The following is a 72089-nucleotide window of genomic DNA, read 5'->3' as shown; positions in this document are numbered from 1 at the left end:
AGTCTATCAACTGGAAATCAAACATTCAGATGTATGAGCTTATGGGGATCATTCTTTTTTTTTTTTTTAAGAAATTTTTGTTCATTTTACATACCAACCACAAATGTCCCTCTTCTCCCTCCTCCTGCCCCCCCCCCAGTCTTCTCTCCCAACCCATTCCCCATTCCCATCTCTTCCAAGACAAGGACTCCCATGGGGAGTCAGCAGAGCCTGGTAAATTCAGTTGAGGCAGGTCCAAGCCCCTCCTCCTGAATCAAGGCTGTGTAAGGTGTCCCACCATAGGCACTCCAAAAAGCCCGATCATGCAGCAGGACGGATCCTGATCCCACTTCCAGAGGCCCCTTAAGCAGGTCAAGCTAAACAACTGTCTTGCCTATGCAAAGGGTCTAGTCCAGTCCCATGGAGGCTCCACAGCTGTTGGTCTAAAGTTCATGAGTTCCCACTAGCTTGGTTTGGTTGTCTCTGTAGGTTTCCCCATCATGACCTTGATGCCCCTGGCTCAGAATTCCTCTTCTCTCTCTTTGGCTGGACTCCTGGAGCTCAACTTGGTGCTTGGCTGTGGATCTCTGCATCTGCTTCCATCAGTTACTAGATGGAGGCTCTATGATGACAGTTAGGGTATTCACCAATCTGATTACTAAAGTAGGCTAGTTCAGGCACCTTCTCCACTATTGCTAGTAGTCTAATGTAGGGTCATCCTTGTGGATTCTTGGGAACTTCCCTAGCACCCTGTTTCTTCTGCTTCCCTCAATGTCTCCCTCTATCATGGTATCTCTTTCCTTGCTCTCTCACTCTGTCCCTTCTTCAGCTCCCCCATTCCCTACCTCCTCTCATCCCCAGTTTGCTCATGGAGATTCCATCTGTTTCCCCTTCCCAGGGCGGTCCATGCATCCCTCTTAGGGTCCTCCTTGTTTCCTAGCTTCTCTGGAGCTGTGACTTATAGTCTGGTTATCCTTTGTTTTACATTGAGTATCCACTTATGAGTGAGTACATACCATGTTTGTCTTTCTGAGTCTGGATTACCTCACTCAGAATCACATTTTCTAGTCCTATCCATTTGCCTGCAAATTTCATGATGTCACTGTTTTTCACCGCTGAGTACTACTCCATTGTGCATTTCTACAACATTTTCTTTATCCATTCTTTGGTTGAGGGGCATCTAGGTTGTTTCCAGGTTCTGGCTATTACAGATAATGCTGATATGAACATAGCTGAGCATGTGTACTTGTGGTATGATTGAGCATTCCTTGGGTATATGCCCAAGAGTAGTATAGCTGGGTCTTGAGGTAGATTGATTCCCAATTTTCTGAGAAATCGCCACATTGATTTTCAAAGTGGCTACACAGGTTTGCACTCCCACCAACAGTGGAGGGGTGTTCCCCTTACTCTGAATCCTCTCCAACATAAGCTGTCTTCATTGTTTTGGATCTTAGCCATTCTGACAGGTGTAAGATGATATCTCAGAGTCATTTTGATTTGCATTTCCCTGATGACTAAGGATGTTGAGCAATTCCTTAAATGTCTTTCAGCCATTTGAAATTCTTCTGTTGAGAATTCTCTGTTTAGCTCTATAGCCCATTTTTTTAGTTGTATTGTTTGGTATTTTGATGTCTAGTTTCTTGGATTCTTTATATATTTTGGAGATCAATCTTCTGTCAGATGTGGGGCTGGTGAAGATCTTTTCCCATTCTGTAGGCTGTCGTTTTGTCTTATTGACTGTGATCTTTGCATGGGGACCATTCTTAATCAAACTACCACATCTGGAATATATGAGCTAAAAAATTTAACATCAAGAAAATTCAAACTGTTGTTCAATATATTAGTCATTTCTCAAAAGAAGAAATACAAATGCTGTATGTTGGTTGATAAATAAAATGCTGATTGGCCAGTAGCCAGACAGGAAGTGTAGGCAGGGTGAGCAGACAAGGAGAATGCTGAGAAGAGGAAGGGCAGAGTCAGGAGTCGCCAAACAGACAGAGGAGGCAAGATGACAAGGCAGAACTGAGAAAAGGTACCAAGCCACATGGCTAAACATAGATAAGAATTATGTGTTAATTTAAGTGTAAGAACTAGTCAGTAATAAGCCTGAACTAATGGCCTAGCAATTATAATTAATATAAGCTTCTGAGTGATTATTCTATAGACAGGCCACGGGACTGTGAGGGCTTGGCAGGACCCAAGAAACTCTACGACTATAGTCAGTATTTTTGCTTGAAACATCAATCACAAGGCCTACACTTGTCTGCACCAGGTCCTCTGTGTACATATTATAGCATTCAACTTAGTATTTTTTATTGTGTTTGAGTGAGTCTCTGATTTTTGTGCCTTCTCTTGGATCTTTGTTTTATGTTATTGTATTTTATTTTGTTGTGTTTTAAAAAGTAAATAGAGGCAGAAGTAGCCCTGCTTGACCAGAGGCCATGCAGGGACCCAGAACCCTAGGCAAGAACCCACCCTCAGACCATCAACACTTCTTCAGAGGTCACCCAGCTTTCCATAACAGCCCCCCTCCCCTTGTCACCCACAACTGTCCCACCACTCCTGCAGTGGTCTCCTGCTCTACCAGAGGTCACACAGTACTTAGAACCCCAAGTAAGGCCCTGTTCTGCAGACTATCAATACTCCTTAGAGCTCACCAAGCTTTCCCCCAACAGCCACCCCACCCTTATCACCATATCCTGGCCCACAACCCTGGCAGAAGCCCCCTGTTCTACCAGAGGTCACACAAGTTCTGAGAACCTCAGAACCCCAGAGGCAACACTGGTACCCAGAACCCCAGAGGTCAAGCAGGCTTCCCAAATCCTGGATGAGGCACCCTACTGGAGCAGAGTTGCTGGTCACCAGAACCACAGGCCACTCAGGCCAGAAGACCAGAAAGGAAACAGAGACCAAAAGAAAAAACACCCATTCATCAAAGACAAACTCTGAAATCAGCACCTAAACCTATAATTACCCCAAACCCAGTTGCATAGAGGCCAGCATACGAACACAATCAACAGCAGCCACAGCAATGTGTCACCACCAGAGTCAGCTATCCTACTATTGGGAGCCCTGAATATGCTAATGCAGCTGAAGCACAAGAAAATGACCTTAAAACCAGCTTTATAAAGGAAAATGTATTTAACAGTCTTAGCCCCCTATGAATCTTGTGACCTGCAGTGATGACTTGTGTGGCAGGAGATGCCCACCAGTGCAATAGTGGTATTTATTTCCTTAAAGAAGAAATAAATCCCTTAAAGACATCCAGGAAAACACAAACAATTGGAGGAAATGAATACATCCCTTAAAGAAAGCCAAGAAAAAAAAACAGCTGAAGGAAATGAACAAAACTGTTTAAGACCTGAAAATAGAAATAGAAGCAATAAAGAAAACACAAACTGAAGGAATCTTGGAGATGGAAAATCTAGATAAATGAACAGGCACTATAGACACAAGTATTGGCAACAGAGTACAAGAGATGGAAGAGAGAATCTCAGGTATAGAAGATACTACAGAAGAAATTTATACATCAATCAAAGAAAATGATAATTCTAAAAAGTTCCTGACATAAAACATCCAGGAAATCTGTGACACTATGAAAAGAACAAACCTAGAACTAATAGGAATAGAAGTAGGAGAAGAATCCCAACTCAAAGGCCCAAAAAAAAATTGTTCCTGTTCATAACACTTTTATTGATTATTTGAGAATTTGACATCATGAAACCCAATCACACTCACTTCCTAGTCCTCCCAGGTCTAACCCCTACCCTTGTGACCTTCCTCCCAGGAGGGAGAGGGAGAAGAAGGAGGAGGAGGAGGAGGAGGAGGAGGAGGAGGAGGAGGAGGAGGAGGAGGAGGAGGAGGAGGAGGAACAAGCACAATTTGTGTTGCCCATATACTCACTAGAGCATGGTCAAACTCCAGGTTGCCAGCCCCTAAAAACAAAACAAACAAACAAACAAACAAATCAAATCAAAACCTGAATCCTTCCCTACCCACAACTTCAAGAGAAGCTAGCAATCGTGGGGAGCTAAACTTTAGCATCTTTATACAATATCCATAAAATATTTTTATTTATCTAAAATTTTTAAAAATTCATTTTACATACCAACCACAGATCCTCCTCTCATCTCCTCTCATCCCTCCTCCTGCTCCCCCAAGCCTCCCCCCGACCTACCCCTATTACCTCCTCCAAAATTGTAAAGCTTCCCATGGGGAATAAGCAAAGTCTGGTACATTCATTTGAGGCAGGACCAAGCCTCTGCCCCCTGCATCAAGAGTGAGCACGGCATCCCACCATACGTAATGGGCTCTAGAAAGCCAGCTCATGCACCAGGGATAGATCCTGATCACACTGCCAGGGGCCCCTCAAACAGACCAAGCTACACAACTATCTCCTGTATGCAGAGGGCCTAGTCTGATCCCATGCAGGTACCACAACTTGTCAGTCTGAAGTTCATGAGTTCCTACAAGCTGGGTTCAGTAGTATCTGTAGATTTCCCCATCATGATCCTGACACCTCCCTCCCCCCCCCCCCCCCCCCGCTGCCCCCCCCCCCCCCCCCCCCCCCCGCTTGCTCATATAATCCCTCTTTCTTCTCTGACTGGACTTCCAGAGCTTGACCTGGTGCTAAGCTATGGATCTCTGCAACTGCTTCCATCAGTTACTGGATGAAGGCTCTGTGATGATACGGAATTTACCAATCTGATTACTAGGGTAGGCCAGTTCAGGTACCCTCTCCACTATTGCTTGTAGTCTAATAGGGGGTCATCCTTGTGGATTCCTGGGAATTTTCTTAGCGTTAGATTTCTCCCTTACCCCATAACGTCTCCCTCTATCAAGATATCTCTTTCATTGCTTTCCCACTCTGTCCCTCCCCCAGCTTGACCATCCCATTCCCTCATGTTCCTTTCTTCTGTTCCCTTCCTTCTATTTCTGCTCCCATCCCAAGTTTACTCATGGAGAGCTCATCTGTTTCCCCTTCCCAAGGCAATCCATGTGTCCCTCTTAGGGTCCTCCTTGTTTCCTAGCTTCTCTGAAGCTATGGGTTGTAGTCTGATTAGCCTTTACTTTATGTCTAGTATCCACTTATGAGTGAGTGAGTACATACCATGTTTGTCCTTCTGAGTCTGGATTACCTCACTCAGGATCATTTTTTCTAGTTCCATTCATTTGCCTGCAAATTTCATGATGTCATTGTTTTTTACTGCTAAGTAGTACTCCATTGTGTATATGTGCCACATTTTCTTTATCCATTCTTCAGTTGAGAGGTATATAGGTTGTTTCCAGGTTATGGCTATTATGAATAATGCTGCTATGAACATAGTTGAGCATGTGTACTTATGGTATGATTAAGCATCCTTTGGATATATGCCCAAGAGTGGTGTCACTGGGTCTTGAGGTAGATTGATTCCCAGTTTTCTGAGAAGCCACCATACTGATTTCCAAAGTGGCTGTACAAGTTTGCACTCCCACCAACAGTGGAGGAGTGTTCCCTTTGTTCCACATCCTCTCCAACATAAGCTGTCTTCAGTGTTTTTGATCTTAGTCATTCTGACAGGTGTCAGATGGCATCTCAGAGTCGTTTTGATTTGCATTACCTGATGACTAAGGATATTGAGCAATTCCTTAAATGTCTTTTGGACATTTGAAATTCTTTTGTTGAGAATTCTTTGTTTAGATCTGTAGCCCATTTTTTGTAGCCCATTTTTAATTAAATTGGTATTTTGATGTCTATTTTCTTTAGTTTTATATATATATATATATATATATATATATATATATATATATATTGGAGATCAGTCCTCTGTCAAATGTGGGGTTGGTGAAGATATTTTCCCATTCTGTAGGCTGTCGTTTTGTCTTATTTACTGTGTCCTTTGCTTTACAGAAGCTTCTCAGTTTTCGGAGGTCCCATTTATTAATTGTTGCTCTCAGTATCTGTGCTATAGGTATTATATTTAGGAAGTGGTCTCCTGTGCCAATGCTTTCTATGCTACTTCCTACTTTATCTTCTATCAGGTTTGGTGTAGCTGGATTTATGTTGAAGTCTTTGATCCACTTGGACTTGAGTTTTGTGCATGGCAATAGATATGGATCTACTTGCGGTCTTCCACATGTTAACATCCAGTTTTGCCAGCATCATTTGTTGAAGATGCCTTTTTTTTCCATTGTACAATTTTGGCTTTTTTTCTCAAAAATCAGGTGTTCATAGGTGTGTGCATTAATGTCAGGGTCTTCAATTTGATTCCATTGGTCCACATGTCAGTTTTTATGCCAATTCCAAGCTGTTGTTATTACTATTGCTCTATAGTAGAGCTTGAAGTCACGGGTGGTGATGCCTCCAGAAGTTGCTTTATTGTAAATTATTGTTTGAGCTATCCTAGGTTTTTTGTTTTTCCATATGAAGTTGAGTATTGTTCTTTTGAGGTCTGTGAAGAATTGTGTTGGGATTTTGATGGGGATTACACTGAATCTGTAGATTCCTTTTGGTAAGATTGCCATTTTTATTATGTTGGTTCTACCTATCAGTGAGCATGGGAGATCTTTCCATTTTCTGATATCTTCTTCAATTTCTTTCTTCAAAGACAAAATTATTGCCATACATGTCTTTCACTTGTTTGGTTAGAATTACCCCAAGTATTTTATATTATTTGTGGCTATTGTAAAGGGTGATGTTTCTCTGATTTCTTTTTTGGCCCATTTATCATTTGTATATAAGAGGGTTATTTTTTTTGAGTTAATCTTTTATCCTGCCACAACACTGAAGATGTTTATCAGAGGTAGCAGTTCCCAGGTAGAATTTTTGGGATCACTTATGTATACTATCATATCATCTGCAAATAGCAAAAGTTTGATTTCTTCCTTTCATATTTGTATGCCCTTGATCTTCTTTTGTTGTCTTATTGCTCTAGCTAGAACATCAAGTTCTATATTAAATAGATATGGGGAGAATGGACAGCCTTGTCTTGTTCCTGATTTTAGTGGAATCATTTTGAGTTTCTCTTTATTTAATTTGATGTTGGCTGTCAGCTTGCTGTAAATTGCCTTTATTATGTTTAGGTATGTTCCTTGTATTTTTGATCTCTCCAAGACCTTTATCATGAAGGGTTTTTGGATTTTGTCAAAGGCTTTTTTGGCATCTAATGAGATGATCATGTGGTTTTCTTTCTTTCAATTTGTTTATATGATGAATTATATTGACAGATTTTCGTATGTTGAACCATCCCTGCATCTCTGTGATGAAGCCTACTTGATCATGGTGGATGATTTTTTTTATGTGTTCTTGGATTCAGTTTACCAGTATTTTATTGAGTATTTTTGCATCAATGTTCATGAGGGAGATTGGTCTATAATTCTCTTTCTTTGTTGCATCTTTGTGTGGCTTGGGTGTCAGGGTAACTGTAGCCTCATAGAAAGAGTTCAGCAATGTTCCTTCTGTTTCTACTGTGTGGAACAATTTGAGGAATATTGATATTAGCTCTTCTTTGAAATTTTGGTAGACTTCTGCACTGAAACCATCTGGCTCTGGACTTTTTTGTTGCTGGAAGACTTTTAATGACTGCTTCTATTTCCATATGGGTTATAGGTCTATTTAAATTGTTTATCTGGTCTTGATTCAATTTGGGTATGTGGTACCTATCCAGAAAATTGTCCTTTTCTTTTAGATTTTCCAAATTTTTGGTGTACAGGTTTTTGAAGTATGACCTGATGATTCTCTGTATTTCTTCATTGTCTGTTGGTCTGTCTTTCTTTTTGTTTCTGATTTTGTTAATTTGGTTATTCTCTCTATCTTGTTGATTTTCTCAAAGAACCAACTCTTTGTCTCATTGATTCTTTGTACTGTTCTCTTTGTTTCTATTTTATCGATTTCAGCTCTCAATTTGATTATTTCCTGCCATCTACTCTTCCTGGGTGAGCTTGCTTCTTTTTGTTCTAGAGCTTTCAGGTATGCTGTTAAGTCACTAGTGTGAGATTTCTCCAACTTCTTTCTGTGGGCATTTAGTGCTATGAATTTTCCTCTTAGCACTGCTTTCACAGTGTTCCATAAGTTTGGGTATATTGTACATTCATTTTCTTTTTTTATGAACATTTTTATTTTATAATTAATTTAATTTTACATATCAGTCACGGATTCCCCTATCCTCCCTCCTCCCACCCCCCAGCCAACCCTCCCCCAATCCATCCCCCATTCCCACCTCCTCCAAGGCAAGGTCTCCTCTGGGCAGTCAGCCCAGCCTGGTAGATTCAGTTGAGGCAGGTCCAGCCAGTCCCCTCCTCCCTGCACCGAGGCTGAGCAAAGTATCTCAGCATAGGCCCTAGGTTCCAGAAAGCCAGCTCATGCACCAAGTTCAGGTCCTGGTCCCACTGCCTGGGGGCCTCCTAAAACAGTTCAAGTTGAATTCTAGAAAGTCTTTAATATTTTTCTTTATTTCTTCCTTAACCCATCGGTGATTCTGTTGAGCATTATTCAGTTTCATTGAGTTTGTGGGCTTTCTGTAATTTGTGTTGTTGTTGAATTCTAACTTTAAGCCATGGTGGGCTGATAAAATACAGGTTTTTTTTAATCTGTTGAGATTTGCTTTGTGATTGAGTATGTGGTCAATTTTAGAGAAGATTCCCTGGGGTGCTGAGAAGAAGGTATATTCTTTGTGTTTGGGTGGAATGTTCTATAGATGTCTGTTAAGTCCATTTGAGTCATAGTATCTATGTTCTCTTAGTTCTCTGTTAAGTTTCTGTCTGGCAGACCTGTCCGTTGGTCAGAATGGGGTATTGAAGTCTCCCACTATTAATGTGTGGGGTTTGATGTGCGATTTAAGTTTAGTAACGTTTCCTTTACATGTGTGTGTAACCTTGTATTTAGTGCATAAATGTTCAGAATTGAGACTTCATGTTGATGAATTTTTCCTGTGATGATTGAGTCCATTGATATTAAAGGATATTAATGACCAGTGATTGTTAATTCTTGTTATTTTTTGGTAGTTGTGTGTGTGTGTGTGTGTGTGTGTGTGTGTGTGTGTGTGTGTGTGTGTGTGTGTTTCCCTTCTTTGGGATTTGTTGGTGTGGGATTATCTATTGCCTGAGTTTTTGTGGGTGCATCTAACTTCCTTAGGTTGGAGTTTTTCTTCTAGTGCTTTCTGTAGGGCTGGATTTGTGAATAGGTATTGTTTAAATCTGTTTTTGTCATGGAATATCTTTTTCTACTCTATCTATGGTGATTGAGAGTTTTGCTGGGTATAATAGTCTGGGCTAGCATCCATAGTCTCTTAGTGTCTGCATAATGTCTGTCCAGGACCTTCTGGCTTTCAGAGTCTCCATTGAGAAGTCCAGTGTTATTCTGATGGGTCTGACTTTGTACATTACTTGGCCTTTTTCCTTTGTAGCTCTTGATATTCTTTCTTTATTCTGTATGTTTAGTGGTTTGATTATTATTTGGCAAGGGGACTTCTTTTTTTTGGGGGGGGGAGGTCCAGTCTATTTGGTGTTCTGTAAGCTTCTTGTATCTTCATAGGCATTTCCTTCTTTGGGTTGGGAAATTTTCTTCTGTGATTTTGTTGAATATATTTTTCTGTGTCTTTGAGCTAGTATTCTCCTTCTTCTATCCCTATTATTCTTAAGTTTGGTTTTTTCATGGTGTTCCAGATTTCCTGGACATTTTGTGTTATGACTTTGTTGGCTTTAATGTTTTCTTTGACTGATGAATCTATGTCCTCTATCATATCTTCAATGCCAGAGATTCCTTCTTCCATCTCTTGCATTCTGTTGGTTATGCTTACATCTGTAGTTCCTGTTCGTTTACTTAGATTTTCCATTTCCAGCATTCCTTCGGTTTGTGTCTTCTTTATTGCCTCTATTTCAATTTTCAAGTCTTAAACTGTTTCCTTCACCTGTTTGATTGCTTTTTCTTTGTTTTCTTGACTTTCTTTAAGGGATTTATTCATTACTTTCATTTTTGATTTGTCTTTTCCTCGATTTTTTTAAAGAGAATTTATCATTTCCTCTTTAATGGCCTCTATCATATTTATAAAGACATTTTAAGGTTGTTTTCTTCTGCTTCTTCTATGTTGGGATGTTCAGGTCTTGCTGCAGTAGAGTCATTAGGTTCTAGTGGTACCATATCGGTCTTTATGTTGTTGAATGAATTGTTGCACTGGCATCCACCCATCTCTTTCTCCAATCAATGCAAACGGTGTCTGTGTCTGAGGAAGCCGCTCTTGGTCTAATTGGCACTGATGGTGTTTGTGTCTTGAGGAGTTGCTGGGGCCTTGGGGGGATGGGTGGGTTGGGGGTCAGAGTGGGACTTGTAGATTGTAGGGTCCAATGGGGGGTGGTAAGGCTTGCCCACAGGAGTCTTGCCTGCTGGGCCTGCAAATGGGACTGCAATGGATGGAGTTATGGGGGCACATATTCTGCCCCTGGCCCTAGGGTCTAGAGGCTCAGGTGACAGGCTAGGAGAACAGTCACTCACCTCTTGGTCCAATCAGAGCTGACAGAGTCTGCTTCTCAGGGAACAGCTGTGGTCTCAGGGGATGGGTGAGTTTGGGGATGGAGTAGTGCTTGTAGATTACAGGGTCATATGGGAGGTGGTAAGGCCTGCCCACAGGAGTCTTGCCTGCTCGTCTACATTGGGGCTACAATTGGTGGGGGTATGAGGGCATAGGTTGTGCCCTTGGGTCTAAGGTCTAGAGGTTGGGGTGACAGGCTGGGGAATAGTTACTCACATCTTGGTCCAATTGGAGCTGATAGAGTCTGTCTCAGGGAGCAGCTGTGCTCTTAGGGAATGGGTAAGTTTGGGGGATGGAGTGGGGCTTGTAGATTACAGGGTCAGATGGGAGTTGTGGTACTCAGGCCTGCCTGCAGGATTCTTGCCTGCTGGCCTGCAACTAGGTCTGGAATGGGTGGGGTATTCCAGAATTTTTTTTTTCTTTTTGGTTTTTGAGACAGGGTTTCTCTATGTAGCTTTGGTGCCTTTCCTGGAACTCAGTCTATAGCCCAGGCTGGCCTTGAGCTCACAGAGATTCACCTGCCTCTGCCTCCCGACTGCTGGGATTAAAGGTGTGAGCCACCACCACCCAGCCAAAAAATATTTTTAACAAAATCATAGAATAAAATTTTCTTTACTGTGGTAGTTTTAATGTAATTGCCACCATAGGCTCATTGGGAGGGGCACTATTAGGAGGTGTGATTTTGTTGGAGTAAGTATGGCCTTGATGGAGGAAGTGTGTTGTGGGGGCCCACAGAGGCTCCCTAGTAAGGCCTTACTCAAGGTCAGAGAATCTGAGCTTGCTTTACTCAGCAGGGCTGCATAATAGGATGATTTGGCCAGGGTCGTGATTACCAGGTGTTTTGAAGGGTCTACACTTGGCTATACATTGTGCTTTGCTCTTGAAAGGGGGAGGTCTTTTGCCTGTCCCCTTGGTAACATATAAAAAGCCCATTAGAATAAAACTCAAGGCTGCTGACCCAGGATCCTCCCGAAGCTATCCTGTGTCTTTCTCATGTCTCCGTCTATATTTGTATCTAATACTTCCTCATTCCTCACTCCTCCCCCTAAGAACCTTTTGACAGGTGAGAGCTGGCCTCCAACAGTGTGTCACTGTGGAGGCAAGTTTTGAGGTCATTTATATGCTCAAGCAACACCCAGTGTCTCAGACCACTTTATGTTGCTGGTGGATCAAGATGTAAGACTCTCAGCTCCTTTTCCAGCACTATGTCTGCCTGATGCCACCACATCACACTATAGATGGAGAAAACAAGATATTCCATAGCAAAGTTAAATTTAAACAATATGTATCCACAAATCCAGCCTTGCAGAAGGTACTAGAGAGAAAACTCCAACCCAAGGATGCTAACTACACCCATGAAAAAACAAGAAATAAATAATATCACACCAACAAAACAAAAAGAAGGAACACAGACACACACACACACATAAACACACACTACTACTACTACTACCACCAACAACAACAAAATAACAGGAATTAACAGTCACTGGTCATTAATATCTCCCAATATCAATAAACTCAATTCCCCAATAAAAAGATACAGGCTAACAGAATGGGTGCAAAACCAGGATCCATCCTTTTACTGCATACATGAAACAAACCCCAACATCAAAGACAGATATTACCTCAGAGTGAAGGGTTGGGAAAAGATTTTTCAAGCAAATGGACCCAAGAAGCAAGCTGGTATAGCTATTCTAATATCTAACAAAAGAGACTTCCAACCAAAATTAATCAAAAGAGATGGGGAGAGACACTTCATACTCACCAAAGGAAAAATGCACCAAGATGACCTCTCTAATCTTAACATCTATCCCCCAAAGGCAAGGGCAGCCACATTTGTAAAAGAAACATTACTAAAGCTTAAGTTACACATCAAACTTCAAACGTTAATAGTGGGAGACTTCAATTACCCACACTTAGCAATGGATGGACAACAACTAAGCAGAGAAATAATGGAGCTAACAGATGTTATGAAACAAATGAACCTAACAGATATATACGGAACATTTCACCCAAACATAAAATAAAATATCTTCTCAGAACCTCACAAAACTTTTTCCAAAATTGACCACATACTTGGTCACAAAGCCTCAACAGATACAAGAAAACTAAAATAAGTGCCTGAACCCTATCATACCATCATGCATTAAAACTGGATTTCAACAATAACAGGAAGCCTACAAACTCATTTGAAACTGAATAACTCTCTGTTGAATGACTACTGGGTCAATGCAGAAATAAAGAAAGAAATTAAAGACTCCTCAGAATTCAATGAAAATGAATGCACAATATACCCAAACTTACGGGACATGGTGAAAGTGGTGCTAAGAGGAAAGTTCATAGCACTAAGTACCTACAAAAAAAAATTGCCGAAATCTCAAACTAGCAACTTAATAGCACACATGAAAGCTCTAGTCAAAAAGGAGCAAACACCCAAGAGAAGTAGCCGTCAGGAAATAATCAAATTGAGAGCTGAAATCAATAAAATAAAAACAAAGAGAACATTACAAAGAACCAATGAAACAAAGAGTTGGTTCTTTGAGAAAATCAACAAGATAGATAAGCCCTTATCCAGACTAACCAAAAGGCAGAGGGAGAGCATCCAAATTAACAAAATCAGAAATCAAAAGGGAGACATAACAACTGACAATGAAGAAATCTAGAGAATCACCAGGCCATACTACAAAAACATGTACGCCACAAAATTGGAAAATCTAAAAGAAATGGACAATTTTCTGGATAGGTACCAAATACCTAAGTTAAATCAAGACCAGATAAAGTATTTAAATAGACCAACAACCCCTAAGGAAATAAAAACAGTCATTAAAAGTCTCCTAACCAAAAAAAGACCAGAACCAGATGGTTTGAACACATAATTCTACCAGATCTTCAAAGAAGAGTTAATACCAATACTCTTTAAATTATTCCACACAATAGAAACAGAAGGAATGTTACCAAACTCCTTCTATGAGGCTACAGTTTCTCCGATTCCCAAGACAAACAAAGATGCAACAAAGAAAGAAAATTACAGACCAAACTCCCTCATGAACATTGATGCAAAAATACTCAATGAAGTACTGGCTAACCAAATCCAGGAACACATCAAAAAATTATCCAACATGACCAAGTAGGCTTCATCCCAGGGATTCAAGGATGGTTCAACATATGGAAAATCTGTCAATGTAATACACCATATAAACAAACTAAAAGAAAAAAATCACATGATCATTACATTAGATGCTGAAAAGGCCTTTGACAAAATCCAATACCCCTTCATGATAAAGATCTTAGAGAGATCAGGAATACAAGGAACATACCTAAACATAATAAAGGCAATTTACAGCAACCCGACAGCCAACATCAAATTAAATGGAGAGAAACTCAAAATGATTCCACTAAAATCAGGAACAAGACAAGGATGTCCGCTCTCCCCATATTTATTTGATATAGTACTTGAAGTTCTAGCTAGAGCAATAAGACAACAAAAGGAGATCAAGGGAATACAAATTGGAAAGGAAGAAGTCAAACTTTCACTACTTGCAGATGACATGATAGTATACATAAGTGACTCCAAAAATTCTACCAGGGAACTCCTACAGCTGATAAACACCTTCAGCAATATGTCAGGATACAAGATTAACTCAAAAAAATCAGTAGCCCTCCTATATACAAATGACAAACAAGCTGAGAAAGAAATCAGAGAAACATCACCCTTCACAATAGCCACAACTGATATAAAATACCTTGGGGTAACCTTAACTAAGCAAGCAAAGGACCTGTATGACAAGAACTTTAATTCCCTGAAGAAAGAAATTGTAGAAGATATCAGAAAATGGAAAGATCTCCCATGCTCATGGATAGGTAGGATTAACATAGTAAAAATGGCAATCTTACCAAAAGTAATCTACAGATTCAATGCAATCCCCATCAAAATACCAACACAGTTCATCACAGACCTGGAAAGAACAATACTCAACTTCATATGGAAAAACAAAAAACCCAGAATAGCCAAAAGGATCCTGTACAATAAAACAAACTCTAGAGGCATCACGATCCCTGGCTTCAAGCTCTACTATAGAGCTACAGTAATAAAAACAGCTTGGTACTGGCATAAAAACTGACATATGGACCAATGGAATCGAACTGAAGACTCTGACATTTATCTGCACACGTATGAACACCTAATTTTTGACAAAGAAGCCAAAACTGTACAATAGAAAAAAGAAAGCATCTTCAACAAATGGTGCTGGCCTAACTGGATGTCAACATGCAGAAGATTGCAAATAGATCCATATCTGTCACCGTGCACAAAACTTAAGTACAAGTGGATCAAAGACCTCAACATAAATCCAGTTACTCTGAACCTAATAGAAGAGAAAGTAGGAAGTAGTCTTGAACACATTGGCACTGGAGCTCACTTCCTAAATATAACACCAGTAGCACAGACACTGAGAGCAACAATTAATAAATGGGACCTCTTGAAACTGAGAAGCTTTTGTAGAGCAAAGGACACGATCAATAAGACAAAATGACAGCCTACAGAATGGGAAAAGATCTTCACCAACCTCACATCTGACAGAGGACTGATATCCAGAATATATAAAGAACTCAAGAAACTAGACATCAAAATACCAAACAGTCCAATTAAAAAATGGGCTATAGAGCTAAACAGAGAATTTTCAACAGAAGATGCTCAAATGGCTGAATGACATTTAAGAAATTGCTCAACATCCTTAGTCATCAGGGAAATGCAAATCAAAATGACTTTGAGATGCCATCTTACACCTGTCAGAATGACTAAGATCAAAAACACTGAAGACAGATTATGTTGGAGAGGATTCGGAGCAAGGGGAACACTCCTACACTGTTGGTGGGAATGCAAGCTTGTACAACCACTTTGGAAATCAGTATGGCGGTTTCTCAGAAAATCGGGAATCAATCTCCCTCAAGACCCAGCTATACCACTCTTGGGCATATACCCAAGGAATGCTCAATCATACCACAAGGGCACATGCTCAACTATGTTCATATCAGCATTATTTGTAATAGCCAGAACCTGGAAACAACCTAGATGCCCTTCAACTGAAGAATGGATAAAGAAAATGTGGAACATATACCCAATGGAGTATTACTCAGCAGAGAAAAACAATGATATCATGAAATTTGCAGGCAAATGGATGGAACTAGAAAATATGATCCTGAGTTAGGTAACCCAGACTCAGAAAGACAAACATGGTATGTACTTACTCATAAGTGGATACTAGATGTTAAAAAAAGGATAACCAGACTGCAACTCACAGCTTCAGAGAGGCTAGCTAGTAAAGAGGACCCTGGGATAGACCCTAGGATTGCCCAGCAATGGAGAAATGGATGAGATCTACATGAGCAAACTGGGGGTCAGGGGGGTGTAATGGAGGGCAAGGGTTGGGGGAAAGAGAGCTTACGGGAGCAGGAGGTCCTAGCTAGATCAGGAACAGAATGGGAGAACAAGGAAAGAGATACCATGACAAATGAAAACACCATGGGAATAGGAAGAAGCAGAGTGCTAGAGAGGTCCTCAGGAATCCACAAAGATGATTCCACTATAGACTACTGGCAATGGTCGAGAGGGTGCCTGAGCTGACCAACTCTGGTGATCAGATGGCTGAACACCCTAACTGTCATGATAGAACCCTCATCCAGTGACTGATGGAAGCAGATGCAGAAATCCACAGCCAAGTCCCAGGCAGAGCTCCAGGAGTCCAATCGACAAAAGAGCGGAGGGATTATATGAGCAAGAGACATCCAGACCATGATTGGAAAAGCTACAGAGACAATCAGCCAAACTAGTGGAAACACATGAACTGTGAACCAATAGCTGAGGAGCCCCCATGGTACTGGACTAGGCCCTCTGGATAAGTGAGACAGTTGTTTAGCTTGAACTGTTTAGGGGGCCCCCAGGCAGTGAGACTGGGACCTATCCTTAGTGCATGAGCTGGCTTTTTGGAACCTAGTGCCAATGCTGAGACACTTTGCTCAGCCTTGGTGCAGGGAGGAGGGGCTTGGACCTGCCTCAACTTAATGTACCAGGCTCTGCTGACTCCCCAGGGGAGACCTTGCCTTGGAGGAGGTGGGAATCGGGGGTGGGTAGTGGGGGGAAGGCTGGGTTGTGTGAGGAGGGAGGACAGGGAAATCTGTGGTTGATATGTAAAACAAATAGAAAAATCTCTAAATAGATAGATAGATAGATAGATAGATAGATAGATAGATAGATAGATAAGAAGCCACACTAGCATTTCTAAAGAATACAGCTCAAAAATATAGATCCCTGCAATATTTTAGGAAAATCCAGAATTCAGTGTATTTTCTTCCCCCTTATCCAGAAATTTTTGTTTTTATGTTTATTCTCCTTATTACATTATCTGTGGGGCGTTTATCCACCACCCCCACAGTTCCCCAGAGTTTTCTTGAGTTCGAGCAGCAGGAAATATTAGATAGAAGGATTTATTGCGGAGAATATCGCGGAGATAAACAGATAGAAAATAAAGGATAGCCTCGAGAGGGCCTGGAACCTTTTCCCACAGGCCCTGACTATCTCTGCCCCAGGGTTTTTATAGAGACACCAAGGGGTGGAGCAAAAGACCTCCTCCCCCAGCACAGCCAAGTGCAGACCATCTCAGACACCTGCACTCAGGCCCGTGGTCCTAATCATCCTCTATGCGGACCTGCTGGGTAAAGCCACGAGGAACCCGAGAATGGGCTCCCACAGGTCCCCCTTTCTTAATATATAAAAAATAACTTTAATGGCTTACAGCCATCTCCATAGCTATTACACCTCCCAGTATGGGAGTAGAGGATGATAAAGATGGCATTTCTCTTTTGAATTAGGTCCAAGGTGACTACAGCAGTCTTAGCTGCCTCAAGCCCTTTCTAAACCAAAAACTCTTAAGGCGACTACAAACTTAAAGAATCCCTTAGCTTCATCATTACCATTAACGGGTTAACATAAATATTGCTATACATAGTCGCAATTCTCTCAGTCTTAAAACGCAAAGCAAACTCTTAACAGAATCACTTGAATTAGCATATATGGTGCTAAATATAGTTAACAATTTTCTCCATCTTACAACTTTAACTCAATCATTTGAATTTTCTTGCTACAGACCATAGGAAAAACTTCAGTGTATTCACATCAAACTTAAATATTTCCTTAACTTCACAAAACCAGGGTGCATTAATATCAATAGGTTTCTGCAAACATAATTCAATCTCATAACTTCTCCTTTTCTTTATAATTTAAGCAAAATCTCAAGCCTAATTAGAAAACCAAACTTTTCCATTTAAACAGTTCCATTTACAACACAAAACCAGTTCTGTAAGTAATTTCATTTTTACATAAACAGTTCCACAAAACAATTCATGAATCACCAATTAATTAAGCATATATGCATACACAAAACTGCATCTTGATTCTAGGTAGAAATAATACATTTCTTCATTTAAACAGTTCCATTTTTAACCCAATTCCAAAAACAGTTCCTAGGTCATTACTATAAGTAAACTCAAAATTGTCCCATATCAATGAAATCTCTATTGTTCATTTCATTTCTTAAGTCTTAAAATTCAAACAATAAATTCTGGTACTAGCCTTCCAAATATGAGAAATCCATAACCAAAATCTTTTTGTAATTTTATCTCATTTTAAGTTCAAAAAGTTCAAACAAGAAATAAATTCTGGTATCAGGCTTTCACTTCCAAATATGAAGAGATGTTTTTCAACCAAAACTTTTTGCAGTTAACAATTTTTGTTCAAACAAGTGTCTCTGAACTTATTCTCAAGCCAGAGACCTTTTTAGGTACAGTAGTATTCTAAACCGCACCGTTTTTGATGTTAGCTCAGGTTTTTCTGTGTTGTGTCGATTTTCCACGGATCTCAGCTGCGGATGCCTTGTTGAGCTGGTTCTGGCGTCCGCCATTCTTAGCTTCTTAGCGGCTTCTGGAGCTTTTGAAACCATTCGGACTGCCTACTTTGCAGTCTGCTAGGACACTAACTCTGTGTCTCGGGTTTTTTTTCCATCATATACATTAAGCATAGACTCACACTTAACATTTGCACTTTTTCACAAACTCACATATAACATTTTTTTGCAAAGCATTTAGACTCACATTCAACATTTACATGTTTTTACAAACTCATAACATTAACATCTACTTATTTATACTCCTTAAGGAAACTATAGAACTACTTTAGCAAATATATTTCTTATTACTTCTTATGTATTTCTTATGTTCATTCCATCTTATTTCTTATTTAAACTTACATTTACAACTAACATCTTTACTTCTTACAAGCTTTTTACTACATGTCTTAAGACTACCTTAGATATTTCTTGCAAGCTTATATTCTTAAAGGAACTCTATAGATCTATTTTACAAACTTATATAGGGCTACCATTAGCATATATTTAACTTAGCAAACACCTAAAGATTTCTTAACACAGAGATCTAACAAGAGAATTTTTACAAACTCACATATCTTATTTTCATCTTTTTCTACTTCTTACTCTTAATTATCACTATCTCTATTAGAAAGATTCTCTTAACTAGACAGGAAGTACGTACATCATTTCTAAAGTTTAGAGTTTATAGTCAGCTTTGTTATAAAGCACTGGGATTTAGTGAGTGTTGTTATAGAGTTGTGATAGTTGTTGCTAGGGGACTGTAACATTCTCGGGACAAAGCCACACTCCAAAGTTGCCAGTTCTCTCAGCCGTCCCGGAACCGGCAGAGATGCACTGTCAGCGGCAGACGGTTTTTAACTAGAGGCTGTCCCTTTACCCAAATTCATAGTAGTTCCCCTAAGTGCTTCAATTCAGACAAACGTTTCTATTACAGCAGTACTCTTGGTTTGCTCTACCGAAAAACTTCACTTCATGCTGAGGGTGAAATTACCGTATTTAGCTGCTGTAAAACTCTTCGCCAAATACTGCACAGCTATTAGGTGATATAAAGTATTTTTCTAAAGGCGCTAGTAAAGCCACAAGTGGCACAGCTCTGAACTGTACTTAGTATTTTCACTTCATTAGCTTTAACTCCTGATGTTATTAGCAGCTGTAATATTTAGCATTGATTTCTTATAAGGAACTTTCAGGTGAAGCAACTCTTTTGTAAGACAGTTTTTCTGTAGTTTGTTTCCATCTATAAAGCAGTCATTTTTTTGAATGCCTGTTTCTTATCCCCTTAATTAGATTTGCAAAGGAATTACTCATTGCAGGCAGTTTGTTCAAAAGGCAAAGAACTTTTTTAATTTCAACATAAGTGTCTTCATATCTAAGACAACGTTCAGTGTATAAACTGCTCTCTCTTGCTTTCTTAAGGATTTTAAAGTGGCTTGTTTGCTCTTATAGGTAGCTTTTTGTCATCCAACTACCTTAAAATTTGCACAGCTATTAGGGTAAATAAGGCATTTTACCAATAGAGCCCCAAACCGTAGGCACCTAGTTCCATATCCTTTCAATTTTTCCAATGGAACTGACACTTAAACTCTTAGATGATTTTCCTCCTTATTCTTTTAAAAACTGTGTTTTAAATTTACCATGAACGTATTTTCGAGCTGACAAAAGTTTCAGGGCAATGTCGCCATCTTTAGCGGAAAAACTACCTTTCCCAGAATGCATTTCCCTTATATCAGTCCATAATAATATCAGTCCCTTATATCAGTCCTTTATATCATTTCCCTTATATCAGTCATTTCCCATAGTTCTTTTTGGGTCTGAGAGTCAACTGGTTGTTTTACCAGACTTGCTTACAAATTTTTGCCTGGGAGGTTTGGATAAAGTTTTTTGCTTTTGCAACGGGAGATTTGAACAAGCATTTTATTCAACTATGGGACATTGGGAGATTTCTATTCTCTCCTCAGCTGGCTTTAACAGGTGTCTCTCCTTCATTTGACACTGGCCCCAGATCAGAACTGCACCTGCCTCGTTAGCGTGCATTGAGGCTGGCATTTCTGATAGCAACTTTCCTCGGGGCTTGTGTTTGTCTTAGCCAGTCAGTGAAAAACATTCACAACAGAGTTTTTCCATAGCTCCTTCGGAGAGATTTTCTCCCACTGATCTGTCTCATTTTGCTTATTCCTTCCTTCCCCAGATGCAGAGCTTCAGCTATCTGTTTGCGGCTCTGTTCCTCTGCTAGCTGCTTTTGGAGGTAGGGGCTTTTTTTCTCCCCCCAAATCTGCCTCAAATTCTAGCAGCTTTTTCACAGGTCATGTATTTTCTGGGGAGGATTATGTCCCTTCTGTTTCTTCGGAGTCTTTTTCCCAGACAGTTCCCAGTTTGGTCTGTTTATCCCGCTACCCCAGAAACAGTTTCCGACACTACAGTGGCGGCTTTCCCTGCTACTGAAGGTAGGGGCTTTTTGTCTGTTTTCGGGGTCTGTGTGGTTTGTGTACAGACTGAAAATCTAACAAGGGAGGTTTTTGCCATTTCTAAACTCCCATTAGGACAGGTGTTTTGCCTCATCAGGCCTTCACCTGGCCCAGTCCCCCAGTGGGTTGGGTTTGCTTGTCTGGGTGCTCAAGGACAGAGCTTATGCCAGAGGCAATCACCCCTCAGGGCTACACTCCCTCATCTCAGGGAGGCAGTTGAAACAAAGCTTTTCTCAAAGAGATGCTTTCTCCAATAGAAAAGAGCTTTACTCCTGGATAGTTCTGTTCTGCCCTGGCTGGGCTCTTTCCCCAGACAGCGTTCTGACTCAGCAGCACAACTGCTTCAGACACAGTTCAGCTTTACTGTTTTCCCAGAAAGGTCCTTTCTCTGATAGGAAAGCTTTTTCTCAGTTTTTTTTTTTTTTTCAGCTGTGGACCTATCAAACCGGGACTTGTAGGAAAGTGGACAACTGTGCTGTTCCCACTGGCTTTAGCTTTGGTTGTTCATTAGCAATCTTCCCCTGGGTCCTGCACTTCCTGCCTCAGCTCTGTGCTCCAGGAAGTTTACCACTGCAGGAACCCTAGTATCCCTGAAATGCACTCCAACTCAGAGATGCTGGCCAGTCACCTCTGGGTTTTTGGTCAGAAGCGAGGATGCAATGCTTCAGGGGATCTTTGCATTAGGACGATTAGGAGCACCTTTTCTTTCTGAAACACTCACTCAAACAAAACCCTTGATGCCTCAGCTTGGCTGTAACTGAAAAGCTTGGCTTTTTTGCTTTTCTCAGGTAAAGTTTCCCGCCCTTTTGGGCTCTCTGTAGCTCTTTACCCACACTCTCCCAAGTGTTTCCCTCAGGGTACTCTGACCCACCCACTGTCTTTTACTAGCTTGAAGAGACAGCTTAGAAGAGGTTTTTAGGAACTTGTCCCTGCCTCCTGCATTGCAGGGAGGATTTTTAAAGCTTGAAAGACAACTTAGAGGTTTTGCTGTCTTAAGAGGGTTTTCCCTTAGAGCTAATCACAGGTGGTCCCCATACTAATATCTTCAGGTGATTCTAATTTTTTGACCTTCTGAGAAAGTTAAAGGCTTCAGTTTTTAAGTTTGAGAGCTTTTGAGAAAGATTAAGTTTTTTAGAGAGATTTTCCCAATTTTTGGAAGAAAAGTTTTTAGTTTAAGAGAAAGATTTTTTTCCCCAAGAGAGAAAGACCAACTTTTCCCAAAACTTCCCAACTTTAAACTTTGGCTTTTTACACCCCCATTTTTGCCTCAGGGAGAAATCACTTTCTCCTGCTGCTTGGACTTAGCATTTCAGCTGTCCCCAGGTCAAAAGCTTCCATAGAAAATCAAGAAAAATCAATGAAACAAATGAAGGAAACAGTCCAAGACCTGAAAAGGGAAATAGAAAAAATGAAGAAGACACAAACAGAGGGAATGCTGGAAATAGAAAATCTGAGTAAACGATTGGGAACTTCAGATGCAAGTATAATCAACAGAATGCAAGAGATGGAAGAGAGGATCTCTAGCATTGAAGATACAGTAGAAGAAATACATTCATCAGTCAAAGAAAACACTAAAGCCAACAAAGTCATGAACCAAAATGTCCAAGAAATTTGGGACACCATGAAAAGACCAAACCTAAGAATAATAGGGGTCGAAGAAGGAGAAGAATACCAACTCAAGGGCACAGAAAATATATTCAACAAGATCATAGAAGAAAACTTTCCCAACTTAAAGAAGGAAATGCCTATGAAGATACAAGAAACTTATAGAACACCAAACAGACTAGACCCCCCAAAAAAGTCTCCTCGCCACATAATAGTTAAACAACTAAACGTACAGCATAAAGAAAGAATATTAAGAGCAGCAAAGGAAAAAGGCCAAGTGACATATAAAGGCAAACCCATCAGAATAACACCCAATTTCTCAATGGAGACTTTGAAAGCCAGAAGGACCTGGACAGATGTAATGCAGACACTAAGAGACCATGGATGTCAGCCTAGACTAATATACCCAGCAAAACTTTCAATCACCATAGATGGAGTGAACAAGACATTCCATGACAAAACCAGATTTAAACAATACTTATCCACAAACCCAGCCCTACAGAAAGCACTAGAAGGAAAATTCCAACCTAAGGAAGTCAGATACACCCTCGAAAACACAGGCAACAGATAAAGCCACAGCAGTAAACCCCAACATATAGAAGTACACACACATCACCACCAAAAAATAACAGGAATGAACAATCACTGGTCATTAATTTCCCTCAATATCAATGGACTTAATTCACCTATAAAAAGACATAGGCTTACAGAATGGATACGAAACCAGGACCCATCTTTCTGCTGCATACGAGAAACACATCTCAAATTCAAAGATAGACACTACCTAAAAATAAAAGGCTGGGAAAAGAATTTCCAATCAAACGGTCTTAAGAAACAAGCGGGTGTAGCCATCCTGATATCCAGCAAAATAGACTTCAAACTAAAATCAATCAAAAGAGATCAAGAAGGGCATTACATACTCATCACAGGAACGATCCACCAAGATGAAGTCTCAATTCTGAATATTTATGCCCCAAACACAAGGGTACCCACATATGTAAAAGAAACATTACTAAAGCTTAAATCACATATAAAACCCCACACATTAATAGTGGGAGACCTCAACACCCCACTTTCACCACTGGACAGATCTCCCAAATTGAAACTTAACAGAGAAATAAAGGACTTAACTGATGTCATGACTCAAATGGACTTAATCGATATCTACAGAACATTCCATCCTAACAAAAAAGAATATACCTTCTTCTCAGCACCCCATGGAACCTTCTCTAAAATCGACCACATACTTGGCCACAAAACAAATCTAAACAGATACAAAACAATTGGAATAACCTCCTGTGTTCTATCAGACCACCATGGTCTAAAGTTGGATTTCAACAGCAACAAAAACTACAGAAAACCTACAATCTCATGGAAATTGAATAATACCCAACTGAATCACCAATGGGTTAAGGAAGAAATAAAGAAAGAAATTAAAGACTTCCTAGAGATCAATGAAAATGAAGACACCACATATCCAAATTTATGGGACACTATGAAAGCAGTACTAAGAGGGAAATTCATAGCACTAAATGCCCACATAAATAAGTTGGAGAAATCTCACACTAGTGACTTAACAGCACACCTGAAAGCTCTAGAACAAAATGAAGCACAGTCTCCCAGGAAAAATAGACGCCAGGAAATTATCAAAGTAAGAGCTGAAATCAATAAAATAGAAACAAAGAGAATAATACAAAAAATTACTGAAACAAAGAGTTGGTTCTTTGAGAAAATCAACAAGATAGACAAGCCCCTATCCAAACTAACCAAAAGACACAGAGAGAGCATCCAAATCAACAAAATCAGAAATGAAAAGGGGGACATAACAACAGACATTGAGGAAATCCAGAGAATCATCAGGTCATACTTCAAAAACCTCTATTCGACCAAACTGGAAAACCTAAAAGAAATGGATAACTTTCTGGATAGGTACCACATACCTAAGTTAAATCAAGACCAGATAAACTATTTAAATAGTCCAATAACCCCTAACGAAATAGAAACAGTCATTAAAAGTCTCCCAACCAAAAAAAGCCCAGGACCAGATGGTTTCAGCGCAGAATTCTACCAGATCTTCAAAGAAGAGTTAATACCAATACTCTCTAAATTTTTCCACACAATAGAAACAGAAGGAACATTACCAAACTCCTTCTACAAGGCTACAATTACCCTAATTCCTAAACCAAACAAGGATACAACAAAGAAAGAGAACTACAGACCGATCTCCCTCATGAACATTGATGCTAAAATACTGGCAAACAGACTCCAAGAACACATCAAAACAATTATCCACCATGATCAAGTAGGCTTCATTCCAGGGATGCAAGGGTGGTTCAACATACGAAAGTCCGTCAATGTAATACACCATATAAACAAACTCAAAGAAAAAAACCATATGATCATCTCACTGGATGCAGAAAAGGCATTTGACAAAATCCAACACCCCTTCATGATAAAGGTCTTGGAGCGATCAGGAATACAGGGAACATACCTAAACATAATAAAGGCAATTTACAGCAAGCCAACAGCCAACATCAAATTAAATGGAGAGAAACTCAAAGCAATTCCACTAAAATCAGGAACGAGGCAAGGCTGTCCACTCTCCCCATACTTATTCAATATAGTACTTGAAGTTCTAGCCAGAGCAATAAGACAACATAAGGAGATTAAGGGGATACAAATTGGAAAGGAAGAAGTCAAGCTTTCCCTATTTGCAGATGACATGATAGTATACTTGAGCGACCCCAAAGATTCCACCAAGGAACTGATACAGCTTATAAACACCTTCAGCAACATAGCAGGATACAAGATCAACTCAAAAAAATCAGTAACCCTCCTATATACAATGGACAAAGAAGCGGAGAAGGAAATCAGAGATACATCACCCTTTACTATAGCCACAAATGACATAAAATACCTTGGGGTAACACTAACCAAGCAAGTGAAGGACCTATATGACAAGAACTTTAAGTCCCTGAAAAAAGAAATTGAAGAAGATGTCAGAAAATGGAAAGATCTCCCATGCTCATGGATAGGCAGGACTAACATAGCAAAAATGGCAATCTTACCAAAAGAAATCTACAGATTCAATGCAATCCCCATCAAAATACCAGCACAATTCTTCACAGACCTGGAAAGAATAATACTCAACTTCATATGGAAAAACAAAAAACCCAGGATAGCCAAAGGAATCCTGTACAATAACACAACTTCTGGAGGCATCACAATCCCTGACTTCAAGCTCTACTATAGAGCTACAGTAATAAAAACAGCTTGGTACTGGCATAAAAACCGACATGTGGACCAATGGAATCGAATTGAAGACCCTGACATTAATCCGCAAACCTATGAACATATAATTTTTGACAAAGAAGCCAAAAGTGCACAATGGAAAAAAGAAAGCATCTTCAACAAATGGTGCTGGCAAAACTGGATATCAACATGTAGAAGGTTGCAAATAGGTCCATATCTATCACCGTGCACAAAACTTAAGTCCAAGTGGATCAAGGACCTCAACATAAATCCAGCTACTCTGAACCTGCTAGAAGAGAAAGTAGAAAGTAGTCTTGAACACATTGGCATAGGAGACCACTTCCTAAATAGAACACCAGTAGCACAGACTCTGAGAGAAACAATCAATCAATGGGACCTCTTGAAACTGAGAAGCTTTTGTAGAGCAAAGAATACGGTCAACAAGGCAAAGCGACAGCCTAAGGATTGGGAAAAGATCTTCACCAACCCCACATCTGACAGAGGACTGATATCCAGAATATATAAGGAACTCAAGAAATTAGACACCAAAATGCCCAACAGTCCAATTAAGAAATGGGCTATAGAACTAAACAGAGAATTCTCAACAGAGGAAACTCAAATGGCCGAAAGACATTTAAGGAATTGCTCAACATCCCTAATAATCAGGGAAATGCAAATCAAAACAACTCTGAGATACCACCTTACGCCTGTCAGAATGGCTAAGATCAAAAACACTGAAGACACCTTATGCTGGAGAGGATGTGGAGCTAGGGGAACTCTCCTCCACTGCTGGTGGGAATGCAAGCTTGTACAACCACTTTGGAAATCAAAATGGTGCTTTCTTAGAAAACTGGGAATCCATCTCCCCCAAGATCCAGCTATACCACTCTTGGGCATATACCCAAGGAATGCTCAACCACACCATAAGAGCACTTGTTCAGCTATGTTCATATCAGCATTGTTTGTAATAGCCAGAACATGGAAACAACCTAAATGCCCTTCAACTGAAGAATGGATAAACAAAATGTGGTACATATACACAATGGAATACTACTCAGCAGAGAAAAACAATGACATCATGAGGTTTGCAGACAAATGGATGGATCTAGAAAAAATCATCCTGAGTGAGGTAACCCAGACTCAGAAAGACAAACATGGTATGTACTCACTCATAGCAGGATACTAGACATGAAACAAGGATGACCTGTCTGCTACTCACATCACCAGGGAGGCTACCTGGAAAACAGGACCCCAAGAAAGACACAGGGATCGCCCAATGACAGAGAAATGGAATGAGATCTACATGAACAGCCTGGACATAAGTGGGGGTAGTGTAAGGCGAGGGTAGAGGGAAAGAGAGCTTGAGGGAGCAGGAGATCCCAGCTGGATCAACAACAGAGAGGGAGAACAAGGAATAGGAGACCATGGTAAATGAAGACCACATGAGAATAGGAAGAAGCAAAGTGCTAGAGAGGCCCACAGAAATCCACAAAGATACCCACACAACAGACTGCTGGCAATGGTTGAGAGACAGCCCGAACTGACCTACTCTGGTGATGGGATGGCCAAACACCCTAATTGTTGTGCTAGAAACCTCATCCAACTACTGAGGGATCTGGATGCAGAGATCCATGACTAGGCCCTGAGTGGATCTCTGGGAGTCCAATTAGCGAGAATGAGGAGGGTTTATATGAGCGAGAATTGTTGAGACCAAGGTTGGATAAAGCACAGGGACAAATAGCCAAATGAATGGAAACACATGAACTATGAACCAATGGCTGAGGGGTCCCCACTGGATCAGGCCCTCCGAATGGGTGAGACAGTTGATTGGCTTGATCTGTTTGGGAGGCATCCAGGCAGTGGGACCGAGTCCTGTGCTCATAGCATGAGTTGGCTGTTTGAAACCTGGGACCTATGCAGGATTGCTTGGCTCGGCCTGGGAGGAGGTGACTAGACCTACCTGGACTGAGTCTACCAGGTTGACCTCAGTCTGTGGGGAAGGCTTTGCCCTGGAGGAGATGGGAATGGGGGCGGGTTGGGGGGAAGGTGAGGGGGACGGGAGGGGGGAGAACAAGGGAATCCGTGGCTGATATGTAGAACTGAATTGTATTGCAAAATAAATTTAAAAAAAAGAAAAAAAAAAGCTTCCATAGGAAACTTTTTCTTCCCCATAAGCTCAGAGAAGAGCTTTTTTACTACCCAAAAAGCCCAAAGAAAGATTTCCCAGTTTGCATTCATAGGCCCCAAAGTTAGAAAATTGAAGAGTTTTTCTGTCTAGTTGCCTTACTTATTTTTTCCTACACAGTCTTACATTTCTAAGTTTTTCCTAAACTAAATTACTACGCTATACCTTATACTTATTTTTCACAGATAGAAATTGAGAAAGCGATACAAGATAGAAAATTTTGACAGAAGAGAATTTTGCTGCAGCATCGGACATCCTTCCAGTCCGCTTTCCTTTTCTCTCAAGAATAAAACCCCTGCCTCTCAATATATATAAAAATATATATATTCCATAACACCGGCATGCCTTATCCACTGGCAGGGCTGAACTCAGCACTTTCGCCAAAAACTCTGTAATAAAACTATTATTTTCCTTTATCTTTAGTCCCTATTACTTTGTCTTTAGTCCCCCCTTTTTTTAGTCCCCCCTTTTTTCTTTTTTCTTTAGTCCGTGTTCATTTGTCTTTAGTCCCCCCCTTTTTTTTAGTCCCCCTTTTTCTCTTTAGTCCCCTTTTTTTCCTTTTTTCTTTAGTCCCTGTTCATGGTGCCATTCTGTGGGGCGTTTACCCACCACCCCCACAGTTCCCCAGAGTTTTCTTGAGTGCGAGCAGCAGGAAATATTAGATAGAAGGATTTATTGCGGAGAATATCGCAGAGATAAACAGATAGAAAATAAAGGATAGCCTCGAGAGGGCCTGGAACCTTTTCCAACGGGCCCCGACTGTCTCTGCCCCAGGGTTTTTATAGAGACACCAAGGGGTGGAGCAAAAGACCTCCTCCCCCAGCACAGCCAAGTGCAGACCATCTCAGACACCTGCACTCAGGCCTGTGGTCCTAATCATCCTCTATGCGAACCTGCTGGGTAAAGCCACGAGGAACCCGAGAATGGGCTCCCACAATTATCTAATTTTGGTTACACATTTTCTCATTATTGGAATGTCTTTTTCATTTTTATTTATTTTCTTTGCCTATTTTTTCTAAACCTACAGTCCCTTTCTCTTCATCTTCGTCATATACAGCAGTTTTTCTAATCCTCATTGAGTACTACTGGGGATTGAGGCTTCAAGAGCTGACTACTAAGAAGATCTCCAACTACAACAAACAAACAAAAAATCCAAATCAAAATATGTACAAACTGCAACACAGAAACAAACAAGAAACAATAAAAAATGATGCAACATGACTTCTCCAAATTATCATAACTCCTCAACTAACAAAATGAAAAAATACTGACATGAGTAAAATATGAAAATAGATCTCAAAAATTATTAGCAAAAATGACCAACAAACTGAAAGAGAATACAAAGAAATATATAAATGAGGCAGGGAAATTAAACCAGGACCTAGACAGGAAAGCTAGTAACATACAGAAGAAAGTCAACAACATGTATGAAATTCAAAAATAGGATGGAAAAGTCATAAACATGGAAGAGAAGTTTACCAGGAAAATTCATAATTTGAAACGAAATAGAATTGTTGGAAATAAGGATGTCAATAACCCTAAAAATGCAATAGAAAGTACCACAAACAAACAACCAAACAAAAGACACACTGTCAGATAGAGGACAAGGTCAAGAAATTACTACATTAAAATATTAGTAATGGAAAAAATAAATGAGCATGACCACAACAACCCAAATCTGGATTACTATCAAGATATCAAACATAAGAATTCATAGGACAGAGGAAGCGTCACTAAAAACTAAAGGCACACAATTCTAGTCAACAAAATGACAGCAGAAAATTTCTCAAATCTGTATAGACATCCAAACACAAGGGGCCTTTAGAAGGCATCGAAGGATGTCATAAGCAAATGGTAAAAATATAATGTTAGAGGCTGTTGGGGGAAAATGCAACCCACCCCAAATGTAAGCACATCTGAATAGTATCAGATCACTCACCAGTAGTCTTAGATCCATGAAACCACAGAATGACATATTTTAAGGCCCCAAAGTAAATAACTGCCAACAAAGATTTCTATATCCAGCCAAGCTATCAGTTCATAGCCACCAAGCCAGCACTACAGAAAATGCTTAAAATACCACAGATTGGTGGAGATAGGGAGATTCATTATGTTTCAGCTGCACAAGCATGAGGCCCCTGTAGCATGAATCTTAAAGAGTCTTATTAATAAAACAAACCCAGAGCCAAGTATTGGGGTGAAGCTGGAAGATCAGAGAGACAGAACAAGCCACAGCTAACCTCACCTGGCCAATTCCTCAGCTGATCTTGTTTCCTCAGACTGGAAGCCTCTGTGTCCTCATATCCAAATGGCTCTCAGCTGAACTGTGCTCCAAAGCCTGAAAGCTTAACCAGCCAAATGCTTCTTCTTTCTGATCTTCACACCTAATATATCTTTCCTTTCTACCACCACTCCCTGGGATTAAAGGCTCCTTTTCTGGGATTAAAGGCGTGTTTCCCCATGCCTGGCTGTTTCCAATGTGGCCTTGAACTCACAGAGATCCACAGGGATTTCTACCTCTGAAATGCTAGGATTAAAGGCGTGTGCTACCACTGCCTAACTTCTATGTTTAATATTGTGGCTGTTCTGTCTCTGACCCCAGATAAGTTTATTAGGGTGCACAATATTTTGGGGAACACAATAGCACCACAGGCCCCAAGTTTCTATCCTAGGCACCAACATAAAAGCCAGGCAAAACAGCAAGCATCTGCCACTCAAGTGCTAGATACCCTGTCTCAAAAAGTAAGATAAAGAGAGATCAAGAAAGACATCCAAGATCAAAACAATGGATTCTGTCTGCACACACTATGCACACACTCAAAGACATGTATAAAACACACACACACACACACACACACACACACACACACACACACACACACACACTCCTATACACAGAAAAGGAAGACAATCTTTTTATGAGAGTACAACAAATACATTTTATGAGAGGAATAAATGACCAAGGAGAGTGAGGAAAGTATCATGCCCAACACAGAAAACCTCTAATTCTAAATTATAGGGAAATTCTAAATTAATAGGGAAAACAATAGAACCAATAATAAAATCCAAGCAACTCAAAACACATCCAACTGAATTAAACAAATTAGCAGACCTCTGTTAATAACAATGTTAAATATAAATGACCTCACATCACCATTAAAGAGATTAGCTTAGTCTATTTAAAAAACAAGATCCAACTATCTATTCTTTTTCTGGGTATATAGCTGATGGGTTGTAAGAAATCATTTTACAGAGATGTTTCCACATGCATGTTTTTTGCTGAACTATTCACAACAACAAAGATACAGAAGCAGTCTAGGTATCCATCAATGAATGAATGGATCAACAAAATGTAGTTTTATAAACAATGGAATTTTATTGAACTATAAAGAATTAAATTACACCATTTTGGGGAAAATGAATGAAACTGAAGATCAGTATGTTAAGAAAAATAAACCAGACAAATATGAAATTTTTAATCATATATAATAATAATATTATATTCACACACATGAAACATGAAAGTAGAGATGAAAAGGGACACATGCAAAGTGTGATAAGGGAGGTAATCAAATTCAAGAGGTAACATTTGTATCAAGAATGCAGAAAAAAGAATGTAGGAAGAAGAAGGCACGAACAAGAATTGGAAGGCAGTCAAGAGAAGGCTGTGGGGAGTAAATAAGAAAGTACAATGATGTATGTATATGAAAATATCACAATGAAATCCATTCCCTTATATGCTAACCAAAAAATTATAATAAAAATTAAAGGCTATTCAAAAAACAGACAAGACAAAAATAGTAATTTTATAAAACTAACTATTGCTTTATAAAAATTCATTTTAATGATACCCAATATTTGAAAATAGTAAGCTTCAAAATTTCCAGTGGGAAAGATTTATATTAATAATGATGCAACAACAGGGATTTTTTTGGAATGGCAGTGTTTGTTCTGCATTAATGATAGGATTCAATTCATTTCATTGGTATATTTTGCTTATAAAAACTTAGGTTCAACTAAGTCTTAGCAAAATGAAAACTGCATGTATTGTGTGATTCTTCTGGAATCTGTTGATTTAAATGTATTGAATGAAGTTGTCTGAAGTTACATATGAAACAATCAACCTAGCCAGAGAATGACACAGCTGATTTTAATAAACAGATAAATGAGACTATTTCCCAATTAGTGCCAGTAAACACAAATATGCATCACATCACAAACAGACATTTAGGCAAAGAGATTTCATTTTGAGCCTTTAAACTCAAGTTTGTTAAATATGCAGAGCACAATCCTGTTTATGGTGTTTGCATTGTAGTTTCCATGGTAATTTTGAGAAGGTCATCTGAAATGATTTTTTTTTCAAGGTGAGAAAAAGGAAATCTTATAGATATTTTAAGTTATAATATTGTTAATTTCCATAATTTATGTTAATATGAAAAGCCATCCCTCTGTAATACAATTGGAGAAGTAGTGTATGTTTTCTAAATAAAGTTAGGGCCATATTCTGATGTAGACTTGTCACTGTATAGATAACTTGTACATGTCCACTAATTTTTAATGTATTTTGCTTTTCTCGGGTGAAGATGAGATGATTGTCCCCATTACTGAGGAACAGATGTGAAACCCCTTCTGTTGATTATCACTTTCTGTGAAAAGAAGTCTTTTTCTCAGAAGGTCCACAGATGTTCTTGGCATAAAGAACTCCAGTAGACAGATTATTTTGAGTGAAGTAGCCATGTTTCTTTAAGACACTCAGTATCTCTTTGAAATGGCATGGCTAACCTGACAGAGTATAAAGGTTATTCTAGAGAATTATCTCATCACATTGTGTTGGAGCATCCAAACATTCAAGAGAGATAGTCTGAAGATTCTCGTTCCTCTGATGAATTTCCAAAGTACTATCCTTACATCGCACACATGACTGGATGACCAAACTGCCATGTTCTGAAAACCGATCACGAAATTCCGAAGTCATAAAATAATACACAACCGGATCAAGGCAACAATTCAGATTTGCAAGACACAGGGAAATGATGTGGAAACACAGAGTGCTCTTAATAAAGGAGCAGTTCGAGAAGACATGTTGCTTCACCATCATAAAGAATGGGAAGTTGAGATGGTAAGGAGTGAAGCATACTATGAATACCACTGCACACATTAGGACCATCCTCAAAGCCTTTTTCCTCTCTTTAATATTCTGAGGTGGATCTTGGAATTCCTGTAAAGATTTTCTTGTTTTCCATGTGCAATATGTAATAATTACAACAGGCAATACAAACCCTCCAAGTTCAGCGGCAGTTACCATGCCAATGGAGGAAGCCATACTAATGTCATGAAGCCCTAAATCAGCAAAGCAGGATTCACTGTTGTTGGCTAAGCCAGCACTTCTCAGGATAGGAAGTGGCAAACAGGCAGTCCCCACGATGACCCAGATGGCAGCACTGATGCCCACGTCGTACCTACGCTTCCAGTTTCTGGCTCTGAATGGCTTCAGGAGAAAGAAGCACCGCTGAAGGCTGATGCATGTCAAGAAAAAAATGCTGGCATACATGTTGAGATATTTCAGATAGAAGCAGAGCAGGCAAAGGGCCCTCTGGAATGGCCAGTGACGGTTGATGTAATAGTAAATCCGGAGAGGTAAGGACAGGACGTGAGCGAGATCCGCCACTGAGAGGTTGATCATGAAAATGATGGCCTTACTCTTCTTGCTGATGAAGCGGCACAGAACCCACAGGGCTGCACTGTTAGCCAGGAGACCAGGGATGAATATTAAGATATAGGTGGTTGCATACAGAGAGTACTGAAATGTCAAACAAGTAGCATTGCAATTACTCACAGCAGTGCTGGTACTATTGCTGCCCATCTTGAATATCTCAGTATGTTCATCAAGGTGAGCTATAGAGTTACAACTCCTGCCCAAGGATATAGGTGGTTGCCAAGAGGACTTGCTGAAACAGCATTTGTAGATCAGTGCACTTTACTCTCATACTGTTTGTGCTGTTAATTACCATCTTGTGCATTTATGTTCCTTTGCATGGTGGTTTCTGTGGAAAATAGAATAAAGATAGAGTCAGAGGCAGGTCAGCACATGTGAATATGCATATTAGTTGTATTCCTACCAGAGATATTTAAATGTGATCTTTCATAAATTTGAAAGCTCTCATCTATGTCAAATTAAAATAGTGTAGCAATTTGCCAAGAGATAAATAGCAGCGAGGAAGATATTTTCAAGAATGTAAAAGATCACTGTTTTGACAATAACTTCAGTCAGGTTTTTTACTTTGACAGAGAATCATCGAAGTTGCAAAGGTAAACAACAGCCAAGATCTCAAGGCCCCAGACAAATATTCCATCGCCCTTATGAAATTTCATGTTTCATTTGTATACCTGTTTCTGCCCAAAGTTTGAGATTTTGCCAAGTTATTGTCATCAACTATGGGATAATGAACTCTTTATTCATTTTCAATAGCTACTTTATAAATTATTAGATGGTTGTTAAGGTGAGCTATGAACTCTTGTTAACGGCACATACATTAGGAGGCTAAGCAAGGGCTGGCAGCTCACCAGGCTTTAGGAAGGATAAGGTCTTAAGAAAAACAGGGCTCCCTTCTTCAAAATTTGACTGAAAGGAAGGTTTGTTTTGCTAACATCATGTTAACACCTTTTAAAACTCTTGCCACAAAAGTTCGGTGTTCATTAACAATACCATGGCAGCTTCAGACACTCATATATATTGAAACTATTTTTTTCACCATTTCAGTCAACTACCAGAACATGTGAAGCTCTAGAGGGTATCCTGTCATGAATGAAGCAAATGGGGGCTGCTCGCCTTTAGCTCTGAAACCCAGTGAAAATTATTCATGTAAATGGTTGTATTTCTAGTGGTCATAAATTTTGGAGATGTTTTTCATTTATTTAGTGACTTAATCTCAACTTAGTTATTCTTGTCAAAGACAAAATAGTCTACTCCCTATTAGACATAAAAGATCTTCAAATATCTGAAGATAATGATCATGTCTTCTCTCAAATCTTCCTTATCCAGATTCAACATTCATTTCCTAATATGACATGGTCCTTGTTCTTGGTTTTGTTTTATGTTATGACTTTATTGCTTTTGGCCAAAAGCCACCATAGTACAGCTTATTTCACCCTTGAAACAAACGTTTAACTAATAAGTGTTTGATGATTTTTTAGGAAATATGTTTTATATAGCTGATTTTAAACACAAAAGGGTAAATAACATTTTAGTGCTTCATTGTACTTTTTAATACTTGAAAGGGCAGCTAGTTTGCTACACATTTTATAAAGTTAAAGGAAAAATGAGACAGCATTAATGGCAATAAGTACTCAAGTGCAAAAGTGAAATGCATATGTTACAATGCCTCTTTAATTAGTTTGCAAAGTATTATGGTGTCTAGGACCATGTGTACAAACCTAGACACAGTCAATTAAAAATTATAAGGATGTGATCAATCCAGACAAAGCCCATGCAGTGCCAAAATCTACTTGATGTCTCTGCAGTGAGTACATGTAACACTCTGATAAACTCTATTTACTGTGCTGAAGTCAAAACCTACTTGATGTCTCTGTAGTGACTACACGTAACTCTTGGAGAAACTCTATTTACTGAGCTTAAAGTTCAGTGCAGTCAAACAACCAGGTCACTCAGGCAAACAGCTACTCTGATTTTTTTTCTCTGAGTTAAATATGCTGCTGAATCAGGCAATTGGTCCAGTAAAATGTAAATAGAGACAACACTATCACCTTTTTATAATTTCCTTGAACTAATTGAAATAATTGATATTGTGTTTTTTTATATTCAAGCTAAATTCTTTTAAATACTTGCAAACACAAACAAGGTGGAGGATTGAAATACAATCAGACAATTAGTGCTTATGATCATCTTTGGTTTAATTATAAAAATGAATAACAATTACTAAATACCCATTTTGGCCAGATTCTATAATAAATACTGTGTGTGCACTTTATCAGTCTCTGACATCAATGCTATGAAACAATAAGATAGAGTGACTGTTTTGTCAGATGAACAAACTGAGCCTTCCAAAAGGCAAGGCTCAATTCTACAAATTACAGAAGTAATTTTCCTGGCTTCACAGTATCCATAATTCTGATCATTCTCTTTAGTGAGCATCATATAATATTTCTGGCAAGATGAAGTCACTTTCCTTTCCAAGTGGTTTTGCTGTGGGAAATAGAAATCTCCCACATGCCAACTACTCATTCTCTTATTACATCTTCTCCTCCCAAATAAAAGTCAAGTAAAGTGTCTTGACTATTTGAAGGGTCTGTTGACTGTTTGTTGGGTAGATAATTTTATGAAGGACAAATGAATCTGAGAGACAGAAAGTCTCTGTGAGAGGAAGGGAATGAGTGGGAGTGAAGGAGTGTCTGGGGATTAGGATTTAGCTGTGATGTTTGACTTGACCACCAGGTGTCATAAGTACACCAATGTTCAAATAGGTTGACTCATGAAAGGAATATGTTTGAAACCCCATTAATAAAAAAATTAAAGATCAGTAGGCATCCTGTGAACTTCAGAAACAGAATCCTTTCAAGAGTATTTTAGAAAGCTTGGTTTATTATTGTTATAAGCTTGCACACTTCATAATCATTTTCTAAAGATTGCTTGGCTTCTAGATGTATTGTAGATTCCTAAATTATAGAGTTGTTAAAGGCCATCTAGATAAGAATCAATCACTTTTCAAAAGAGGAAAACAATTCCAGAAGAGGGAAACCTAAAAGTTACAAATTCACACAGAAAGTTAGTGCTAATGGCTGAACTGGGGTCTCTTGCTTCTCACCACAGAATAATATCAACTTTTCCAGGAACTTTGTAGATGGAAAGCACATTTTTGTAATTATACAATAACACAAATGTTAAGAAATGAACCAATGCCAGATTTAGACCACTAACCTTGACAGTGAACTGTTACAAAAAGAGGGATTGCTTCCTTCCAATTTTTCCAGAGCAAATACACTATGTTTAAAGGAATAATTCTAGTCCCTGGGGATAAGATTGTGTAAGAAGTCTTCTTAGAAAACTTAGTTATGTTGCTCTTAATCTTTCATTATTTCTACACATAAGGAAATGAGTACCATTAGAAAACAGATAAGCAAAGACAAAACAAATTTTTATTAATATAAAACATTCAGTTTGAGACTCTCGATACTGTCTGGTTTTACACACAGAGAGAGACATTTATATCCACAAGAGTTTCCAGACATAACATTTTAATTCATAACTTTCCAGGTAATTTTTCTATGTATAATGATTTATAAATGAGTTCATAGTTAGCCATTTTAATTGAATTTGACTTGTATATACATATACTTCTATAAACGTAGTTTTAATTACTTAATCACAATTAGGATAAAATTCCATGTCAATAACATCTAAATGATAAATTTAATGGATGTTTACATTTTAATTAGAATTATCTAATATATTTTATTTAATTAATGGACATTGTAGTACAGTACCATTTTCTTTATTATTAGAAACAATGGGAAAGTCCAGAATGGTGGTACCTGCCTACAATCCCAACATCGGGAGGCTCAGGCAGGAGGATCAGGAGTTAAAGTTCATCATCCTTTACATAAATATGTCAAAGTCACCCAGGGGCTATGTAAGATCTTTTCTGGAAAAAAAACATTAAAAGTTATGGTAAACGTTATTGCATACTCATCTTTATATATTTGAACAACTGGTTCCTTAAATTTTAAGTTGAATTGCTAGGCATCGAATCAGTAATTCAAATTATCCAAGAAGGCTTCCCATATGAAATTCCAAAGTTCATGTTCTTTAATGTAACATTACAGTGTCAAGTATGTTAGTATTGCAAATAGATCAAATTCTGTCTATCTGGTAGAAGAAGTATGATGTAGCTAACTATGACTCAATCAAATGGCATGTGAGAAATTGTGCAAGCATATGTTGAGCATATCTGTATACATTGTTAAATACTAAATCAAGCTGAATAACATATCCTTCACCTCATCTAGTTACAATTTTCATGAGAACATTTAAAATTTCCTGCTGGTAATTCTTCAGTATTCTAAGTATTATTTGTTGTTTTGTGATGGTGCACAGTAGATCTCCAGAATGTGTGACTCATTGCTTAGCACCCAGCTAAAGAATCAGCTGTAGTTAGAAAACTATGACAGTTATCTCAACATCATAATAAAAAAGAATCTTGAAAGTTCCACTTTTAATAGGCTTGAAACCACAAATCCAAATACTTTAACACATAGTTCTCAAAGTTAAACATGCCACAGAATGATCTAGAGTGAAGTTCTACCCAGAATTTTTCATTCAGTAAATCTGGGATGGAGACCAATAATAAGCATTTCTAATAATTATCCCATGTGATCACTGTTTGAAAAATCACTACCCTAACCAACTTCCAATACAAGCCAGAGTTGTTTTATCTGAGAAAAAAAAGTATTTTTTTCTTCACAAATATTATGAATCACTTTTTTTTTCTTTTCCACATTGGATATGAGGAAATTTTTTGACAAGTGCTTGGTCTAATTTCCAACATTTTGTAGTATAATCTGGCGTGTTTATCTATACTCAATTATCTTTCCCCTCTCACCATTCTGGAGAGAAATGCTTAAAAAACATTTAAGGGATATTTTGCTCAGTGGTTAAGAGCATTTGTTATTGCAAAGGGCCTGGGTTCCATCCCGCTTGGAGGTCTCACTATAACCTCGGGCACTAGGCACACATGTGGTACACAGACATACACTCAGATAAAATAATCATACACATAAAATAATAAGAAATAAATCTAAAAAAATGAAAAACAAGTAAAAGCTTCATCATGTTTAGGGTTTTAAAAATACAGTCAGGCTCTCTATTTAAATAGTAACTCTTCCATAAATGGGAAACAATGTCACTTATCTGAATTAGTTATTATTATCCATAACTAATATCTTTGAGAAAAGCTCAATGAACTTATTTCTGAAATGTCTTATACAACTAGTTCCACACAAAAGTTATTTTTAATGTTCAGAGTCACCACCATGCTGTGGCCTAAGCACTTGTATAAACAATGTTTTCCAAAATTCAAACCACGCTAAGACAAAACATGCGTTATAGGAAAACAAATTACGTTGTCTTAAACTTCCTAGTCCTCCTCCAGTGTCAGAAACTTCAAAACAGGAGGTTCAATAAAAGTCAAAGGATACAGTGGTCTTAAAAAGACTTTCTTTGGTTTCAGAATGTAACTAGTAAAAACATTTTTCTCATTTGTGGCTGATTTTTGTTTTAACAGTAAAATCTATTTCTGATTTTACCACCACCCCCCTCCCCCAGAATTTGGAAAAACTCATAAACTTTGTCCCAAAACCACCTATTTCAAATTCTTTTTTATCTGGTGCCAATGTAAGTTAAATTCCGTTTTCTGGCTTTGTTTGTTTTTCTTCCTGACAGTCAATATACTATAGTAGTACAACTACAGACTATTTTCAGACAGACCTGAGTTTGAAAGCAAGTATCTGTGCTTATGAGCTGTTTTTCTTGATTTATCTTATCTACAGTCTCGTAAATTATACAATGTGCACCATTGTTTATATGTTCAAAGAAGGAAGCTAATTTTCACAGTGTTTGCATCTGGTATACAGTAATGTCACAATGCATGCTGCTTTTCTTCTCATTTGTTTTGTGAAATTCTTCTGAGTCATGAGAGAAGACAAAATATAAATACATTTCAAAGCCCAGCTTAAGTTTCTTGTACCTCAGGAAACTACTCCTGACTTCTTAAGCCCTTGTTAACTTCAATTTTCTTTGGATTTTTGATGTATCTGCCAACTTACAACTTCATGGATACCATATTTCATGACAATTAAATTTACTAAGAATTTCTAATGTACCTTATATCATTTAATCCTCATGACATCTCAATATTTGATACCTGGAAGCAGGTATGTAATTTTATATTATTTGGGGAATTGATTTTGAGTTCTAACCTCCTTAACAAGCATATTATCTTAGTATTTTTGAAACATAGCTCCTAGTCCCTTAAAAGGGGGTATTTGCATGATGCTATATGATCACACTGACATATATTCAACCCACACGACACATGATACCTTGAACATGTTTACCGACTAGCCTCATACATAATCACCAAATCATAATATTTCTGTTTTCCTGGATTTTAAAATATATAGTCACTTCTTTTATCCTGCTTCACTCAGCCCTATTCTGATACAGGTGGCCATCATCTCCATCTCTCGCTTAGCTTCTAAGTAGTCTGTTTACTTCCAATGAAGCTCTTTGAAAGTAAGCTGACATTGATCTGAAGTGGAGTTCTTCAAGGTAAAGCATTATTTGCAATTCAAGTGTAAACAACTAAGAAAATCACTCAAAAGTAAAAGCAAAAAGAACAAAAATAAATAAATTCAAATGTTCATATAGGAAATGTTTATGTAACACAAATGAAAAGGAAATGGAGTATTAAATAAAAATGTCACAATACTATAAAACATTGAGAGAATGAGTATTCAAAAAGCCTATTAACACCTAATCTTATTTTAAATTAAATAAAGGCAAATTAGACATATTGGGGGATAGTTATACATTGGTAAAATGGAATAAGACAAATAACTATATTCAACTATATGTTGCCTATTGCCTACAAAGAACAACTGAAATGTATCTTCAGTATGCACAAGACTGTGGATTTCATCTCAGCACCAAAATGTTGAAACAAATCCACTATTTTGCTGGGCAGGGCATATGGGTAATGATGGGTGAGCTAAGACAAAATGTTTGCTTGAGCTCAATAATTCAAGGCCAGGCTGGGAAAAATAGCAAGAGGAGAGATGAAATAAAAGAAGAAAATTTTGGAATTTAACAAATAGAAACAAATTTACAAACAAACTCTTAAGTAACACATTCGTCAAAATACCACAAGAAAAATATAAAAATGTTTTAATTTGTTCTTAGAGGGGACGTTTTAGATTAAAGGATATATTAAAAGTGACAGCATTTTGAAATCTATGACCTAACCTTCTACAGTATGGAAGCATCAATGGAAAAACATCACTAAATCAGAATCTATCAATATAAAAGACTAAAATAAAGCATGAATAAACAAAAAGGAATGAAAAATAATAGAAAAAAATCAACAAAACCCAAATTGGCTCCTTGAAGGCATAAACAAAACTTGCAAGCCTTTAACTTGACTAGCAAAAAATATTAGGAAAAAAACCCACAATAATAACAAGGTTGAAAGAGAATACATTATTACTGGCAGAATTAATGATTATAATAATATTAACAACAGTATAACCAAAGTTTACATAGCTAAATTTACATATTTACACAAAACAGTCAAAATATATATTTAATGTTTCTTTTTAAGAAATGAATGAACTTAGGAATAAAGGAAACAAAATTAATGATCAATAAACACATCACAATGAAAAGTGTAAGCTCCAATGGCTTCACTATGACTCTTAAAGCTTTTAAAGAAGAAATAACACTGAAGACTTAATATTGTTAAAACAGCAGTGCAGCCAAATTGTTGTACACATTAATTGCAATTCCTGACAAAATCATATCTACCTTAATTACAGATATTGGCAAAATGATGCAAAAAATGCAAAGAGCTTATGATTGATAATAGAAAAAAGGTAGAAGAGGCACACCTTGGCATTTCAAAACTCATTTTAAAATGACAGTAATCAAAGCAAGGTGGCTGGAGTATAATGATAGACATATAAAATAATGGAATATATTTTAAAGTTTAGAAATAGAACTTTTACGAATGTGGTCAAGAGATTTTCTAGAAGAGTGGCAATAAAATGTTAGGGAGAAGGAAGAATAATAAGTCAGTGATCATGGAACAACTGGATAGCAGGACAGACAAACATGAACTTGAACTTGATAGCCATGACTGTCTTGATCCTTTCCTTTATAAACTCAGTTATAAAGCTATGGCCCTATTTATTTAATCTATGGTCCTAGCTATTTAATCTCTGTCTATCTGTCTCTCTGTCTCTCTGTCTGTCTCTCTGTCTCTCTGTCTCTCTCTCTCTCTCTCTCACACACACACACACACACACACACACACACATTCACTCCTATCTTATGAGCTCCTAAGATGATTCCATATCTTTTCAATTGTAGATAATACTGTAAAAAACATAAGCTGCCGTTATCTCTTTTAGAATAAAAGAGTGGTTTTCTTTATTGATATTTTCACACATGTACATAGTTTATTTGCTTATTATCTCCATTCTCTCTTTCATCTTCCAGCTCTTTCACATCTTTCTCTTCTTTCACCACTGGTCAGCTCTACCCCAAAACAATCCCCTTTCTTCCTTCAGATATACCTGTATATGTATGTATATACTTTCATATGTATGCATACACTTTCATATATATATATATATATATATTATATATATATATATATATATATATATATAGAGAGAGAGAGAGAGAGAGAGAGAGAGAGAGAGAGAGAGAATGCTAAGTGTTTTATTCATCAGAAGAAATATGATAGTCATACTTCTTAGTCTGGTTTATTTTGTCTAGAAGAATGACCTACAATTTTTTTAAATTTTCTTTCGGATGAAACCATTTTCTTCTTTGTGCTTGACTAATATCGCTATTATACATATACACTTCCGTTACCTATTCATCTATTGATGGACATCTTGACTGATTCCATATCTAGCTTATTGCGAATAGTAGTGAAATAAATATGGATATTCGGGCATCTTTTATTCCTCAGATACATACCTAAGTGATATTTCAAGAGCACATGGTAGTCATGTTTTTAGGTTTTTGAAGACCCTCCATACTGATTTTCATAACAGCTGGACTAATTTACTAATTGACATTTTAATCACCAGTACATATCGGTTCATCTCTCTCATGCATTATTGGTTACTTTCCTGTTTCTGAGATAAAATGCCATGACCAAGAACAAATTATAGAAGAAAAAGATTAGCTTACAATTCTGGAGTGCGAGTTCATAGGAGCAAGAGGAGACATGACAGCAGGCAACTGGAGCAGGAAGCTGAAAGATCATCTCTTCAACCCCCAACATGAACCAGAGAGTGCACTGGAAGTGCAACAAAGCTATAAACATCAAATCCCACACCACCCCCAATGACATATTTCCTCCAACAACAAGATTCCATAACTTCCACAAACAGCGCCACCAACTGGGGACCAAGTCTTCAAATAGCTGAGCCTACAGGGGCCAAAGTCTCATTCAAAGCACTATACACATAATACTAATTTTTTTTATTTAATGGTAGCTATTCTGAGTGCTTCACAACAGAATGGCAATGTAGTTTTGATTTATGTTTCTTTGCTGGCTAAAAATCTTGAGCATTTTTCATTTATTGCTTCCAGCACTAGGTGGTGGGTAGATCAGCTTATTTGGGGCAAGTAGGCAGAAGGGAAGTGGGCAGTGGCTCCACCTTCATGGGGATCATTAACACCAATATCCCCCTCTTGTCCTCACAATTTCTCCTCGTCTTTGCTCCTCACAAGAATGGAACCCTACGTTAGGCAAAGCTGTGTGTATAACAACTACTTGGAAACTGCTTATGCTGAAAATCACTGACTCCTCCCTTGTACCCACAGGTTATTTAAAACAGGATGAACCTGAAACCTTTGCCATAATTTCATGTCTATTTTTCTGCTTTACATTAGCTGATGGCAAGGAACTAGGTCATTGGCCTTATATCTATAAGGGCTGCGTAATTATACTTCTTGGCCCTGATTATTGTTCTGTTTAAACCTAAAGCTCATGTTAGTTCTGCATACATGAATTGGAGCCCTTGGACTCCTTTACCTATTCCTCTTCAGAGTGTGGTCATGTTGGATAATAACTTTTCTCTTTCTGCTTTTTGCCATCACTTATCTTTTTAATTGAACTATTGGAGTGTGTAACCAATCAAGCTAGCTTGTTGGGCTGCCAGAGCTCTGGCTTTCACCCTAAAAATCTCAGTACAGGGAGTGATTCCAGATGATCAGGCATGTCAAGGGATGTTAATGTCTGAAGACATTTCCATGATCTGACTAAATTGCATACTCACTTGACTTTAAGGGAAATCATTTAGATAGTCTGAGTAGGCAGCATTCAACAAATTGTAAACTGTAGGTGTAGAGGCTTCCATAAAGACACCTGCAGATAGTAGCTTCAGTCTGTCCACTTGATCCTGCTTCTTCTAACAGGACAGTCTGTCTGACTTAGGGATTTCTGTGTTGCCTAGTCAGCATCTATGATTGTCTAAGCAATTCTTTGCAACCTGTGTCTGGAGTTTTCTACAGTCATACCCAGCACCACAGACCCCACAAGCACTTATAAAATAATCACTCAGAAGCTCATATTAATTAAACTGCTCAGCCATTAGCTCAGGCCTACCACTGTCTAGCTCTTACACTTAAACTCAGCCCATTTTTATTAATCTATACCTTACCACGTGGCTCGTGGCTTACCGGTAACATATCTTGCTACGTATCGTGGCGGCTGGCAGCATCTTTGTGCCTCAGCTTTCCACTTCCCAGAATTTTCCTCTCTCTTTGTCCTGCCTATACTTCCTGCCTGGCTACTGGCCAATCAGCGATTAATTTATCAATCAATCATCCACAGTAGCAAACCTATCCCTTAATTTATGCCCACTACTAGTTCTGTTCCACAAACTGGATGTTTACTGATTCTAATATGAGTTATGGGAGCACTTTTTTTTTTTAAAAAAGTACCATCTTAAGGATGAATTTTGGAATTTCTCCTGGAATTTGATGTCCACTAATCTGATTAGAACTAAATGCATCAATGACTATTGTATATAGTGAAGAGGCCATGATAGCCCAAGGCATGATTTGGTAATAGAGTTACTCAAAATATTGCCATTGAAATTTTCTAATCAATCTTAAAGAAGATAAATTTGTAGAATACCTCTATTTATCATTTTAGAATTAAAATGTTCAAAATGTAAAATTATAATATAGAGTGAGATTGGCTGCTTACTCCTCAATATGCAAGAGGAAGTGGCAAAAGAAAATTCCAAGCCCAAGATTTCAAATTTGAAGCTGAAGCTTCATGTTGACAATCTACAAGCATTTTTATTTTCTACTAAAAAAAAACCTTATCATCTGTAGTCATAAGGCCAGTTTAGTTCAACCAAAACAAATGTCATCTTTTAATTGACTGAATTATAATACACATTAAGTTTCCAATTGCATAAATACTTTTCTTAAAGAGAAACATTGACTGGAAACACATAGATAATAAAAACTGGAATGGAAACATATCAGCAAATCCAAGTGAATCTGGCAATACTAAACATCTAAATTGCTCTGTGTTCTCTCTAGTCAAAACAGGCCTCTGAACTCTGCCTAGAGATTTTACTGTACCTTTGCCTAGGAATTTGTAACAGCATCCTGTGCGATAGTTGCCTCTGATTCTCTGCAAGACTCACTGCCATCAGTCTTCATGCTTCTAAACCAAGAACACCATTCTAGTCTTAGTAGGTGTTAACAGGTAAGACACAATGTATAAACCACAAGTTTTCTAGATTTGTGAAGTTTCTATTTGTATAGAATATGTTGAGACAACCCTATAAAGGTGGTAGGTGAGCTGCTGTTTGGAAGGCAGTATGTCCACATTTGGAGGAACTATTCAGGCTTTGCTATTTTCTGAATGTTTGCAGTCCCCTAAAATCTGCATGTTAGAACCTACTCATCAATATGATGACACTAAAGAGTGGGATTTGGGGGAAAGTGGTTAAGTGAAATCTTTATGAATGGAACTAGTGACTTTGTAAAACTGTCCTCAGAGACTTACCTTGCCTCCTCTACCAAGCAAAGATGTGGTGTCAACAGATGACAGTACTATACGTAAGGAGCTTTTTTTGAGACCCCTTACAGGTGAATCACAGTGCAAATTATTATAATTTTGAGGGGGAAAACTGTCAACCTTTTCAGGTAAATGCTGTTTTTTCAGATATACCTTTGGAGTTGTTTGTAGGCCTTTGTAGACACGCAACATGACATTTTTGCTGGACATCTTAAACTAGATATCTTGGACCTTTCAAGCCATAATTTTGTAAATCAAAGTCCACAGTCATGACTATTATGCATCAGGAATGCCTGTTGACCAAATAAGTAAATTCTAGTATGTTTTGCAAATGGTTCTGTATGATATGGAAACAGACAAAAGTGAGAACAGTCACTGTATATAATTTTGTGGCTTCCTTTTCTTTCTTTTAAATTTTGAGGCAGGTTTTCACTAAATAAATCAGACTAGTCTTGAACTTTCTCTGTAACTCAGGCAGACCTTAAACTCATAAACTTTTGACTAAGCCTGCCAAGCAGCTGTGATTATAAGCTTGCTCCACTTTACCCAGTTGTGACTTCCACTGCAATTGAGACAGCATGGTATTGTTGAACACTAGAAAATGGAGAAAGAAGATGAACAGGCATTCTTCCAAAATGGAGCTGTGAAACACACATACATTTACACATGGGTCGGGGGGAGATTGCCACCATTAGGGAAAGACAACTAAAACTACAATGAGTTACAATATTATACTTAATAGGATGTATAGAACAAAAACTATTTGCTACAGCGAATGCTAACAAAGAGTCAGAACAAGTGGGTCTCTCATACGTTAATTCTCTTAGGAAATGTACAACTGCTCTGCAAAGATGTTTGACAGATTTTAGCAAACTAACAACACACATACTGTAAAGCCTAGAAATTCTATCTCTAGGTAGATTCCAAAGAAAAATAAAACCATATCCATAAGAAACTTGTAAACAAATGCTCACTGCCATTTAGCTGTAATATTCTCCCCCAAAACAGAATGGAAGCAACTTAAATACTTTAGTGGATTTATAGATAAATAGATAAACAAGATTTTTTATATCCCTATGCTGGTATCATGATTAACAGTAAAAATGAACCAACTAGTGGTACAGGGAACAAACTATATAGGTTTCAAAGAAATTAGCTAAGTGAAAATGGCCCATCTATAAAGATTATATAATATTTCATTCTATTTGTATAGCGTACTCAAAACAAAACATAGATGTGGAAAGCAAATGAAAAGTTATCAAAGTGCTATAGACTAGGGTGAGTTCTGATGTAATGGTGTAGCACAAGAGGACTTATGTGATGATAAAGGATTTCCCAATTGATTGTGATGTTGTTTGAGAAAATGTATGTATATGATAAAATACACACATGAATACTTGCCAAAACTGATAAAATATAAATAAGCTTTGCAGTCTAGTTCATTGTATTATATCACTTTCAACTTCCTGATTTTGATAATGTAGGATCGTTTCTTAAGATCTTATCATTGGGGAAAGTTTGGTAAAGTGTACAAAAGGAATCTGTACTATTTTTTCAATTTCTTGTAAAACAAAAATATATTTGCAGGCTGGAGAGATGGCTCAGAGGTTAAGAGCACCGACTGCTCTTCCAGAAGTCCTGAGTTCGATTCCCAGCACCCACATGGTGGCTCACAACCACCTGTAATGAGATCTGGTGCCCTCTTCTGTATACATAATAAATAAATCTTTAAAAAAAAAGAATATCATTAAAAAAAATATATATTTGCAAATAAAAAGGCTTTCTTTTACATTTCTTGCTGAGATCCACTAAGGTCAACTGGCTGGAAACTAATAAAAGAGGGTTTATCTCAGATGTTTCCTATCTAATATATTTGGAGGAAATCTTTGCATCTCCACCCATGCTGTTGAATGTGAAGAGTGTGATCCAAAATTAAGAAATGATTTTCTGATTAGCTTGCAAAAACTTCAGAAGCATCTCAGAAAAACCATCGGGTAATTTGGCAGCCATTGAACTGAGTCTTCCTTCAGACCCAGTTCTCAAGTGAGAAATTCTGGACGTTTTACATTAAGTCAAGCCCAACCCTGGGTTCTCTGACCTGCCCACAGAAATGCCTCAGCATCCCTTCAGTCCAAAGTCAGCACACAGAAGCCATCCAGAAAAAGAACTCGTGCACACTGCTGGTAGGAATGTAAATCAGTACAGTCACTTTTGAAAACAGAATTCAGTTTCCTCACAAAGCTCTAAGTAGAAGTATATGACCCAGTAATTGCAATCTGGAATATATATGCAAATAACTTAGATCAGTATGTTGCAAAAAGATATCAACACTTTTATGCTAATTCATGATTATTCACAAATAGTCAAGATATGAAAGCAGGAAGTCTATAAATAGATGAATAAAAAAATGTGGCATATATACACAAGGAAATACTGCATAGCATTGAAAAGTATGCTACATGTAACAAAATGGGTATAACTGAAAAACAATATGCTAAGTGAAATACACCAAGTTAAGAAAATGCTATATAATCTTATATGTGAAATTTAAAATATTGATTTATGGAAACAGAAGATAGAATAATGGCTGCCAGAGACTAGGGAGAGGATAGAGAAAGGTAAAATAGTAATTAAAGTATACAAGGTTAGCCAGGCTTGGTTATGCATACCTTTGATCCCAGCACTCAGGAGATAGAGGCAGACAGATCTCAGAGTTTGAGGCCAGCCTAGTCTACAGAGCAAGTTCCAAGACAACCAGGGCCACACAGAGAAACCCTATCTTAAAATACAAAAAAAAAGGTATAAAGCTAAACAAGAAGGAATGTTATAGTAATGAACTTCATTATGGGACAATAATAGTAAATAACAAATGTATATGACAAAATTTCTAGAAGAACTCATCTTTAACATTTTTACTGCAGAAAGATAATCTGTGATCAAAAGATCATGCTGTAGTTCATAAACAAACACTGGTATTGGCTGATTAAAAACAAGTTTATGAGGAAAATAAATGATTGAAAAGATAAGGAAATTAGCAAAGTATACCACATATCTGCAATGAAGTTAAAAATGCAAAATTAAAATTTCCAAACCCAGAAAAGAAAATTTTACTCAAGTATTGACAATGTTCCCTTTCGTAGCTATATTCCAAGATTATTTAGGTATGGTGCATATGTATTTCAACTACACTCTTGGTTAGTAAGTAGGCAGGATGTACAGAACCAGAAAACTTCTCTTTATACTGTGCTGTAATCTCTCCCCCCACCCTTTGTCTCCCTTACCTCCTTTTCAATTACTTAGTACATTTCCAAGTGTTGAACTTCCTGGTTTGTGAAAATCTACCAGCTGACCGAAAAATTCAGCCTATAAACTCATTAGCTAATTTTTCACTAGCTTAACCTTTTACCATGATTAGCATCACTTGTGTTTCACAAGAACGGAGAAGAGAGACCATAAATAACCCCTAGATTAGATTATTCATAATAACATTTCTGGTTAGAGGCAGACAGAAACACTTGCTGGACAAAGAGAAACACCCAGTAAGAGTGGTGTTGTTTTTTTCTTTCCCAGCCTCAGAATACTGTACCTAGGCAGTTGCCAATTTGTAAGTCTAACTTCAATGGTATATTATAATTTTATACCACTAGAACTTTCAGACAAGTATTATTTTTCCAATCTTGAGCAATAAGTTTGACCAAGTGGAAAATGTCTTATGCTCTAGTGAATAATTTCTTTCTCAGCCTTCTAGGACACACACATTCACAGTTGCAAAAAGTAAGACATCAGCACAGAGTCAGCCAATAGAAACCTCTCCCTTCCCCTAGGGTTCTACAATTCAGCAAGCATCTAGTCCCTACTAAGCTCCAACTTTGTGTTAAACTTGTGTTGCTGGGGACACATAGATGATTATTTTCCTTCTTCCCTCATCTAGTTTCAGAAGCTGGTTGAATAACTGATCTCTCTTCCCATTAAACTTCCTGGGTGTAGTGGGAGAAGGGGAAACTGACTGGTAGAGAAAACTCCACCCAGAACTTTTTAAGTCTACTGAGGACATCTTTTGTCATAATCCCACCAAAACTGTTTCTAAGGAGGGTCTGTCCATGGAGTACTGCTGATTTCAGCCTTCTGGAGGTTCCCAGAGCAGTGCAGCTGCTTAGCCTGTCTGGATTTCATATACTGGTCCAAGTATCAGTCACTTTGGAACAACTTTGCTATAGGAAAAAAGCCCCACCCATACTTGTGGTTAGAGAGATTAGGCAGAGCTCTCTCAATAGCAGACAGTATGGTGCCACTTGGCAACCATAATATACACATAGTGCCATCCTGTGAGTCATGCTCATGTAGTTTACAGCTGTTAGTTTCATTTTGTTACTGGAAAAAAACTAGTAGTACAATAAAGCATTTATTCTAAATTTTTACAGAAAAAAATAAACCTTCATTTGGGGATTTTTTTTAAAAAGGGAGAATTTACTGTTTCCAACACTTCATTCTGGGGAAATTAAATCTGTACAAAATACACTGATTTGCTCACCACAGGAGAAGGAAGGTGTTGGTGTAAATGGGTTTCATTTATATTTTCCTAATAAATAGGTTTCACTTATATTTTACTACAGCTTATAGTCTCATCTAGAGTTATATGTAATTTTACATATTGTGAATAATTTTACATATCAAAGAATCAAATTCCACATGTGAAATTAGCAGACTTTAAAAAGAACATGTTAAAAAAAACCACAGAAGGAATTCCTTCTAAAAAAGACAGCAAAATGCTTGGAACGTCTTCTGAAAGTGCTTCCCATGTTCTCAAATTAAAAATACATCCAAAGAAATGTTCATCGTAAGCTGAGAATCAGCCCCATTGAGACTCGACAGCTGTGCTAGCTTCTAGGGCTTGATGAAAATCCTTTTGTGCTATTTGAAGCCATCACATCCCCCCGGAAAATGCATGCATGGAAAATGTCCCAATTCAAGAAAACATGTCAAGTCTCATCTTATGAAAAGATTAAGGCACTTAGATGCATTTACTATTTGAATGCTGCTTTAATTTGGTTGACACAAACCATGAGTTTAAAATTGTAAGTTTATTTTCTCCCCTTGGCTCACACTAACAAAAATGCATTTAATGAACCACAATCTCAATTTTAACATAGAATTGTTAGGAGCAATGTTTAACACAAGTCTGGACCCCTGGTTTTTGTCAGTGGCATGTTAAATTGTAGAGAAAGGAGCTTTCTATCTAGACAGCCACATTTCCTCTCCGAAAGCATGCAGCAGTTTCAGCGAACATTTTAACCACTTAAACTTATAAATAGATATTACCTCACTGAAGTCTCCATTCTTCATAACAATATATCCCCCCAAAGGTAAGATATAGCAGACTCAGAATTAAGTTTTCAATGGAAGCAGCAGAAATTCCCACTGTCGTTTTCAATTCACAGAAGCTTTTTAGTTCTATTTTTGAATGTATGAAGAGAAAGCCAAGAACCTTACCCTTTCTACCCAGATATCCTGTAGTGAACTGCAGGCTTGTACAGCTAGAAGAGGAAGTAACGTAGTTTATTCAGCAAAACAGGAAAAAAAGCAAAATCGTTTACCTCTAATGGGAGGTAGAACTGTTCGTCAGCATCACTCAGTTGTTGGGGAAGCATTCGCCTCAGAGAATATTGTGGGCAAAGTAAATTCAAATTTTGGCTTTGATAAATTCAGAGTTTCCATGATTTGTACACTTCTTCAATCAGGAACAGAGTATCTGACTTTAATTTGCCACGTATTACCATGGTTTTCTCTGTCTTTTCTGAACATTTAAAGTGTGTGCTATGCAAAAACCCAGCTTAACCATTAGAATTTTATTTTACTATTGAAAAATCAATTGCTATGTAATTAAAATCCTAATCACTTTTCTACAGAAATCAATAAGTATCAAATTATATTTTGATCCCCCATTCTCTTTCCATTGTATTTCATTCCTTACCATAGCTTCTTTCTGCAGCAATCTTCTGGCATCTACTTCTTAGGGAAATCCATTTCTAATACTCACAAAGCTACTAGGTAGCTAGCTACTCCACAGTCTGCTAAAACTATAGAAGATACTATGCTTCCAGATATCATTACATCCCATGTCTACAATGGCTAATGTTTCCATATAAAGACATAAAAGGTCATGTGACTTTGCTATGGTACTTTGACAGAGAATGTGTCAAGAATGCACTGAGCTTCCTGCTTTGCACACGCCCATCTTATTCTATCATCATCTTTCTCCTTCCTTTTTTTCCTTTTTCTATGTGTATGCATGCTTATATCTGAGTCACATATAACTTTAAGGCTGGCCATATGAGGTCAATATTTCCAAATTAGATTGTAGCTCTGTTTTGCCACGTTGTCTGTTTTAGAAATTAAAGAATGGTAATAATAATAACTTCTTTGAGAGTTTTATTGGGTCACCCAAATGTAATGATTTGAGATCACCAAAAAGATTGTGCTCAGTAAGGTCACCCCAAATGATGAATAAATGTGTGAATTGTGGTCTTCTTTGGGGTTAAGAATTGCATCTTCTGGACTGGGGAGATGGCTCAATAGTTAAGAACACTGGCTGTTCTTCCAGAGGACCTGGATTCAATTCCCAGCACTCACATGGCAGCTCAGATCCTGGGGATCTGACACCTTCACACTGAAGCATATAAAATAAAGTTATAAAAAAAATTCCATCTTCATATACTTATCTTTAACAGTACTAACTTTAACATATTAAGTTTTGAAGAACATATTGTAAAGAAATTGTTAGAGTAGCTTTAAGCACGAAGAAAAAGGAAATGCCTAAAAAGCATCACAATGTCTCAGAATGAAGTGTGATAAGGACCTCAAATACAAACTTTCAGAATTCTGTAATCTTAGTCTTGGCCCCATTGAAAGGGTTAACTGGTAGTTGTGTACAAACTTTCATCTAAAAACATTAAGTGAAGCAAAAGCAAAGCTTTGAAACTGAAAGTTCCTCCCCAGTGATCTTAATTTTACTATTTTATTGTTTCAATATCTAAGATGCTCATGGGGCTCTCTGGAAACTTTTATTCTGGACCTTTTCTTTTTGCATATAGTAGTTTTCTATCTTCTCATGTTGTAGCAGAAACAAACAAATGAGCATGATACTGCTATGAGGTAAGCAGCCTCAAGAAAAAAAAAGGAAAAGGAGATTACCCAGAAAAGCAAAGCTAGCAAAGCCAGGGTTAGTATCTGGCTGTCTTAGGTTCCTTCTCATTGCTCTGATACAACGCCCCAACAAGAGCAACTTAACATAGAAAGGTTTGGTTTTGTTTTTTCTTTGCTCACAGTTCAATGTACAATGCCTCATGGCAAGGAAATCAACTGGACATAAGTTAGAAGTAACTGGTTAGATCATATCCATAATCAGCAAACATAGAGCAACGAATGTGTGCCTGCTCTATACCTTTTTACCTAAGCAAATTAGACTATAATCCTTTAGTTTAAATGCACTCAAGGTCTCAGAAGATGGGCAGAATGCAGCCAGATTCCTGATAAAAAAAATTACCAATCAAAAGACACCTAACGCAGTTCTTGATAGACAAGAGTCCTTGCTCCCCCTCAAAACCTTATGAACCAGGACCCCACTGTATGCATCTGTTAACATTTTTTTTCTTCCAAACTCCAATCAGAGTGGCCCATTACACTCTATCTACAGTATTAAATGGTTTTACTAACCAAATATTCCAAATTCTTCCATATCCCAGCCACAAACCAATTCCAAACACTCAAGAACTACATAGTCATTGTTGTGGTCCACAGACTTTACAGCTCAGTAGAACTATTGATTGCTTTTCTCCATAGGCAGTGTGCATAGCACCTTTAGATACTGTGAGAGAGTAATTGGAGAGGAGGCTCCCAAGTCAGTTCCAACTCATAAACTTTCAAATTTTTTATCCAAAGTTTATGGTGTCTTCAGCAACATGGTTTTACCTTCAAGTTCTAGGAGACGACTAAAAGCAATGGCAATGGCTTATGTTGTTTGGGGCTTGTCTCTTGGACTTCATTGGCCCTTCCAACAATCTGAAGGGAGGTTTCTAATGCTTGGCACTGAGGTTTCTTTTAGGTAATCTATGGCTGTGCCTTGGAGTGAGCATTATCACCTCAAGTGATGTAACTTCATTTAAATTGTGTCTCCGACTAGTGGCTGTGGAGCCCCCATGAGACTGGACTAGGCCCTCTGGATATGGAAGACAGTTGTTTGGCTTGAACTGTTTGGGGGGCACCCAGGCAGGGGATTCCGGATCTGTCCCTGGTGCATGGGCAGGCTTTTGGGAATCCGGTGCCTGTGGTGTGATGCCTTGGGCAGCCTTGGTGCAGTGGGAAGGGGCTTGGACCTGCCTAGGCTCAGTGTGCCAGGCTTTGGTGACTCCCCATGGGAGAACTTGTTTTGGGAGGTGGGAGGAGGGAGGAAGTGGGATCTGTGGGGAGTATGTAGAGTGAATAGAAAATTTCTTAATAAAGAAAAATGAAGCCGGGCGGTGGTGGCACACGCCTTTAATCCCAGCACTCGGGAGGCAGAGCCAAGTGGATCTCTGTGAGTTCAAGGCCAGCCTGGTCTACAAAGCGAGTTCCAGGAAAGACGCAAAACTACACAGAGAAACCCCGACTCAAAAAACCAAAAGAAAGAAAGAAAGAAAGAAAGGAAGGAAGGAAGGAAGAAAGGAAGAAAGAAAGAAAGAAATTGTGTCTCTGTGTGTGTCTTGTACATATTTTAAGTAAACAAAAATGCTTTCCTGTCACTTTTTCAAGCATCCTTAGTATCATTTATCCTTTGTTCTTCCCTCTCCTACTGTATTATCTATCACCACCTCCCAGTTAAGGTTTTTCCATTTTACTTAGTTAGCCCTTCATAGCACCTACTTTCATCCTCTCTACAGATCTTATCCCCACTCCATCATGGTCCTTTTTTACTTTCTTGGTTCCCAAGGTTACTCAAGGTAATATATTTGCCCTAAAAAGTTGGAGCTAGGATCCATAAATAGGAGAGACTGTGTATTGTCTTTTGAGTCTGGTTACTTCACTCAGTATAACTGTCCCTTGTTTCATTCATTTACCTACAAATTTCACGATTCCAATTTTCTTTACACCTAAGTAGAATTTCATTATGCAGGAAAAAGGGACACCCACATCGATGGGATTGCAAATTACTGCAGCCAGATAGCAAATGAAAACAACCTAAATGTCCTTCAATCCTATGAACAGTTAATATAAATTTTATTGGAATATATTAATTACACATACTGATATATTTCATAAATGTATTTTCATATAAGTATGTCATTACTTTAACCAAATCTTTACCACCCTCTTCCCCCAATCTACGATTCATTTTTCCCCCAGTCTTTGTTCCACCTGCCTGTAGAAAATTGGAGATCCAAGGAGGAAATTAGCAAAATAATTCCCTAACAGTATCTTAAAAATATATAAAACACCTTGCCCCGGACCCCATCCCTGGGCACCAGCCACTCCAGGGAAGACCTGCCCAACTTGGCCCCAGGTTCTGGCCACCGGGCAGGTTTCCTGCTAGCCCCACCGGGAAGGATCCCCTTCTCCAAGACCCCTGGCAGACCCTGCAGTCTCCACGCCCTGCCCCCATGCCCATCCGCCTAAGCCCAAAGCCTCTTCCTGAGACTTAGAGGCCGGCCCCCAGCTCCCATCTTGCCCTGGACTTCCCTTTTGGAGCACAGGTGAGTGCCCTAGCTTGTCCCAGACCCCATCCCTGGGCACCATCCACTCCGGGGAAGATCTGTTCAACTTGGCCCCAGGTTCTGGACACTGGGCAGGTTCCCTTCTAGCGCCACCGGGAAGGATCCCCTTCTCCACTACCCCTGGCAGACCCTGCAATATCCACGCCCTGCCCCCATGCCCATTCGCCTGAGCCCCAAGCCTCTTCCTGAGACTTAGAGGCCGGCCCCCAGCTCCCATCCTGCCCCGGACTTCCCTTCTGGAGAGAGAGAGAGAGAGAGAGAGAGAGAGAGAGAGAGAGAGAGAGAGAGATATGGAGAGAGAGATGGAGAGAGAGATGGAGAGAGAGAGGGAGAGAGAGGGAGAGAGGAGCTCCCATCCTGCCCCGGACTTCCAATTTGGACAAGAGAGCTCCCATCTGGACAAAAGAGAGAGACTTCCTGAATATGTCAGCTCTGTCTGAACCAAGTGTGCGGATAAGGCCAAGAACGAACCACAAGGAGATGGGCAGACGTCAAGGCAGAAACATATACAACAAAATGAATAGCAATACAGCATCACCAGGCCCTAGCCCTCCTCCAACACCTAGACCTGAACATCAGAAATTGGAAGAAGCAGAAGAAAACAGCTTTATGAATGACATCATGAAGAAGCTAGAGGCTTGTGTAGAGGAAAAGACAAAAAAATGGGAAAAATGCTGTAAACAACTAGAGGAAAGGGCAAACAAATTAGAAGAAATCAATAAAGTCCTGGAAGAAAACAATAAAGTACTGAGAGAAAATCAAGAAAAATCAATGAAACAAATGAAGGAAACAGTCCAAGACCTGAAAAGGGAAATAGAAAAAATGAAGAAGACACAAACAGAGGGAATGCTGGAAATAGAAAATCTGAGTAAACGATCGGGAACTTCAGATGCAAATATAATCAACAGAATGCAAGAGGTGGAAGAGAGGAACTCTAGCGTTGAAGATACAGTAGAAGAAATACATTCATCAGTCAAAGAAAACACTAAAGCCAACAAAGTCATGAACCAAAATGTCCAAGAAATTTGGGACACCATGAAAAGACCAAACCTACGAATAATAGGGGTCGAAGAAGGAGAAGAATACCAACTCAAGGGCACAGAAAATATATTCAACAAGATCATAGAAGAAAACTTTCCCAACTTAAAGAAGGAAATGCCTATGAAGATACAAGAAGCTTATAGAACACCAAACAGACTAGAACCCCCAAAAAAGTCTCCTCGCCACATAATAGTTAAACAACTAAACGTACAGAATAAAGAAAGAATATTAAGAGCAGCAAAGGAAAAAGGCCAAGTGACATATAAAGGCAAACCCATCAGAATAACACCCGATTTCTCAATGGAGACTTTGAAAGCCAGAAGGACCTGGACAGATGTAATGCAGACACTAAGAGACCATGGATGTCAGCCTAGACTAATATACCCAGCAAAACTTTCAATCACCATAGATGGAGTGAACAAGACATTCCATGACAAAGCCAGATTTAAACAATACTTATCCACAAACCCAGCCCTACAGAAAGCACTAGAAGGAAAATTCCAACCTAAGGAAGTCAGATACACCCTCGAAAACACAGGCAACAGATAAAGCCACAGCAGTAAACCCCAACGTATAGAAGTACACACACATCACCACCAAAAAATAACAGGAATGAACAATCACTAGTCATTAATATCCCTCAATATCAATAGACTTAATTCACCTATAAAAAGACATAGACTTACAGACTGGATATGAAATCAGGACCCATCTTTCTGCTACATACAAGAAACACATCTCAAATTCAAAGATAGACACTACCTAAAAATAAAAGGCTGGGAAAAGACTTTCCAATCAAACAGTCTTAAGAAACAAGCAGGTGTAGCCATCATGATATCCAGCAAAATAGACTTCAAACTAAAATCAATCAAAAGAGATCAAGAAGGGCATTACATACTCATCACAGGAAAGATCCACCAAGATGAAGTCTCAATTCTGAACATTTATGCCCCAAACACAAGGGCACCCACATATGTAAAAGAAACATTATTAAAGCTTAAATCACATATAAAACACCACACATTAACAGTAGGAGACCTCAACACACCACTTTCACCACTGGACAGATCTCCCAAATTGAAACTTAACAGAGAAATAAAGGACTTAACTGATGTCATGACTCAAATGGACTTAATCGATATATACAGAACATTACATCCTAACAAAAAAAGAATATACCTTCTTCTCAGCACCCCATGGAACCTTCTCTAAAATAGAGCACATACTTGGCCACAAAACAAATCTCAACAGATACAAAAAAATTGGAATAACCTCCCGTGTTCTATCAGACCACCATGGACTAAAGTTGAATTTCAACAACAACAAAAACTACAGAAATCCTACAATCTCATGGAAACTGAATAATACCCAACTGAATCACCAATAGGTTAAGGAAGAAAGAAAGAAAGAAATTAAAGACTTCCTAGATATCAATGAAAATGAAGACACCACATATCCAAATTTATGGGACACTATGAAAGCAGTACTAAGAGGGAAATTCATAGCACTAAATGCCCACAAAAATAAGTTGGAAAAATCTCACACTAGTGACTTAACAGCACACCTGAAAGCTCTAGAACAAGAAGAAGCACAGTCTCCCAGGAAAAATAGACGCCAGGAAATTATCAAAGTGAGAGCTCAAATCAATAAAATAGAAACAAAGAGAACAATACAAAAAATTAATGAAACAAAGAGTTGGTTCTTTGAGAAAATCAACAAGATAGACAAGCCCCTATCCAAACTAACCAAAAGACACAGAGAGAGTATCCAAATCAACAAAATCAGAAATGAAAAGGGGGACATAACAACAGACATTGAGGAAATCCAGAGAATCATCAGGTCATATTTCAAAAACCTCTATTCCACAAAACTGGAAAACCTAAAAGAAATGGATAACTTTCTGGATAGGTACCACATACCTAAGTTAAATCAAGACCAGATAAACTATTTAAATAGTCCAATAACCCCTAACGAAATAGAAACAGTCATTAAAAGTCTCCCAACCAAAAAAAGCCCAGGACCAGATGGTTTCAGCGCAGAATTCTACCAGATCTTCAAAGAAGAGTTAATACCAATACTCTCTAAATTGTTCCACACAGTAGAAACAGAAGGAACATTACCAAACTCCTTCTACAAGGCTACAATTACCCTAATTCCTAAACCAAACAAGGATACAACAAAGAAAGAGAACTACAGACCGATCTCCCTCATGAACATTGATGCAAAAATACTCAATAAAATACTGGCAAACAGACTCCAAGAGCACATCAAAACAATTATCCACCACGATCAAGTAGGATTCATTCCAGGGATGCAAGGGTGGTTCAACATACGAAAGTCCGTCAATGTAATACACCATATAAACAAACTCAAAGAAAAAAACCACATGATCATCTCACTGGATGCAGAAAAGGCATTTGACAAAATCCAACACCCCTTCATGATAAAGTCCTTGGAGCGATCAGGAATACAGGGAACATACCTAAACATAATAAAGGCAATTTACAGCAAGCCAACAGCCAACATCAAATTAAATGGAGAGAAACTCAAAGCAATTCCACTAAAATCAGGAACGAGGCAAGGCTGTCCGCTCTCCCCATACTTATTCAATATAGTACCTGAAGTTCTAGCCAGAGCAATAAGACAACATAAGGAGATTAAGGGGATACAAATTGGAAAGGAAGAAGTCAAGCTTTCCCTATTTGCAGATGACATGATAGTATACTTGAGCGACCCCAAAGATTCCACCAAGGAACTGATACAGCTTATAAACACCTTCAGCAACATAGCAGGATACAAGATCAACTCAAAAAAATCAGTAGCCCTCCTATATACAAGGGACAAAGAAGCGGAGAAGGAAATCAGAGATACATCACCCTTTACTATTGCCACAAATGACATAAAATACCTTGGGGTAACACTAACCAAGCAAGTGAAGGACCTATATGACAAGAACTTTAAGTCCCAGAAAAAAGAAATTGAAGAAGATGTCAGAAAATGGAAAGATCTCCCATGCTCATGGATAGGCAGGACTAACATAGCAAAAATAGCAATCTTACCAAAAGAAATCTACAGATTCAATGTAATCCCCATCAAAATACCAACACAATTCTTCACAGACCTGGAAAGAATAATACTCAACTTCATATGGAAAAACAAAAAAACCAGGATAGCCAAAGGAATCCTGTACAATAACACAACTTCTGGAGGCATCACGATCCCTGACTTCAAGCTCTACTATAGAGCTACAGTAATAAAAAACAGCTTGGTACTGGCATAAAAACCGACATGTGGACCAATGGAATCGAATTGAAGACCCTGACATTAATCCGCAAACCTATGAACATATAATTTTTGACAAAGAAGCCAAAAGTGCACAATGGAAAAAAGAAAGCATCTTCAACAAATGGTGCTGGCAAAACTGGATATCAACATGTAGAAGGTTGCAAATAGATCCATATCTATCACCGTGCACAAAACTTAAGTCCAAGTGGATCAAGGACCTCAACATAAATCCAGCTACTCTGAACCTGCTAGAAGAGAAAGTAGGAAGTAGTCTTGAACACATTGGCATAGGAGACCACTTCCTAAATAGAACACCAGTAGCACAGACTCTGAGAGAAACAATCAATCAATGGGACCTCTTGAAACTGAGAAGCTTTTGTAGAGCAAAGGATATGGTCAACAAGGCAAAGCGACAGCCTACAGAATGGGAAAAGATCTTCACCAACTCCACATCTGACAGAGGACTGATATCCAGAATATATAAGGAACTCAAGAAATTAGACATCAAAATGCCCAACAGTCCAATTAAGAAATGGGCTATAGAACTGAACAGAGAATTCTCAACAGAGGGAACTCAAATGGCCGAAAGACATTTAAGGAATTGCTCAACATCCCTAATCATCAGGGAAATGCAAATCAAAACAACTCTGAGATACCACCTTACGCCTGTCAGAATGGCTAAGATCAAAAACACTGAAGACACCTTATGCTGGAGAGGATGTGGAGCTAGGGGAACTCTCCTCCACTGATGGTGGGAATGCAAGCTTCTACAACCACTTTGGAAATCGATATGGCGCTTTCTTAGAAAATTGGGAATCCATCTCCCCCAAGATCCAGATATACCACTCTTGGGCATATACCCAAGGAATGCTCAACCACACCATAAGAGCACTTGTTCAGCTATGCTCATATCAGCATTGTTTGTAATAGCCAGAACATGGAAACAACCTAGATGCCCTTCAACTGAAGAATGGATAAACAAAATGTGGTACATATACACAATGGAATACTACTCAGCAGAGAAAAACAATGACATCATGAGGTTTGCAGGCAAATGGATGGATCTAGAAAAAATCATCCTGAGTGAGGTAACCCAGACTCAGAAAGACAAACATGGTATATACTCACTCATAGCAGGATACTAGACGTGGAACAAGGATGACTTGTCTGCTACTCACATCACCAGGGAGGCTACCTGGAAAACAGGACCCCAAGAAAGACACAGGGATCGCCCAATGACAGAGAAATGGAATGAGATCTACATGAACAGCCTGGACATGAGTGGGGGTTGTGAAAGGCGAGGGTCTAGGGAAAGAGAGCTTGGGGGAGCGGGAGATCCCAGCTAGATCAAGAACAGAGAGGGAGAACAAAGAATAGGAAACCATGGTAAATGAAGACCACATGAGAATAGGAAGAAGCAAAGTGCTAGAGAGGCCCACAGAAATCCACAAAGATACCCACACAACAGACTGCTGGCAATGGTCGAGAGACAGTCCGAACTGACCTACTCTGGTGATGGGATGGCCAAACACCCTAATTGTTGAGCTAGAAACCTCATCCAACTACTGAGGGATCTGGATGCAGAGATCCATGACTAGGCCCTGGGTGGATCTCTGGGAGTCCAATTAGCGAGAATGAGGAGGGTTTATATGAGTGAGAATTGTTGAGACCAAGGTTGGATAAAGCACAGGGACAAATAGCCAAATGAATGGAAACACATGAACTATGAACCAATGGCTGAGGGGTCCCCACTGGATCAGGCCCTCCGAATGGGTGAGACAGTTGATTGGCTTGATCTGTTTGGGAGGCATCCAGGCAGTGGGACCGGGTCCTGTGCTCATTGCATGAGTTGGCTGTTTGAAACCTGGGGCCTATGCAGGGTCTCTTGGCTCGGCCTGGGAGGAGGGGACTAGAGCTACCTGGACTGACTCTTCAGGTTGACCTCAGTCTGTGGGGAAGGCTTTGCCCTGGAGGAGATGGGAATGGAGGGGGGGCTGGAGGGAAGGTGAGGGGGGATGGGAGGGGGGAGAACAAGGGAATCCGTGGCTGATATGTAGAACTGAATGGTATTGCAAAATAAAAATATATATATAAAACAACTCAGAGTGTGCTTTACCTTGGAAATACCAAACATCTACAATGAAAAAATTGTATTAGTTCTTTGCAAAATTCGATGTGTTTTGATTATATTCATGCTCCCTCAACTCCAGATCAATTCTTCTTCCATATCTATGCAACTTTGTTTATTCATTTTGAAAATAATGTACAAAGTCAAATTTGTGCTGTTCATATATTCTTAGATGTGTGGCCTTCCACTGGAGTATAGTTCATCTACCAAGAAATACACTTTTTTTGGAAACAAGATCACACTATGTGGCTTGGAACTCACTATGTAGACCAAGCTGGCCTTGAACTCACAGAGATCTGCTTGACTCTGCCTCCCAAGTGCTGAGATTAAAGGAGTACACCACCATACCTAGCTAGGAGATACACTCTTATAGAAAACTGTCTCACTCGTTCCTGGTAGCTATCAATTGCTAGTAGCTCCTCAGCTAGGAAAGAGACTTTATGCTCAATATCCCTCTTTGTACTGGAATTTTATATGGCTTGAGATTGCATAAGTCTTGTGTGTGCTGTCACAGCTTATGTTCACATGTGTAACTATTGTGTGTGATATTTTCATTGTGTTCTGACAAACACAGCTTGCTTGGAGTCAGACGGCAGAGCTAGCCACTAGCTGACCAAAATTAACCATAGTGGATAGGAGGACTGTAGACAGATAGGAGACAGGAAGTAGTAAGGTGGGGCTGAGAGAGGATCTCGGCCCTTTTGGAGGAAGGAATGGAAGAGGTAGGATGCCACTGGTGGGTGCTCCCTGCTTCTCTGATCTTTCAGGCTCTTACCCCTCTTACCCTGATATCTGACTCCCAATTTTTTATTGATAAAGAATAATTAGATAAGGCTTCACCTGGTGTCCAACTCAGGGCATGAATTCACAAGATAGTCGCTTGCCCCTGGCTTTGCAGCCACCGGCAGCCAGTCGCTGGAGCTGTACCCTCCAGAGTCACTGAACCACCGGTTGGCTTTTCCTTTCTTTCTCCAAGCCCGTCTTGGATTTTCCTATTGCAGCCTCTCTACAACAATCTCTGAGTGCCACCCAAACTCCACAGGCCCCAAACCCCAGAGGCATCTGGGCTCCAAAGTCCACAGGACTTACCGCCCACTGCTGGCCGGCTCTGCCCTCTGCTATTTGTCATTGTTTAGGGGGGTGGTTACAACGTTGCTATTGGTAGTGGTCAGGAAAAAAGCTGAACAAAGGAAATTAGATTCAAGGATCTTGTTCTGAAAAGAAACAGGGGAGATATAGAAATGACAGGATAAAAGAGTAGATTATTGAATCTACTTTTAAACCAAAAAAAAGAAACTAGTAGTCTTAAATATTTTACATTGGTATGGATTTTTGTATATTGCTACAAATTTAAGGTTATTTTTGTTATACTGTATATATGTTTCTACTCTTGTTTTAGATATTTTTATATATTGACACAAATTTAAGGTTATTTTTGTTAGAACCTACTGTACATACATTTGTAGTCTTGTTCAAGGTATTGTACCTATACAGCTCATTTAGCAATGTAATGTAGATGTCTAGTCCTTGAAAGTTATTATTACAAACTATTTAGGATAATAAAGAAAAACAGGTTAATAGCTCCCTATTACAATCAAACTTATAGTTATGTTAGGTATGTTTTCAAGGTCAAACAGATATATTTTAGATAGACAGTTGGTCTTAAAACACTTCAGAGATCTACAGAATATAGCATTTAAGATGTTTTAATAACATAAGATTTTTTATGACAATGAGACATGTCTGATCCTGGCATCACCAATATACTTCAGAGAAGATGATGAGCATCAAAGAAACTCCATATTCTATTATTCAGGTATGTTGTGTCTTGATCAATAGGATCTACCATCAAGTTCTAGAGGGTAACCAATAGGGTTGGCAGTAGTCTGTAGTGTTTAGAAGTCTGTGGGACCTCAGTGGCCAATACTCCAAAATAGATTCCTCATTCCTAACACTGGGCTTTTCATTTTTTAGCTTGTAGAGACTAGTGGAGACATTGTTGTCCTATTATAGGGTAATTGCATTTATATGTGTGTGTGTGTGTATATATATAATATATATATATATATATATATATATATATATATATTATATATATATATATATATATATATATGGAAGATTCTACAGTAGTAAGCTTTCAAATGAGTTTTTCAAAAGGTCATTAGTATTATTTATTCCTCCCAATATTCCTTCCTCTATCCTGCTCTCCAATCCTCAACACGTATTTGTTTCTCTATTTCTGTTCCATTATTACCCTTAACCCTTTAAGTCACTGAGTTCTATCTCCCCTCCCTTGAAAAGCCCTCTTATGGCCCTTGAGTAATTTTTTTTACCTCTAGGCATATTCCAAATTAAACACATATTTGAAGATTCAAAGCTAGCTTCCACAGAGAAAAAATGTTACATTAGTCTTTTGTGGGTGGTCTGGATTACCTTATTCAGAATAATTGTTTCCTGTTTCAACCTGAGAATTTGATGATTTTGTTTTTCTTAACAACTAAATAGTATTCCATTGGGTAAATGTACCATATTTTCATTAGCCATTCATCAGCTGTGGGACATCTAGGCTGCTTCCATTTTGTAGCTATCATGAATAGAATAGCAATGATCTTATATTCACAGGCATCTTTACAGTAGAGTAAATAGAGTCCTTTGGGTGTATATACAAGAGTGGTATAGCTAGGTTGGGTAACAGATCTTATTTTAGCTTTTTGAGGAACTTCCACACTGATTTTTATAGTGGTTGTGACAGTTTTTACTCCCACAAGTAGGAAGTAAGTGTTCCTCCTAACCCACACCAGTATTTGTCATCATTTTACTTTAAATCTTAGCCACTGTAGATGGGGTAAGATGAAATCTAAAAGTAGTTTTAATTTGCATTTCACTAATGATGAAAGGTGTTGAACATTTTGTGAAATGTGTCCAAGGGATATGTGTTTCATCTTTTTGAGAACTTTCTGTTTATTTTTATGCTACATTATTGCCCTTTAGTAATTTTTTTAACCTCTGGGGTATTCCAAATTAAACAGACATATCTGAACATTCAAAGCTAACTTCCACAAACACAAGGGAAAAATGTGGTGTTTGTCTTTTGGGGTCTGGGTTACCTCAGTCAGAAACTTTTTTTTATATTTAGCTTTTTGAGTTCTTTGTATATTCTAGTAATTAAACTTCTGGCAAATGTACAGCTGGTAAATATTTCTTTCTCATTCTGTAGGTTGCCTCCTCCCTTGAATGATGATGTCTTTTGCTGTACAGAAGCTTTTTAGTTTCCTGAGGCCCTATTTTTCAATTGTTAAGCTTAATGACTGTGATATGGTCCTGTTAAGAAAGTACTTTCCTGCACTAATGAATTTGAAAGTTCTTTACTCTCTCCTCTATCAAATTCAGTGTGTCAGATCTATTTTTTTGTATCAGATCTTATATTGAGATCTTTTATTCATTTAGAGTTGAGTTTTGAGGAGGGTAAAAGATGAAGATTGAGTTTCATTCTTCTACATGTAAATACCCAGTTTGACCAGTACCATATGTTGAAGATGCTGTCTTCTCTCCAGTGTGTATTTTTGGCCTCTTTGTCAAAAATAAGGTGACTGTATTAGTGTAGTGAAGTGTGAATCTATTTAGTCTTACAATAAAAACTGGGAGTCAGATATCAGGGTGAAAGCTGAAAGATCAGAGAAGCAGAGCAACCAGCCACTAGAGACTTGTTACCTCTACGAAATATCAGACCGAATGGGGACGAGATCCTGTCTCCATGAATCCTCAGACTGAATGGAGGTTGAGATCCTGTCTGCTCCCACCTTGTATTCCTGTCTCTACCTCCGTAGTGCTGGAATTAAAGGTGTGCACCACCACTGCCTGTCTTGTTTTTCTTTTTCACTGGTTCAATCTCCTGTAGCCCCGGGTGGGATTGAACTCCTGATCTTCCGGCTTCCTAATCCCAAGTGCTGGGATTAAAGGTGTGTGCCACCACTGCCTGGTCTCTATGGTTAACTAGTGGCTAGCTCCACCCTCTGATCACAAACAAAATATTATATAACAATGTAGGTTTGTATGCATGGCTTATTCTATTCCATTAGTGTGTCATATTTGATGCCAGTGCCATTCTGTTTTTATTGTTATTGCTCTGTAACATGACTTGGAATCTGAAGAAAGACATTGAGGAAGACACTAGAAGATAGAAAGACCATCTGTGTTCATGGATGTGTAGAATTAATACTGTGAAAATGGCTGTATTACTGAAAGTAATTGACACACTCAATAAAGTATCCATCAAAATGTCAATGGCATTTTCCACAGAAATTGAATAAAATGATCCTATAATTGAAATAAAGGTATAAACACACACACACACACACACACACACACACACACACACACACACACACACACATCTCTGGATACCCATAGCAATCTTGAGCCAAAAATAATATTGGAGGTATCACTGCACAAGATTTCAACATATACTATAGAGCCAGAGTAGCAAAAACAGTATGACACTAGCACAAAAACAGGCCAATGAAATAGAACAGAGGACTCAGAAATAAGTACAAACAGCTACAGCCACTAGATTTTTGACAAAGGCAATTGTTGTAATGAGAGTACCATGCCAGACCAAAAAATGAGGTTTTTTTTAAATTTTATCAAGGAGTCAATGTGATGCAATGAAACAAAGAGGGTTATGATAATATCCTAAACATGAATTGATAAGAATTTGTGATGTTATATGGATAGACCACAAGAAATTTAAACATTGGGGTTAAGAAATATTCAATACCAGTATGTAAGCTTGGTTATTGGAAATCACTGAAGTGTTTTTCTTTGAAGAGAAGGTAGCAACAGCATTTATGAAGTAGGTTTGATGATCATATAGTAGAGCTATGTAGCAGTGACACTGAGTAACCAACCAAGCTTACATTTTCTCTCAGTAGGATAATCAAGAGTAAATTTGGTGTTTTAAATTCCTTATTCTGTGTTCCTACCACAATCATGTCCTGCTCTCCCACTAACTGAGAAAATTGAAATGTTGATTCCATAAATGGACTTTCATTGGATAACAAAATCTTTGAAAATGTGAGCATATTATTGATGGATTTATATTACTGTATTAATATTCATTTTAAATGTCACATCTTAGAGTTGTTATTTTGCCCTCATGGTTCTTTTTGAGAAGTGAAAGGAAGACATATATAAAGGATAAAGACATGAAAAGATATAAAAATTGGCAAATAACAGCATCTTAGAATGAACAGACTAGAGTCATCTGTTTAAGAAAAAATGAGGAGAAAATGTAACTAGTCTAGACTCAGTGATCAGAAAGTTATTTAGAATAAGAGGAAAAAGAGAATGATTGAAAATTTAAAAGTCTCAAAGCCTGACATAGACAAATAATTACATATTATCAACATAGAAAGTCTATGATGGTAAGATGAGAAATTCCTGAATTCCTACAACCTACTTAACATCAGCAAACTAGATCAGAAAAGTTGCATGTGAAATAATAAAAAGCATGACCATAACTCCATTTCCTTGAATACTGGAAGATAGGAATAGTGGTTACAAAAACAAAGAATGGGGTTAAAATATGTTATGTGGCTAGAAAGATAGCTCAGGCGGTTAAGAACACCAGCATTATAACTCACAACCATCTGTAGTTCCAGTTCTAGGGTATTTAACTTCCTCTTCTCACCTTCATGGATGCCAGCTATGCATGTGATACCCATGCACATATAAACACTTTCATGTATAACATTCTTTAAAAACATAAAAATTAAAGAGATGTCACAAAGGAAGAAATAATCATATTTTATAATCAATTTATATTGGAAGCTATGAAAGAAAGGAAATCAATAAACCCTATATTTTGGGCTGGATGATGGTATTATAAAAATCAACAAGACACCACTAACCTATTCAACAAGTATTTATTAAACAAGTACCTATAAGAACTCTCTGTTCAGTGGTACAATAATGACAAAAATCATAGTCTCTGGACTAAAGAATGTTTTTAATACATTGTTGTTTTTTGTTCCTATTTTAATGAATGCCATCAGTAAGAAAGTTCACTGCATCTTAGGTTAGACAAAGAACAAAAACAATTTCTGTAGTTGGTTGTTTCTTTTTTTATTTTACTATTTGGCTCTTTGACTCTTTGCCTCTTTTGGGCATACACTACCCAGCTCCCAAATAATCACACACAGAGACATAATTCTTACTTATAAATGCCTGGCCTTAGCTTGGCTTGTTTCTTGCTAGCTTTTTTTAAGTTATTCTGTCTACCTTTTGCCCCTGAGCTTTTACCTTTCTCTATTTTTGTATATCTTTTCTTTTCTTCTTATTCCATGTCTGGCCGGATGGCTGGGTGGCTGTCCCCTTGAGTCCTCCTCTCCTCCTTTCTCACCCCTTGATCTTTTCTAGTGCTCTTCTCCTTCTATTTATTCTGTCTGCCTGCAAGCCCCCCTCTTTCTCTCTCCTGCCTCACTACTGGGGCTAGGAGGAGAACTCAATCTGTAAAGTACTTACTTGCCTTACAAACATGAGGACCCTAGTTGAGGCCTCAGAACTCAATAAAACCCTGGCATGGTGGCATACATTTGTAATCCCAGTTCTAAGGAGATTGCGAAAAGATCTCTTTGAATCTCAGGCCAGCCAGTCTGTCTTAATAGGAGAGTCCTGAGCTAGTAAGAGATCCTGTCATTTTTCTTCTGATTGATATGAATTATGATTTTGTACACATTTATACAAGCCCACTCTGCCCTTATGCTCACAAATTTCTCTGATTTAAAAGTAATTTTAAGCAACTGAAGAAGCTTTCAATTGTTCTTTAAACAACATTGATTCCTTCTTGATATCATTAACTAATAAGAACCACAATACAAAGAAATCCAAAATCCATGGCATTATATTACATTCATGAAAATAGTAGACTAGAAAAATTGGCCTAAATTTCCTGAATTTTTTTTAGCCAGACCAGAACAAGTTAATCTCCTTCAATCTCTTTCAGGCATTTCTCTAAGACTGAACTGTGGGAGCCTTGTCTGAATACTCCTTATAGTTTATGATGTGCTTCAAGACACTTGTAGTTGCTTTTCAAACTGGCACAACAATTAGCCCAGGGACAAGCTTTTATATTTACATAGTTTTAATTTTATTTTAAAAACTATAGTCTGCTTCACATGGGTTGCTAAAGTTTTCATATATGTCTATGAAACAACTAATTTAGGATTTTATGAATTTATTTTAGAATGATTTATTTAATATTGCCTGGGTTGTAAGTGACATTAAAATGAAAAGTTGCAATCTGTGTTGTCTTTGTTTCTTGGAAAACTAGCTAAAAGGAATTTGTTTCTACTAATCCATGTAATATGCTAATTAATTGCACACTTATAGAACATCTATTATTTGTTAGAGACTTTTAAGCAGGTGGTAAATTTAGAGAAAAAACTTTCAGTTTTTGAATAAACACCAAGTCTAGCTTAAAAATAAGAATTTTATATAAGATTTCACCCCTAAATAAGGAGCTATAGGCAATCAATGGCTACTGAGAGAGGGAGAATAAGTCTTCCTCAGGAACGATACCATTGTTTTGTTATATAGTCCCATGTGGGTCAGCCCTGAAGGCATACACAAAACATGTTAAATGGACTTAATTTGTACACACACACACACATACACACACACACACACACACACACACACACATACGAGAAGAGGTCATGAATTTTAGAGGAAGTGGATATGGTATGGGAGAGGCTGGAGGAGGAAGAGACAAACCAGTGATATAAGTACAATATTTGTGTATGAAAATATCTAAATATTTTAATTTAAAATAGAATTTTATAAACATTAGAATAACTTTAGATAATTACTACTGCCAGCCCAATTTTACAGATCAGGCATCTGTAACATAAAAACTTTACTCAATAAATTTCCCAAGGTAACATAACAACAAAATACCTTAAGAAGGAATTCAAACTTTAATTTCATTAAATTATCCTGCCTCTCTCATAGGAAGAACAATTTTCTCAATTTAACTTTCACATATTACATTATAATTAATAAAATATTCTATAGCATAATATTCATATATGGACTATTTATTGCTGTCTAACAGCTCTATGAAAAATCTCACTTTGGCATGCCCAGTCCTTTTTGTTTACATACTAGCAACATTGCTCTTCTGCTCTTTTGTTGAAAAACTACTTCATTGTGCATGGAGAGGGGTGTATTTATGAATTTTATAGCTCCAACAACAATAACAAAAGAGAATGAGACACTCTTCAGAGGTTGTAGTTGGGTTTTTTTTAACTCTTTTGGGAGCCCACAACCCAACTTCCAAATAAATACTCTCACATAGGCTTATTTTTTCTTATAAATGCCTGGCCTTAGCTTGGCTTGTTTCTAGACAGATTTTCCTAACTTAAATTATTCCATCTACCTTATGCCTCTGGGATTTTACCTTTTCCTATTTCTGTATACCTTTCTTCTTACTCTGTGGCTGGCTGTGTGGCTGGGTGGCTGGCCCCTGGAGTCCTTCTCTCTTTTGTTCTTTTGTACCTCAATCCTTTTTTCCCAGATTTCTCCTCCTATTTATTTTTTCTGCCTGCAAACCCTGCCAATCTTTTCTCCTTCCTTGCTATTGGCCATTCAGCTCTTTATTAGACCAATCAGGGATTTTAGACAGGCAAAGTAACACAGCTTCACAGAGTTAAACACACTCAATATAAAAGAATGCAGCACATCTTTGCATCAATAAACAAATGCTCTACAGCATAAAAAAAGCAATTCACAACAAGAAGTTGTCTCCAGATGCTCTTTCAAAACCCTTAGACACATTTATTTTAGAGACAGATATGTTATGCTACAATCTGTAGAGTTAGTCCGTCTTCTATTTATCTACCTCTGGAGTCAATGTTTCCTGAACCTATATAGTCTGGAATGCAGTGGATATTCAGAGATAAAGAAAGTATGTCCGCTGACTTAAGGAGTGTACAGTTTAATATATTGCTACCAGTCTACTATAAAATTTTATGTCTTCACTGATTTAGAGAATTCATTAACACAACGTAGGCCTATTTTTAATAATAGCTGTGTTTGGGGAAATGGTCTTAGTTTTCTCCAAATACTTCCCAACACTATCTAAAATACCCAAGTATTACATTCTATCTCCACAACAGAAAACTGATTTCAAATTTGAAAACCCAGTGTCTTTACCTTAGAGTAACATTTTAGGTTGTGATCTGTGGGCTCCTTAGGTAGAAAACATATAGTTCATGTCTGTATCCCTAGCATATAGCCCAGTGCCTTGTAAAAGTAAGCACCCAATAAATTATGAATTAGTAAATAACTCATATCTTAGCATAAACGAAAGGTAACTTCTGAATATGAGGAAAATAGCAAATGAGCACACTTAGAAAACTAACACTGAGAGGAAACTGAAACAAATTAGTATTTTTTGCATTTTGAGAGGAGTTCAATTTTGGTTTGCTAAAATATCTCAAAAATTCTTTAAGCTCTTCTAACTTTCCATGGTATGTCAATACTGTTTCTCTGTGGCTATGACAAGAGTCATGTTCTGCACCCCAGTGACCTTATGCTGCCCACGAAAAACTTCTTTTGTTCTTTTTTAAGGAGAATATAATGTGAAAGGCTACAAATGGACCACAAAGAAACATAACCTCTATTGCAAAGCAATGAGATGTTCATTTCTGCACCCAAGGTTGTACCTGGCTACTGTTCCAGGAATCTAAAGGGAACATAGGTTGAACAAAATTAATGAGAGAAGAGAAATAAGTTCATGCAGTTTATTCTATTGTTTATAGTCCTCCAGCAGAGTCTTCAAACGAGAGGGCAAAGGATGATACGTGTTTATGTTATTTGTCTTTCAGAAAAATTTACTCAATATTTTCTCCAGAGGGAAGCTGAGAAGGGAAGTGATAATTTCGGGTTCTTATGACAGGACTTAACTTGGTTTGATCTGTTTCCACACATTTAATCTCCAAACAGATGTCAGCAGTTTTGTAGACCTCTCCAAGACCCTGGTTTTTGAAATCTGGACAATTCTGATGTTTAAAATGACTGTTAGTCAGGATTTGGTTTTGGTA

At 38.2% G+C, this 72089-nt stretch overlaps 1 protein-coding gene across 1 annotated transcript; it reads right to left on the bottom strand.

The window, feature by feature from the left end:
- Positions 1-31352: 31352 nt before the first annotated feature.
- LOC128115230 (putative P2Y purinoceptor 10) lies at positions 31353-51237 on the bottom strand. The gene is made up of 2 exons (XM_052745707.1): positions 51103-51237; positions 31353-33978 (listed from the first exon to the last, which is right to left on the bottom strand). The coding sequence occupies exon 2, from the start codon at positions 33795-33797 to the stop codon at positions 32739-32741; it is 1059 nt and encodes a 352-aa protein (XP_052601667.1). The 5' UTR covers positions 33798-33978; positions 51103-51237; the 3' UTR covers positions 31353-32738.
- Between the last annotated feature and the right edge of the window lie 20852 nt (positions 51238-72089).

This window comes from Peromyscus californicus, unplaced genomic scaffold (assembly GCF_007827085.1).
Source record: "Peromyscus californicus insignis strain IS unplaced genomic scaffold, ASM782708v3 Scaffold_10__1_contigs__length_136768540, whole genome shotgun sequence".
In the NCBI taxonomy this organism is placed as follows: Eukaryota; Metazoa; Chordata; class Mammalia; order Rodentia; family Cricetidae; genus Peromyscus; species Peromyscus californicus.
Note: the sequence above shows the minus strand (reverse complement) of the source record. Positions and strands in the feature narration are given on the sequence as shown.

What these genes read in the sequence shown, in the direction of transcription:
- LOC128115230 (XM_052745707.1), bottom strand. Translation starts at nt 33,797, where the DNA reads ATGGGCAGCAATAGTACCAGCACTGCTGTGAGTAATTGCAATGCTACT.